The 71025-nt window shown below is 37.1% G+C and overlaps 9 protein-coding genes across 13 annotated transcripts in view; 5 read left to right on the top strand and 4 right to left on the bottom strand.

Annotated features, from left to right (window-relative positions):
• Window positions 1-9855, top strand: part of LOC129785943 (protein winged eye) — a 140002-nt gene extending 130147 nt beyond the window's left edge. For all 4 annotated transcript variants that reach the window (XM_055820617.1, XM_055820616.1, XM_055820615.1 and 1 more), the window contains 5 exons: window positions 1-852; window positions 940-1111; window positions 1779-2157; window positions 2232-2576; window positions 6743-9855. The exon at window positions 1-852 is cut by the window's left edge and continues 1723 nt beyond it. In XM_055820617.1, coding sequence (XP_055676592.1) covers window positions 1-852; window positions 940-1111; window positions 1779-2157; window positions 2232-2576; window positions 6743-6982 — 1988 coding nt within the window. In that variant the 3' untranslated portion in view covers window positions 6983-9855. The remainder of the gene's footprint in view (window positions 853-939; window positions 1112-1778; window positions 2158-2231; window positions 2577-6742) is intronic.
• A 2028-nt stretch (window positions 9856-11883) lies between these two features.
• Window positions 11884-12712, bottom strand: LOC129786151 (proteasome assembly chaperone 2). The gene has a single exon (XM_055820998.1). The coding sequence runs from the start codon at window positions 12710-12712 to the stop codon at window positions 11969-11971; it is 744 nt and encodes a 247-aa protein (XP_055676973.1). The 3' UTR covers window positions 11884-11968.
• A 326-nt stretch (window positions 12713-13038) lies between these two features.
• On the top strand, window positions 13039-13758 carry LOC129786157 (general odorant-binding protein 71). Its single transcript, XM_055821005.1, has one exon. It carries the CDS (start codon window positions 13039-13041, stop codon window positions 13756-13758), a length of 720 nt encoding a protein of 239 aa, XP_055676980.1.
• A 99-nt stretch (window positions 13759-13857) lies between these two features.
• Window positions 13858-15034, top strand: LOC129786139 (dnaJ homolog subfamily C member 17). Its single transcript, XM_055820981.1, has 2 exons — window positions 13858-14123; window positions 14183-15034. Exons 1-2 carry the CDS (start codon window positions 14046-14048, stop codon window positions 14993-14995), a joined length of 891 nt encoding a protein of 296 aa, XP_055676956.1. The 5' UTR covers window positions 13858-14045; the 3' UTR covers window positions 14996-15034.
• Window positions 15035-17155: 2121 nt separating this feature from the next.
• LOC129786028 (guanine nucleotide-binding protein-like 1) lies at window positions 17156-19278 on the top strand. Its single transcript, XM_055820794.1, has 3 exons — window positions 17156-17366; window positions 17437-17774; window positions 17854-19278. Exons 1-3 carry the CDS (start codon window positions 17285-17287, stop codon window positions 19159-19161), a joined length of 1728 nt encoding a protein of 575 aa, XP_055676769.1. The 5' UTR covers window positions 17156-17284; the 3' UTR covers window positions 19162-19278.
• A 16643-nt stretch (window positions 19279-35921) lies between these two features.
• Window positions 35922-41444, bottom strand: LOC129788558 (uncharacterized). The gene has a single exon (XM_055824778.1). It carries the CDS (start codon window positions 41442-41444, stop codon window positions 35922-35924), a length of 5523 nt encoding a protein of 1840 aa, XP_055680753.1.
• A 1635-nt stretch (window positions 41445-43079) lies between these two features.
• On the top strand, window positions 43080-47271 carry LOC129786064 (leucine-rich repeat-containing protein 15-like). Of its 2 annotated transcripts, none has more exons than XM_055820864.1 (3): window positions 43080-43650; window positions 44095-44122; window positions 44211-47271. In XM_055820864.1, the coding sequence occupies exons 2-3, from the start codon at window positions 44118-44120 to the stop codon at window positions 45724-45726; spliced, it is 1521 nt and encodes a 506-aa protein (XP_055676839.1). In that variant the 5' UTR covers window positions 43080-43650; window positions 44095-44117; the 3' UTR covers window positions 45727-47271. The 2 variants fall into 2 exon arrangements, with proteins under 2 accessions (XP_055676839.1, XP_055676840.1); XM_055820865.1 differs by having other exon boundaries at window positions 43472-43629.
• Window positions 45732-58011, bottom strand: LOC129786038 (arrestin homolog). Its single transcript, XM_055820828.1, has 7 exons — window positions 56987-58011; window positions 56191-56253; window positions 53929-54093; window positions 51772-51898; window positions 51221-51637; window positions 49511-49666; window positions 45732-47971 (listed from the first exon to the last, which is right to left on the bottom strand). The coding sequence occupies exons 1-7, from the start codon at window positions 57070-57072 to the stop codon at window positions 47318-47320; spliced, it is 1668 nt and encodes a 555-aa protein (XP_055676803.1). The 5' UTR covers window positions 57073-58011; the 3' UTR covers window positions 45732-47317.
• Window positions 58012-69102: 11091 nt separating this feature from the next.
• Window positions 69103-70020, bottom strand: LOC129788487 (uncharacterized). The gene has a single exon (XM_055824648.1). The coding sequence runs from the start codon at window positions 70018-70020 to the stop codon at window positions 69103-69105; it is 918 nt and encodes a 305-aa protein (XP_055680623.1).
• Window positions 70021-71025: the final 1005 nt, after the last annotated feature.

Below are 71025 nucleotides of genomic sequence, written 5' to 3'. Positions count from 1 at the left end.
CTGAGACGGAGACAATTGTTGCAAAGAAGCACAAGAGTCTCGTTGGTTACATCCTTGCCTCGAAGAATCGTGTCAGTGATACAAATGTCAAAGGACTTAGGTATAAAAGCAATGATTCCACAGATGCCAACAATCTCAAGAGCAATACAGACAGCAATGGCTTCTCCACGACCGATGAGGATAGTTTGGGGAAGATTCCGATGCGCCTAAAGAAGGAGACGGTATTCGTTAAGCAAGAGACTGACACGATGGAGGATGATAGTTCAAAGAGATCGGATTCCTCCAATCAGGGCAGTGAGAATGGCACCCTGTCGCCTGAGAGGAAGTCTCATCACAAGTCAAAGCATCATTCCAAGCACAAGAAGACATCGCGCACAAAGGAGCGCAAGCACAGAAGATCATCAGATGCTAAGGAGCGTAAGAAGAAGATTGATGCCAAGTGTTTGCTAACAGGTGAACACCTCGATAAGTCAAACACACGCGTCCTTACCGCTATGGGTGGACTTTTCTACGCTGGTTGCCTGAATCCGATTAAGCCACCGGATATTTATGCCGTCACCCTGGACGGTGAACGTGGCAATCGACCACACATCATGTCCCGCGAGGAGATCCTCAGGGATGCAATACTCGAAGTAGCTCCGGAAGCTACAAGTGATGTTCAATCAGGAACACGCCTGTGCGCCTACTGGAGTCAGCAGTATCGTTGCCTGTATCCAGGAACAGCTGCTGAACCCGGTTCACCGGATTCCATAATGGACAGGAAGTTTGTAAGCGTTGAGTTTGATGATGGAGACAGTGGCAGGATTGCTCTGGAAGATATTCGCTTCCTTCTCAGTGATTATCCGATTGTTGGTAAGTTTTTCCTCATAGGACTTCAACGGTTTTTAATTTAGGAACTTCATCTTAAACGAAACCGTTTTTTTTTTTTTTTTTTGATAGAATACGATCCAAATCCGTTGCTGTCTCTTGGGAAGAGGAAACGCGGATCAAGTCATGGAAATCAAGAACGGGATCCTTTGAATCAAGGACCGGGAAATTCCTCCATGAATGACACTTCTATATCACACCGAGACATGGCCAGTAGCAGTAAAACCAGCAAGGAAGCCCAAAGGTTCGAAGTTTAAGCTAATATTTGGGATAGTATTTTAACTGTACTGATCCTTACTATAAAGGCAGTTTCCGGTGAACTAAATTTAAAATTTTTGTAAGGGGCCAACATAACCTTTTTAACGATTGTTTTTATCTAAAAATCGGTCAAACTGTTTCGTCAATATGGCCGATAAACGCCTGAATTTTAAACCGAAAATCGGTTACATGGCTTTACATATCCGATTTTGATCAAATATAAGACTGAAATGAAAGTTTTTAATAAAATCTTCTACTGAAATGAAAGTTCTTATAAGCATTTGAAAAGCGGAAAATGGCAAGAGCCACTAAAAAAACAAACTTTTACTGCAAAGTAATAAAGAAAACTCATTTCAAATATTTTTTTAAATATTAATTTACTTTTTTTTTAATTTTGGCAGAAAATATCGCTCATTAAAATAAACAAAAATTACAATTTCCATGAATTTTTGTGCTTTTTGCGAAATACAATATCGGAGAATTAAATGACAGGAAATTATTTTCAGGCACAAATTGCATTATAGAATGTTGTTTGATTGTTAAAATGCAAATTCATGTGAATTTTAATCTACCCCCACAGATAAAATATTATTTATTGATTTTCATAATTAAATTGTAATTTAACTGCATGTTGGGTTTTCGTGATTTTCCAGAGAGCGGAGGCGCTTGAAAAAGCTCCGGAAGAGCAAGTTAAAGCGTCTGGCAATGGAGAAGAATCAAGAGCAAGAGCGTAAACATCGCCGGAAGTACAAATGCGGAGATGAATTTTGCAAGCATCGGAAGCACAAGAAGCGAAGGAAACATAAGAAGCACCATCATCGCGATACTGAACATTCATCACCAAATGAGGATGATATTTTGGCATCACGCGAAGAAAACAGCACATCGCCCACAACGTCGGAAGAGTTGATTCTGCCCAAGGACACCAATGGGAAATCCAAGGCAGAAAAATTCAATCCCACCATCAAAGAGGAAACCATGACGGAGGAGGAAGTAGCATCATCTATAACGGAGAGTTCTGGCTCCCTCTATGTGAGTATGCTGCTAAGGGAGGTGTCTTGTGAGGGGAATGAATTGCTAATTGCTATATATTTGTGCATTCACAGGAGCCGGGGAAGAAAAAGGAGCGGCAAGACTCGACGGAGCCGAATAAGAGCAAAATTGCTGCATTTCTGCCAGCACGACAACTGTGGACGTGGGTGGGAAAGGGTTACAGGCGAACATGTGCCAAGGGTCGTGTCAAGAAGCAATTCTTCAAGACAATCCAACGCGGAAAAGAATCCATCCATGTGGGCGATAGTGCAGTCTTCCTCTCCACAGGCCGTCCCGATCGCCCCTATATTGGGCGTATCGAATCAATGTGGGAGACCTCCGCCAGCAACATGGTTGTCCGTGTTAAATGGTTCTACCATCCCGAAGAGACCGAAGGGTGTCCTAATTTGAAGTATCCTGTAAGTACATAAATTAATCATTTTCTAAACGCGTTTATAGGACATCTTTTGGTAGTTTTTTTTGGGTTTGATTCTGTAAAAAAAATCTTTTCTATATATTTTATTAGATTTTTGATTTTTTTTAGTATCTTGTGAAAAATAATATAATCTTAGATTGATTTTCAATTCCTATGAAATTCATAAATATCGGATTTCACTTGTATAAGAAAGATTAGGCCGCAGCTTATTAATTTTCTAATAGTTGGGAACCGGCCTTAAATAGATATAAAATAGTATGTGTAACTGACCTTTGAATGCTAAAGGTAGAAAAATAATTAAAGTCAAAAATTCACTCTCATCTCGATGAAAAGCCCTCGAATGCGTACCTTTGAATTATACACGTAAAGGAAGGATTAAATAATTGCATAAGTTCTCTCCAGTCTCAATGAAAAGCCCCCAGAAATGCGTACCTTGAATTGATATAAGCACATTAATTAATTATCAATCTCTCCGGTGAGGGACGACCAGGCATTTTTTATAGACTCCACTCCACGTGGTTTAATGAAGGCCTTAATGTCTTAGCAAGAAGATATAGGGATGATCGTTCCCACTGACTCAGGTTTCCCTATTGAACCTAAATTTTTCACTGGACGAAAGTTCTCCGACACAATAGCACCTCCATCACATTGAGGGTTCGCGAAAATAACCTTACGTTACGATCCGCTGAGAAAAAGTTATCTTACCCAGTGGGGAAAGGCTCGGCATGTGAGGTATAATGCCGAGATTTTCGGCACAATTACGGCACTTTTTAGTTCAAAAAGCAGCCGCATAGTGGCGCTTAATGTTTGCCGAAAATTCTCGGTATGTTTTCGTTACGAGAATTCTCGGCATTTCAGTTCAGTGTTCTCGGCATTCTTGTGAGGTACGTGCGTCATCAGTGAGCGAATAGAAAGTGTGAAAAAAAGAAAAAAACAAGGTAAGTCAAGTTTAATTATGTAATTAAATTGTAGTGTGGAGCCCAAGGAACCAGGATCATAAGAAGGACCATGTCCTAAGAGCCTATATCTTGGGATTTTGGTTCTTCTTTTTTGGCTTGGTTCGCTTGGCCCCCAATGGATGGAAAAAATGGCGTCATTGTGATGCAATTTTTCCTTCTATTTTTCTGTATTTTGTTTTATTACGCCTCTTGGCAAATTGTGTGCACCTTATAAATTGACATGATGTCCTTTACACCCACAAGCGTAATGGACATCATGCCAATTTATAAGGTACATTTTGTATAAAAAGAAACACTACACACCATTGCACATTTTTGATATATTTACTATAAAAGCACACTGTACAATGTTATTCTTTTTTCCAGAACATGCGGAGATCACTCAACAGGAAGCTGCAAAGGCAGTTCGAGCTGAAAAAGATCGCATGTACCAGAAGAACCAGTATGCGAAGAAATTCGGGAAGAAAAGGAAGAGTGAAGAGCCGGAGGAGATCGTGGAGGCGAATGAGATGATGCAGCCAGAGGTGGAGGTGCCGGTGGAGGTGCCAGTGGAGCCGGAGGAGGAGGTGCCGGTGGAGCCGGAGATGGAGGTGCCGGTGGAGCCGGAGAAGCTGCACGAGGAGCAGAAAGAGCAGGAAGCGTGGGAAGAATATTTGGAGGATATTGTAGAATGGGTTGAGGAGGAATAAAAACATGTAAAAAGAAAAAAAACGTTACTAAACGGTCAAAGTATAAATTTAAATCGAGTCCCCCCACCCTAAATATGCCGAAAATGTGCCCAGATTATTATTTGTGCATTGCACGTGTACCGAGAAATGTACAGGACGTGTGCCGAGAATTCATATAAAATAAATTCCCACGCGTTTCAAAAGCCATACGATTCTCGGCATGTTTCCGGCAAATACTCGGCATTGGATTATCACGAGAAAACATGCCGATATGCCGAGATTCTAGTGACTAGAATATGCCGAAATTCCCCAATGGGTAGGTCTTAATGAGATTCATGTAACTGCAATTTCATTCTTTTGAAGGAAATCCACATGTGCGGGCGATGGGGGCAATCTCTTCTCACGTTTAAAAGGTTTAGCCTATAAAGTCGACCTATCTTATCCTGACAAGCCTATATACTAAAATTATCTTTAACGAATAAGGAAAGGACGCGAAGTCGAGGCTCAATTTGTTTTTCTGGATGTTAATTATGTCCTAATCCTGGAAATATTTGAATCTGAGGCTGAGGACATAAGTAGAACGCAAAAACCTCGTGTTCCAAATTTATTCTTTCCATCACGAAACCATTTTCGGGAAGATGATCGAATAATTCTCGAAAATAGTTTCACATTTGATAAGGTTATTAATGCTTAAAGAAAAATATATAAAATTTCATCAAGAGGACTATATCTCTTGTCTTATGAGATTTCCACCCCATTAATTTTTTTATAACAATATCAATTTTTTTACATTTATTATTTTAATATTTTTCTTTACGGTTTATGCATATTTTAATTCTATTTAAAATCAATCAATTTTTCATATTAACCGCTAAATTCAATAAATAGAGAAGAAAATAATGGAAATAAATATAAGATAATGCATTTTTCACATTAAAAAAATTGATTTAAGAAACTTGTATTTTTTTAAATATGGTTATTATCTCATGCTTAAATCTTTATCTTCATTTTCCTGCCGTGTGCCATTCTAATAAAAAGCATTCTCGAAGCTCGAAAAGGTTGCCACATCACAAGTGGGCAGAACCGATGGTTTTTTTGCAAGTTGTTCCACTGCATTTTTCCAACGGAGGTGGTTCCGAAATGTCTCTTCTACATTGCTTAACAAGCAAATAATAATGTTTTAAAGTTTAAGGATAAAATTTTAAAATATACCTATTGATCATATCTTACATTTTTCGTCCGGTTCTCGCATTCCGAGGAGCGTCATCGTTGGAGGGATCTTCGTCATTGTGATCATCTCCATCCTCTTCATTTTGAGAATCATCGTCTTCCGATCCGCTTTGCTCAACCTGTATTGCTGCCACAGTTTTTTCGCGAATTTCACCGCACTTTCACAATCTTCGTCTTTAATGGCTATCGGGAAGTCCTATTGTCCATCCCGGTTGAGCCCCCATATAGAGAGATAAAATAGACTTCTAAGGGTTTATTCTCAGAGTTACTTTATTCCCGTATATTTTTGATGCTTTAGGACAAATCCTTCCGAATTGCGTCAGCCAAGGGACGGTAGGTCAACCCAAACACATCCTTTCAATTTTAGGGGCCAGAGCTTTCGACGCTACTGTGCGTCTTCCTCAGTGGTCAATTGTGTCTTTGTTTGGGAATCGTCAGTTATGTCTCAGACAATTGCCAAGAAAAGTCAGTTACAGTACAGTGAAAGAAAATCAAAGAAAAAAGAGAATCCCCCTACATGAAAATCAGCAAGATCATTCAATTAAGACGTTTGACGATTCCCAAACAAAGACACAATTGACCACTGAGGAAGACGCACAGTAGCGTCGAAAGCTCTGGCCCCTAAAATTGAAAGTGTTTGGGTTGACCTACCGTCCCTTGGCTGACGCAATTCGGAAGGATTTGTCCTAAAGCATCAAAAACATTAAATTTCCGTCAGTATCAACCCGATTATTCCCGTATAGTTATAATGATTTTTTCAGTTGATCTTTTTTTTGTTCCACGACACACTGGGATCTGCATCCCACATTACCACGTCATATTTTCCAATAAAAAAATTACGAAATCTAATTATCTTAATTATTTTTAAAACTAAGAAAATTTCAAGATCCCAAAATAATCAATTCTGGATTGTCTCAATTTTTTTTCAAGTCAAGTTTTGCAGCTTTATTTGGTCAATGAATTTGGTCATTGAATGCCTTGGCATAAGATAGTCTTGGATGTTTTACTCTCGTGAAGAGTATATCCAAGACTTTCTTATGCCAAGACAGAAGTGCTTTTTATTATTATTTTCACCATGAACCAATATTCTGATTTTATGGTATGTGTCTAGACTAAATTAAAAATATTAATTCTATAATAAAATAAGATTTAAAAGAAATACTTTTGAAGACAAATAAAAAAAGAATTTTCTACAGAATCATATCCTTCATGGCGAAAAAAAATAAAGCAAAATGTCGCTAGAAAAGTTTAGAAGTTGCTCATAATAAAAATATATTATTTTATCTTTACAGGGAGCCCTTTTTGAGTCACCACATGAAGATGAGAATGACGTCCAGACAATTTCTCACAAATGCGAAGTTCTCTCCGTGACGGGATTCACGAAGAAATTCGGGAGTGATCCAAAGCACTATCAGTCAATTTATGACAACAATGACACCTACTATTTGGCTGGATATTACGATCCTACGGCGCTTACAATTAAAATGCAACCTGATATCCCTGTTGTCTCTTCCAGTGAGAAATGTATTTGAGCAGTTTATCCATTAAGAAAGGATAAATGAAAAGTAATTTTGAAGTCTTAAAATCTTGATAAAGAAATTAGACAAAAAAGATCAAGATTGACTTCAGAATCAGAACCATAAATAAGGATGTGATTCGAGATTGAAGACAGGGAGATTTATAATGAAAAAAAATCATTTTGGCAAAATTATATCTTTTTGAGCTGCGGCTTAGTTGGGGCACAATGCTACGTTTTGATTAATTTACATGAAAAAAAAATATACAAAAAAATACTGAAAAAGTAATAAAAGATGTGGTGGCAAAAATCAATAAATGTACTGGTAAGCTGACCAAGCTTACGGGAGCTGTGTTTCTTTCAGTGTACCAATTTTGTGAGAGCAAACTAGAACGCGAATTAATTTAAATACGCGCAAAGTCGGGAAAAGATGAAAAGTCATACCCTAAGAAATGTTTGGAAGGCCATATCTCGAGAACGGATCCATAGATTTTCATAAATTTTTTTTTGTTTGAAAGGTCTTGAAGTCAGCTATAACATATCGAAAAATGAAAAAAAATTATGTAGCCATTTTCGAAAAATTCGAGTTCGAAATTTTCGAAAACTTTGTTTTTGATTTTAGCGCCTCTTGCGGTCATTTCTCGAAGTTGCAATGTTCTAGACATTTGTAGGGTTTCTCGAAACCTTTCATTTGCGCTTGAGTTGATCAAGATCGGACTTGTAGAACCCGAGATATGACATGCCAACTTTGGAAGGCTATATCTCGAGAACGGATCCATAGATTTTCTTCATTTTTGGCATGAAGCTAGATAATATGGTCAGCTACAACATATAAAAAAATGAAAAAAATTTATGTCGTCGTTTTCGAGATATTCATCGAAAACTCATCGAAAATTTTGTTTTTGATTTTTGGCCCTCTAGCGGTCACTTTTGAAACTTCGGATGTTCTAGAGAGTTGTAGGGTTTGTTGAGATCTTTTATTTGACCCCGGGTTGATCAAAATCGGTCAAGCCGTTTTCGAGTTATGGTCGATTTTCGATAAAAAATTGTGGCGGCCATATTGACTAAACGGCTTGACCGATTTTCGAAAATGAGGTATCGTTGGAAAGGTATTAATGGCCCCTACAACATATCAAAATTTCAGATTTTTAGCTATTACAGGGGCTGAGATATAGCGAAAACAAAATTTTGAGGTTATTCAAAATGGCGGACGCGGGGGTGGGGGGGTGGATTTGACCTCATAATCGGACGTCTTCCAGTCGACTTTTAAACTTTGCCGTTTAGCGCAAGTCTCTATCTATTACCGTTCTCTTGCAATTTAGCTTTGTACTACGGACGGCCGGACGGACGGACGGCCGGCCGGAAAAAAAATTTTTTGGCGCATACGTTTTTTGGAATGTAGGGACCCTAATTCGTGCTCATCCCAAGTTTGAGCCCGATCTGACGACTTTCGATTTTGCTCGGTACACAAAAGCTGTGTCTGAAAGAAACACAGCTAAAATTGAGTGCAATTTTTATAATAATAAATTAATAATAAAAAATACAGCATAATAAATCATAGATATGTAGTGAATAGGGTGATATTGTGACGAAAGACGATGGAAATAACGAGAAGATTGATTTAGGTGACTACTTATGCAATAAAATAATTCGGATAATTTCCCGTCTTATTTTCAAACTTTAATTTTTCTTCTCTTCATTCAAATGACGATGCTACACACAAACTTAATGGTAGTCAATACCTTAATTATTTTTTAAGTGGTAGCATCACTCAAAATATAGAATTTATTTCTCTCGACTCACACACACACATGAAACAATGAATTTGAAGGTGATAATTTCTTGGTGCTATTGATTTCATGTTTTTTCGGATTTTTTTTAAACCTTATTTTTAACTTTCTACTTTTTCACAAAAAAAAAACAAACTGGTACTAAAAAATAGAAGAAAGTCAATAACATAATCAAAATAACTAACCTATACCTATACTTTTTAAGTGGCATTATCTCTGTGTTTTTATTTTTTAATGTAGAATTTGTTGTCGTTGTAAGTGAAATAAGTTTTGTCATTAAAGTCTTTTTTGTACTTTTTGCAGCAGAATATTACTCGATGCAATCGTTAGATGGTTGAAATAAATCAATCGCAAATTCTTATATAATGCCAATTGAATGCTTATTTATAGGAATTTATGCTATAATTATTAAAGTAAAAATATTTTTAAATATCTTAAACAGAATAATCATTCATATTAATTAACAAAATAGACTAATAGATGTCTCAACAAAAAAAACATTTAATTAAAAGATAAACAATACTCTTGTATATATAATCTGTGCTTTGTGAACACAATTAATTTCTCAATTTAAATTTCAAGCAGTCAAATTGAAGAAATAAAGAAGAAAATTTCTCTGGCATAATCTACTAAATAATTATTCTTACTATATAAAAAAATACTTACAAAATAATAATCATTTTGAAATTAAAACAGCAGCAGTATAAAATATTTTTAATAATTAACATGTAAAATTTATTAGAAGATAGATTTCTCTGCAAGTTTGATGTAATAGTTTGTAGTGCTTTCAAAACTCTTAATTATTATGCTGAGCAAAGGATGCACTTTCTATAATTGTGGCAGAAAGGATTTGTGTAACGTGAAGACATTACCAGTGACAGTAATTCTAAGGATGAGACAGGATTTTATGATTAATATTCAAGAAAATGAAAATTAAATGTTGAAACACTGTTAACATACCAAACCTACTGAATAAGAGAATCTTCTTGGAAATATCTTTATCATATAGGAATATCAATATATATATATTGAGAAATACTATAGTTTTTTAAAAATCTATTAGTATACAAAACATGTGAAATAAAAGGTGTACAACAAAGATTTTTGTCTGCATTTTTCTTGTTTTAGTTTGGCCTCATAAAGTGCAACATATCGTCGCTTGTATCACCACTTGTAGTAAAGACCATACATTTCAAGGAGGAAAATCCGTTTGTGGAACTTTGAGGTTTTTGTGCTGATGAAGCTCCATTTTCTAAGTTTTCTTGTTGTTTTCGACGTGTCGATCATCGATCAATATGTTATACTTCTGTATGTAATCTGGATAAATGTAATAACATATCGAGGGCTGCATTGTAAAACCGGCTAAGTCGGTTCAGAGCTCACACCGACTTAGCCGGTTTTACAATGCAGCCCTCGATATGTACATATGTCATTAAAAAATCCTTTGAATTTTTCAATAATGTAACCAACTGCTTCTAAGTAAATCCTTGATACTTTTAGCGCCAAAAAAGTATAATAATTTTCGTTACTTATGCAATTATTCGTTTTTTTTTTTCATTTTAACGTAATGTAATATAAATGCATTGATTAAAGTTAATATTGATATGTGGATTGCAGTTGGGTTATAGTTAGCTATAGGTCGTAAACCGTGCCCTTCCACACTACTTAATATTGATGGAATGTTTATCCATTTTTTTTTAGAACCATTAGAATATATTTCTCATGTTTCTGGTTTTATGGTTCGTTTAGATTATGCGGATTATATAGAGTGGCGCATAAGTTAATGCATGATTTAAGGCTGCTTTACATGCAAAATCATGCATTAACTTATGCGCCACCTAGTATAACCTAGTATATGGTGCTGTTGCATAGGAACTTGTCTGGTTTAACATTTTGAAGCCACATTTAGCTTTTTTGACTCGAGCTTGAAAATATTCCTATATTTAACACGTTTCAAAATTGATTTGTTTTGGACATGAATTTTCAATTTTAATTTTCATCTCTAGCGAATCGATGTCCATTGATTTTTTTTAGGCCAACACTTTTTTATACTCACCTGCCGATGTACTTTTTATTGAAGAATGCAAGATCTCTAAAAGAGTTTGCAGGAGAATGAATCGCAACAATTCTAGGATTTAATTAAATTAAGAAAATTTGTTAAGGTGGGCTATTGTGGACTCTTCTATGATTTGTGTGAATCCGATATTGCCAATGGTCTTGTCGTTGCTGGGACGATCCTGCTGTATCCTTTTGGCTCCTTGGCACTTATTTCTTTTTCCTGAAAAATAATCACAAAACACGCTCGAGCACTAAATATCACATACATATATGGGGAAACGTCGTTGAAGACATTATGATAAGTTTTAAATTTTCGCAACTGTAACAATTTACTTTAACTCAATCTATCCAAGGACATCATAGTAGTTACCAAGGACAAGGGCATCATTGCTTATCAAAATTTTAAAATTATTTTTTAGGCTTTTATATTACAAATTGTAAGAACACCTAAATCAATCATGTGGAAAGGATCTATGATTCTCAGTTCTATAGAAGGTATATTTCTTAAGGACATACATATCGTCACTTTTCGCTACTTTTGTCGTGTCTGTCTCAAAACTCCATATAAAATACGTTTTATACGACAAAAGTAGCGAAAACTGACGATATATATATGAACCCAGTCCCAGAACTAGGAAAGTATCTCTACTGTTGCTAATTAAAACCTGCTACTTGTGGACACTTGGAATACGAATTATTTCTAGTATGATAATCTTTTTTGGTAAAGAATGCTCTCGCTGGTGTATCACAGATAAAAATACTTGGTGTTGGCCACGAAGTGGAACACCAACTAATAAGTTGATTTTGAAAGTTTCCCTGAAATTCCTGAAATATTGAGATGGCTATCAAATCCAAGTTGACAAAATCCTTACAGTCCTTAAGGGATTGCTTAAAATCTCTTAAGGGCCGTAAGGATTCCAGCGGGTGAAATGACATGAAAATAATAATCAAAAATTTGAAATTTTCGACTTTTCGTCCTTCCTTTCGACCATCGGAAACAAATCAAATTATAAATAAAATAAAAATAAAATACACATTTCAATCCTGAAAATAAAGAAAACAACAAAAATATGTTTTCACATTAATTTTTATTTCAATCTCAAACATTGGATCCACATAAGTTTTGTACCTGAGAGAAGCCACATTGAGGGTATTTAATAAATACTCTGTGGCGCTGCATCCCCAAAGAGAAGCTTCCAGGACGGTGGGATTGTAAGGCGTGCTGATCCATCCTCCTTTGTGGGTAGAACATCGAGGAACTCGTTGAGTTTATTGGTCATTTGCTTGGCATCTGGGGAGTTGTCGCCCTCCGACACGTACTTGAAGAGCATCATTGTTGCAATCTTCTTATCCTGTAGTCCCCGAAATAGTTGAGAAGCAAATCCACCGCCGAGAATGTGTGGAAATCCTTGACCTGAATGCCTTCGCCAATTCAGGGAAGTCAATTTATTCTCATGACTGCCATAGAATGAATCTGAGGCGCTATATTCGAAAGGACTCTCCTCAATGAGGTGCTTCTCATGGGCATAGCTACTGCTGAGGATGATGACTTCCTTGAATTTTTGCTTCTCAATGAAATCCATGAGTTGATCAAAGAAGTCCTGCATCAGTGTGGCAACAAGGGGTGACCGAATCTGCAGAACGGAGATCTTCTGCTTCGCTTCTGGGTCCATTGTGAAGAGCTCACAGGCTGTTGTGGTGGTATCCTTGTTGTCTCGCCAATAGGCTGGTGGTCCGATGATGGGAATCACAGCCGGATGCCAGAGGATACCAACTTTCTGCATCTTCAGTGTCTCCACAATCAAATCCGCTGAGAGCTGTGCAACATTCCCAACACAAACACTGGGAATTATGAGGATGCCATCCGTGAAATCCACACTTGATGTTAACTTGATCATCTTGACTGTCTTTCGGTGCAGGAAGTTTGAGAAATTCTTTCGAGTAGTGCCGGAATGATAAACAAAAATTTACTGTCACAGCATACACTGGTAGAAATGGTACGACGTGGGAATCTTTCATTTTGCAACATCGGCTACACAGTTTGTAGCATTTTTAGCTTGATGGAGTTCTTATGTTTAATTATATTTTGATTGGAAAATGAAATTCAAAATGAGATCAAGGCAATGATCTAATTCTAAATTAAACAAAAGCGATGCATCATGTTCTGCCCACAAAATGCATCCGGAAGTGTCTGGACAGATGAGATGAGACAGGTGCAATTTAAATGTCCATCAAAGTAAAACAATCTCTGCTCCATATAAAAGGCCCAGTTGCAGAAGTTGGTGATTCAGTGAGAAAAATGAGATCAAATGTTCTTCTTTTGCTTGTTGGAGTGATCATTTGTGTGGGCTTTTGTGCCCTTGTTGAGGGGCTCAAATGCCAGACGGATGATGGCCCCTCGGAGGAGGATGTGAAGAGAGTTGTGCGTGTCTGCATGAGGAAGATTGGAGAAGAATTGGACGAGGAGAACAATGACTACGAAGACAATGATCAGGATACTGGACAAAACAACTACCGGGACAGGAATCGGGATCATCTACGTGGACGACAGGGAAGATACAAACGCAGTGGTTATCGCAATTCAGAGAGGAGTCGCAGCAGTGGCTATGGTGGTGGACACAGTAACAACAACAACCAGACCAACTATGAGAGACGCACGGAGTACGATAGATCCTGCCTGATTCACTGCTTCTTCCAGGAAATGAAAATGACCAACGAGGATGACTTTCCAGACAAACACAAAGTCCTATATGTCCTCACCAAAGAGCTAAGGGATCGCCAGCTTAAGGATTTCTTCACTGACTCCATCCAGGAGTGCTTCCACATCCTGGAGATGGATCAGCGACGTGATAAATGTGAATTCGCCCGGAATCTCATCTTCTGCCTCGGAGAACGCGCTAAAACAAATTGTGACGACTGGAATGACAACACGGTTATATTCTAACTTCAAAGTGGACTTCTGCTGCTTCAAATTCTTCTTAAACACCTTAATTTTCTTGCACAGAAAAGCAATGTCAAGTGAAAATGTTAATGAATAAATTCCAGCAAAGCAAAAACGTTTCCAAACTGTTTTCAAAAAAAGTCGTTGGGCTGTCTTTTTGAATATACGCGGGAACGAATCGTAACGAATTAATCCGAAAGTACCCGAGCACTTATTGTTTTGTTTATACCGCAATTTTCTCAAGGTTTCTGCAATTTCTCTCCAAAAAATTTAATAATTTTGAAGAATAAATGGTTGATATAAAGAAATTCACAGATGTTGATCTCTATGGATTGTTGGGTGTTGAAATCTCAGCATCAGCAACTGAGGTAAGTTCGTGGAATTCCTTAAAAATCGACGGAAATTCAATAAACGTTTTATCTTTCAGATCCGGAAAGCATACCGGAAGAAAGCCCTCGATTGCCATCCGGACAAGAATCCCGATAATCCCAAAGCAGCCGAGTTATTTCATGAGCTAGCCAAGGCTCTAGAAATCTTGTCAGATGACTCAGCTAGGGCGGCTTATGACAAAGTTTTGCATGCTCGGAAGGCAGCCGAGCTGAGGAATCGTCAATTGGACAGCAAGCGGAAGAAGCTCAAAGCAGATCTCGAGGAACGTGAGAGGGCAGCCTCTGCTGAGGCAAATAAGAAAAAATCCTACCACACAGAGGCAAAATCACCAGAAGAGGAGCTTCGGGAGGAAATTGAGAGGCTCCGGAAAGAGGGATCGCGTTTACTGGAGGAAGAGCAGGAACTTCTTCGACAGCAAATCCATGAAACTCTCCGTAGTACAACTGTGTGGGATTCATCGCAGCACAGGATAAAGATCAAGTGGAATGCCGCCAAGGGGGACACGACGAATGGAGGCTACTCTGAGGAAGTTCTCCGGAAGTACCTTCAGAAGTTCGGGGATATTGAGGCAATCTTGGTGTCAACGAAGAAAATGGGAAGTGCTATTGTGGAATTCAAGACACGAGAAGCATCAGAGATGGCCATTGCGTACGAGAAGGGAAATCCAGAGAATCCCATGCGCCTGGAATGGATTGGAGAGCCGCCCAAAGAGAAGAAATCAACCACACAGACCTCCAGTACGGTCAATGAGAGGGATTATGAGGATCTCGTACTGCGGCAGATGCGTCAGGCAGAAGAACGGAAGAGATTAATAGACCAGATGATGAAAGAGGAGGACCAGGAGAGCTGATTCGGCGGAAGTGTCTGAATAAATTAATTTAACAAGAAATTCGTTATTTTCAAACTATTCGTAGCGCCACCTGCTTCCTAATAGTGTTGTTATTACACTGATAAAAATTGTATTAATTTAGGCAATTTAGGGCATAATTCTCCGTTTTTTTGCGTTCTCAAGACAAAGGAGTTTATTCAGGCCAGTATGAAAGATGATCCTCTATCGCAGAACAATTTTAACCCATTCCATCTTGTAGAGTTGTAGAGGATCAAAAAACATTGAAGAATCGCGAGAGAAACTCCCCAAAATCCACTGGGATCACATCGAAAAGTGCAAATAAAAATTGCCAAAAAATTTTTTTTTTTTTTTTTTATCGTGTCGAGGCGCTTCTCCTCGTGGTGGAGAAATTGTCAACTCCCAAATCGGCAGTTGTGGGGAGCACCACCACACATATTGAGTATGTGTGGGAATGTTTCCTCCGTGCCCCCTTTGTTCTTTTGCAATTCGAGATGTAACATATACTATTGTATCTTTCATATGGTTTTGATCTCGAAATTACAAGTTTTTTGCAGCACGGTCAATATCAGCTGTTATCACTAATATTGTCCGTGGGTATGAGCGGGACAGCCATCCGACAATATGAAAAATTGCCGTGCAGTGTCGAGCTTTGAACCCACAACCTCGGCGGAGGTAGAGCAAATGCACCGAAAAATGCATCGACTCTACCACCATGCTACGGCCGAGGTCGCCAAAAAAAAAAAAAAAAAAAAAAAAAAAAAAAAAAAAAAAAAAATATTCAAATATTGCGACGCCATTTGACGTTTTTTTCCCTATAAAAAATGTTTCAAAACTTTTTTGTAGACTTGTCGCTCATTTTCCGTGGAGTTTTTTTCTAGTCATAATAAATGTTTATTATTTCGTTTCTGGAGTGATTTCTACATCTGAATCTGTGAAATCTTCTGCTCCTTGGAAGTCTGTGCATCAAATGATACTCTCAAAGCACTGAGAAAACAAACTCTTTGGGAGTTTATTGCTGTGAATAATTTCATGAGACTTCCGGATGTCTTTCTTGATAATCTTCACGGTGTGGAGGGATTCGGAGATTATGTCCAGGAATTAGAGACTTACTTGTGGTGTTTCAGCCTCCTCGAGAGCGGATGCAACAAGGAGGAGGGCATAGAATCTCTGTTCACTGCCCGTTGATTCAATTTCAATGTGCCGGAGCAAATCTTTCGCTTCCGGAAGTCCCAATATCTCCAGCAAAACCTCATGGACATTCTGCAGAAAAGAACTCTGAGAGGCAAAATGAAAGTTGAGAATCACTTTTGTCAGCTCCAGGGAGTCATTGCTCTTGGGAAAGATGAATGGGAAGACGGTGATGAAGATTTTGTGGACTTGCTCAGTGTTCCAATCTCAGAAGGAGACTTTCAGGAGGAATGTCAGAAATGTCTTCCGTGCTGGTCATGATTTGCTTGATGACTTCGTCGAATGTTTCCGGATACTGACTACTATATTGATTTCTACATCTGAATCAGGTATATTGCGCTGAATGGGATTCAACTCGGTAAGATTTGCTTAAATTCTCACTGCCAAAGAGGCCCAAGAAATGTAAAAAGATTTGTTTTGATTTGCAAAGGGCTGGTTCTATCAACCTCCCTCAGCTTCATTTCACAGTGGATCACCTGATTCAGATGTAGAAATCACTCCAGAAACGAAAAAATAAACACTTATTTTGACTAGAAAAAAACTCCACGGAAAATGAGCGACAAGTCTACAAAAATGTTTTGAAACATTTTTTATAGTGATAAAAACGTCAAATGGCGTCGCAATATTTGAATTTTTTTGCAATTTTTATTTGCACTTTTCGATGTGATCCCAGTGGATTTTGGGGAGTTTCTCTCGCGATTCTTCAATGTTTTTTGATCCTCTACAAGATGGAATGGGTTAAAATTGTTCTGCGACAGAGGATCATCTTTCATACTGGCCTGAATAAACTCCTTTCAACATTTTTTTATCTTTTTTATTCTTTCTTTATAAAATTACAAGAATAAGAAAATAAATATTTTCTTCATTTTCTTACAATTTAATATTTTTAGTTGGTATATTTTCTTTGGATTTTCCATTTTTTTGTATTTTACAGTGTAACAATTTTTTTTTCAGTAAAGTTTGCCAACGTGTAGCCAACTTCGCAATTTTCACACAACATAAACGAAATTTTGTGAAATTCCTTGTTGAGGTTAGAATTTTCTGGAAAATTTTTATTGTATTATTTTGACTGTTTTGTTGCTGTGAAAATTCACGAAGAAAATGCCTCAGAATCGTCGAAAAATTGCCTTTAGTGGGAAGAAGAAGAAAGCTCAACTTGCGGAACGGAAACAGAAGAAAATAGGTACGTAGTAGGGTAATGTTTGAAAGGACCTTGTCTAACATTGAGAATTTTCCGGGAATTTTCCTTACAGTTCATGCCAATCCATTCCTCCTGAATAAAACCTTAAAAGAGGAGGCATCTGATGATCAGTCTGACAAAAAGGGCGAGGGGTTGGAAGTACAGAGGATCAACTTCCAGCCTGGATCGGATGGACGTGCAAATAGGTATGCTTTTCACTTCTACCGGGAATCCGATAAGCAGCTGAAGGAGGCACGAGAGGAAGCGAGGAAACCCCTCAATCCCGTGCCGAGAGAAGCCCTCGAGACGGGAGATGATTTCTTCCTGGGATACGACTTCCCGCAGAGGCCACCGTGGAATTTTGAGATGTCCAAGCAGAAGCTCGAATGGAATGAAAATAAATACTTCAGGGTCAGTAGATTTTCCACATGAAACACCCCTCTAGCTCTAGAGATTATGCTCTAATCAAGAGATAATTTCCATACTGCAGGATTACATGCAAAATCTCGAGAAGATTCACTACGACGAGAAGAAGATTCTGAGCTATTGCGAATTGAATTTGGAGACTTGGCGTCAACTGTGGCGTGTCCTGGAGATTTCAGACATGTTCCTCCTCATTGCGGACATTCGCTTCCCAACGCTCATGTTTCCCCCGTCGCTGTATCACTACATCCGCGGGGAGCTGGGCAAGAGTATGATTCTTGTGCTGAATAAAATTGATCTCGTTGCTCCGGAAGTTGTTCTCGCGTGGAAGAAGTATTTCGAGGAGAAGTATCCAGCCCTGCACATCCTCACCTTCACGTCGTTCCCATCGTACAACCTGCGGGGGCCTCAGGGCTCCTCGACGGGGATTCTCATTCGACGACGGCGTGGGAAGATGCGAATGGCAGCTGAAGGGGCGCACGAGGTGTACAAGGCTGTCAGTGATATTATCGGCAATACCCTCGACATCTCCAGCTGGGAAAAGAAAATCCTCGAGGAGCTCAACATAAGCGACGGGGATGACGAAGATGAGGAAGTCCATACGCCAGATGTGCACGAGGAGGAGAAAGATCTGGATTTCCAGAAGTACGTCCCTCACAAGAATGGAATCCTCACAATTGGCTGCCTTGGATTCCCAAATGTGGGAAAATCATCTCTCATGAATGCCCTCATGGGAAGGAAGGTTGTCAGTGTAAGCCGAACACCGGGGCACACAAAACACTTCCAGACAATCTTTCTGACACAGAATGTCCGGCTCTGTGACTGTCCGGGTTTGGTGTTCCCCTCATCGGCTCCACGATGCCTCCAAGTGCTAATGGGAAGCTATCCCATTGCCCAGCTGAGGGAGCCTTATGCTTCCATCCGGTACCTCTGTGAACGTGTTGATCTCATAACTTTGCTCGGTCTCAAGCATGAGTACCACGACCCAGCAGATGGATGGTCACCAATCATTGTCTGCGATGAATGGGCCATAAAGAGGGGCTTCCTGACAGCCAGAGTGGCACGACCTGCAACGTACCGAAGTGCAAATCACATCCTCCGAATGGCTCTAGATGGGAAATTCAGCCTCCACCTCCTGCCGCCGGACTTTATCAAAAATGAGGCATACTGGTTGGATCATCCGGAACTCAAAGACATCATTGCCATCCAGAGCAAGGATCCAAAGCTCAGTGAGATCAGCTTTGTCAACTTCACAGATTCGGAGGATGAAAATGAGGACAGCACCGATGGCGAAGGGGATGAGCAGCAAGACGGAGAGACCATCCCAACGACGTCAAATGCATTCTCAGTATTGCTGAAAGCTGATGATGCTTAATTAATACCTACTACAGACCTTGCCGTTGCACGCTGAATATGAAGAAAATGCGTCGTTTTTTGTGATTTAATTGCAATTTCCGTGAAATTTTCTTTGAATAAAATGTTTCTTCACGAATTTTTTTCTTTTAATTTACACTACTCTCAAAAAGTTTCCGGACAAGCAAAAATGGGGTATTTTTGACAGCAAAATTCAAGTGGCTATATCTCTGGCTGTGGTCAACCGATTTTTAAAAATCTATTAGTTTTGGATAGGTACATTTCTCACCTTTCCAAAACAGGTAAATTTTTGAAAATCGGTCAACCCGTTAATTCTTGGCAGCCATTTTGGTTAATCTAGGTATATTAGAAACTGTTATTATTATTGTTATTAGAATTATTCCACAAGTAAACATAAACCAAAAAAGAAATGTGTTGCTGGCCAAAATTGTTCTATTTGAGCCATTTTTTTTTTAAATATTACGGCTGCGGACAAATTAAAAAAATTGCTCTTCACAATGTCGGCGAGAGACTTCTTACAAGTTCCAATGTTTTTGTCTTGTTTGTGTTGTAGTATTTTGTTGTCCAAATTTCTGTAAACAGTTCTGTGTGTGTTAGCAGGGATTCCCATTTCTTCTAGGCATAAAATAATTTACTTTGATATATTTTGGGAAAATTTGACAGAAAAGGTCTGAGTAATGGATTTTTATATCTCTTGAGGGATAAAATCCATAATTGGCAGTTATGTGTTTGACCCATTCGTTTACCACTTTTTTTTCTTTGTTATTAATTGGAAATTCAAATCGAATTGTATTCCTCCAAGGCTTCTTTGCAATTGTCTTCAAAATATGCTTTGAAATGCTAGAAAAAAAAATATAAGAAAATGTCATTACAATTCTTATGCGTTCACCATTATTGCGGGAGGATAAAGTAAAAGAAGAAAATTAACTTACTTCTTTCCAAACACAATTCAATCAAGAAAATAAACAAAATTGTATGATGAAGAAAAACACTATAAATTTTAATTTGAAAAGAAAAAACAATTAATTTAATTTAAAGAAAATTTTAGGCGGTATAAATTGGAGTTGCTGCTTCGGCGGTGTCCAGTAAGAGAGAGAATCGGTGAGCCTCGCACAATTCTTCTTTAGGTGTTCTACTCTACAAATTCTCTCTTACGAGAGAATTTGAGAATGCCCTCCTTGCCTTGTACATTGGGTCTCTGACACTTTTTGAAAATTAAACGGCCCGTGCAACACCGCATATAAAAGTCAAATACATTATGCTTAACTTCAAATAAGTTAAACAATACAGTTTTCTTAAAATTATAATAGGAAAAATTTTAGTAATGTGGGGAGATAAAATAGACTTCTAAGGGTTTTATTCTCAGAGCTACTTTATTCCCGTATAGTTATAATGATTTTTTCAGTTGATCTTTTATTTGTTCCACGACACACTGGGATCTGCATCCCACAGTAATAATATTACTTTGCATTTCGTTGTATGATTTATTTTTAATTTAATATATATATGTATTTAATTAGAAGACTTCCTTTTTTAAAGTACTCAGTGAATACAAAAACAAAAATAGTAATCTTTATTTAAAAAAAAAATATTTTTAATGGAATTTTAGTAACGTACACTCCCAAAAAATCCAGAAATTTCCAGTTAGGAAAAATAGTTTAAATATATAGGTAATCTTCTATTATTACCAAATGTTTTACATACTTCAAACACTTCATTTTAAACATTGTATTGCAACTGCTCTTCCTGCAAGTCTTCATTATGAAAAAAGTTATTCAAATGGTAATTAAATCCATTTATCGTTTGGTGGGGCGTTTTTTAAGATTCTCAAGTTATGGAATCTCTGTATGATTTCAATATTCAAACGGGAGGCAGATCCCCATAGCTGGATTCCATAGGTCCATATGGGTTTTATCATGGCTCAATAAGACTACTTTCCAGACATAGTTGGAAAATTTTCCCACCCTTCTTCCATTAGTCATGTTGCTGAGCTACATAGGATCCATTTCAAAAGCGGCTTTATTAACGTATTTTTTCGTACAGAAAAAAATCTTATATTGTAGAAAATGGAGAGAAGTGTGACGAAGATGAGATTCTGCTTTATTGTTGCAAATTCCGCGACATCGGCGTGATCTCCATCCTCGTCACACTTCTCTCCACATTCTTTATCTTCTGCTTCGTCTTTTCTTTAAAATCCATAGTGCTTCATTCATCCTCTTTGTTGGATCAAATTAAATTTTTCTAAACATATTCAAGAAAGTTGTTTATAAGTTTGAGGGACAATTCGCCGGTAGCGTTACAAGTAGGAAATAGTGTTTAGAAATTAAACATTAATTTCCCCAAGCTTTCGGCAGGATACAGCCTGTCATCCTCAGAGGTTTGGAGCTGGTTCTTCTTTCCAGAAAATTGGGGAGGGTATGGTCGGAATTAATTTTGGATCCAATGGATTCTAGAACTATTCTAGTGCTGATCTCGTTCCATAAAGTACTCATTTCCGGAGAAAACTTTCCTGAAAAAACTGAGATGTTAACATTAAGAGATAATCTGAGATTGAAGAGATGCTATGAGAGATTCTACATCGTTTCAGTAGCTAAATTTGCCCTTTATATATAAGTTCGGTTAAAATTTAAAATGTACTGGTAAGCTGACCAAGCTTACGGGAGCTGTGTTTCTTTCAGTGTACCAATTTTGTGAGAGCAAACTAGAACGCGAATTAATTTAAATACGCGCAAAGTCGGGAAAAGTAGAAAAGTCATACCCTAAGAAATCTTTAGAAGGCCATATCTCGAGAACGGATCCATAGATTTTCATAAATTTTTTTTTGTTTGAAAGGTCTTGAAGTCAGCTATAACATATCGAAAAATGAAAAAAATTTATGTCGCCATTTTCGAAAAATTCGAGTTCGAAATTTTCGAAAACTTTGTTTTCGATTTTAGCGCCTCTTGCGGTCATTTCTCGAAGTTGCAATGTTCTAGACATTTGTAGGGTTTCACGAAACCTTTCATTTGCGCTTGAGTTGATCAAGATCGGACTTGTAGAACCCGAGATATGACATGTCAACTTTGGAAGGCTATATCTCGAGAACGGATCCATAGATTTTCTTCATTTTTGGCATGAAGCTAGATAATATGGTCAGCTACAACATATCAAAAAATGAAAAAAAATTTATGTCGCCGTTTTCGAGATATTCATCGAAAACTAATCGAAAATTTTGTTTTTGATTTTTGGCCCCCTAGCGGTCACTTTTGAAACTTCGGATGTTCTAGAGAGTTGTAGGGTTTGTTGAGATCTTTCATTTGACCCCGGGTTGATCAAAATCGGTCAAGCCGTTTTCGAGTTATGGTCGATTTTCGATGAAAAATTGTGGCGGCCATATTGACTAAACGGCTTGACCGATTTTCAAAAATGAGGTATCGTTGGAAAGCTCTTGATGTCCCCTACAACATATCTAAATTTCAGACCTCTAGCTATAATAGCGGCTGAGATATAGTGAAAACAATATTTTGAGGTTATTCAAAATGGCGGACGGAGGGGTGGGGGGTAAAATTTGACATCATAATCGGATGTCTTCCTGTCGATATTTAAACTTTGCCGTTTACTGCAAGTCTCTATCTATTACCGTTCTCTCACAATTTAGCGTTATGTTCCGGACGGCCGGACGGACGGCCGGCCGGAAAAAATTTTTTTTGGCGCATACGTTTTTTGGAATGTGGGGACCCAAATTCGTGCTCATCCCAAGTTTGAGCCCGATCTGACGACTTTCGATTTTGCTCGGTACACAAAAGCTGTGTCTGAAAGAAACACAGCTAACTGTCATGGACATGTAGCTTAAGGCGCCACATCTTGGCATTACAATAAAGATAATTGAACTTATGTGTCTCCACAAAATTTTTTCTCTGAAATATTTTTAACGTTCAGTATTCTCTACCCTGTATAGTCTAAAAACATTCGTCACAATTCAGATTAATGCATAACATGAGCTAAACAAGAAAAGATCGTAAGTAATCCCAACTTATGATCTTTTCTTGTTTAGCCCACAAAGTAGAGAGTTTCATTATTAAAAATTTTAAGCGTCCATTCATACATAAATTATGTCGGTTCTTTGGGATTTTTATTTTTACATTTTTTACAGAATTTTATTCCACAGCCCCATTTTCATCATCATTTTGTTCTGGGGGATTGGGTGAGAAGAGCATTGGGAAACCACGAAATAGTTTAGGATAGAGAGAAATAAAAAGTAACGAGTACATGGTCCCAAGTGAACACAACAAATATTGCAGCACTAAGCTTTTAGAATGTTTTTTGTTGTGAGTTTTTTCCCATCAGAATTAACATTATAATCTATGGGGTAGATAGGGGAGATGTAGTGCAAAAGATGAGTCACTTTTGGGAGTTATAAATACTACACCTTTTTGCATGATAAAGACTGTAGAACTTCCTCCACGTGCTGCATAGTTTGTAAATGAAACACCCGCACACAATATAGCATAATTGCTGCCACATTGCAAAAGTTCTGCAATTTATGCTGCGAAATTAATCATCGTATACGGTGTTTTACGGTATTTTATTTAATTAAATAAGAAATTTGACTCTATTGCATCACGTTGTGAATCTGCATTTTACTTTGTATGGCGAAGAAGACTATTCTACGTGCTCAAGATGCGAAAATCATTTAATTTTTGAACCCAGACAATTCAACGGAGTGAAATAATGCAATATGCTCGGAATTATTTGAGGGTAAAACATTATTGTGTCTCTCTATTCCTTTTTATTCTTTCCATATTTTCATGCGAGCAAAGAATAAGAAATTTTCCAGTACTTTACTTCTGAAAGCGCATTTTCTTGAATTGATTGAGAATATTTCAAAGTTTTGTCTCTAAAAAAAAACTTCTTCGCAATGTACTTCAATGTGCAAACTTTGGGAAATTACATTGGAAAAGGGAAAATTTTCTCAACAATTTTTCATATAGATAAAGTACATGAATTTTCACACTCACGTATATAGTTTTTTTCTACTAATACTTTTCCACTTTTCCCGGAGAAAAAAAAAACGAGAAGAAAAAATCCCATTTCGCGAGAGAAGAGTGATCTCACCACGCATTGAGGAGTTTTATTTTAATTGAAATTTAATACTACCATCCCCATTTATGTTTGTTTTTGTCTGTAGCTGTGATTTTTTTCTACCCCTGTGTTGAATGAATGGCAAATAAAAATTGTTTCTACGGTGAATAAAACTCGTGGGAATGAAATCTTTCGGCAGGTTCCAAAGAAGGAAATCACATTCCTTTGCATAATTGATTCGAATTTAATTCCATATTGTAGGCGTAGGTAATTTTAATTTTGTCTCAAAGACAAATTGTGGCTTCAAATGCTAATGACAACCCTTTATTGCTACCTACCTCATTGAAATCACGAATTAAATAATTTTCTGAATTCTTTATAGGCGCCTAAAGATAGAACGTTAAATTAATTTGAAATCTTTGTTGAAATAATTTTGTAATAAAATATTAATGGAAATTCGAAGTAAATCGTCTTTGACAAGCATTTTAATAAATTGCATTAAAATTCTCTTGTCATTCCTTTTGACACCACTTAATTTTCTTTGATGAACAAACTTCTGATGCCCAAGAATATTCTACAAGATTTTCTAAAATTCCTCTATATATAGCCAATTTTGCTGAAGTTGGTTGCTTTGTGCTTTTCTACGTTAGATAGTACTGGGGACGATTTAATAATATGATAAGGAATTCAGTAGCTTTGGGAGGTCTCATGTCAAAGAAACACCCCCAAATGGGGATCCGGTGAAATTTGCCCTCCCCCACCCTTCGATTGAAAGATTTTTCTCAAACATGGGCTTTTGTGTTTTACAACGTACCACTTTGGCACACGCAGAAAATTGTCTCCCCCAAATCGCGGTATTTGTGCGGCTTTTTACCCCCAAAAAGCAATTCCTTCATACATAGTAGGTATATATGTATGTCTCCACGTCAAAAGCTCAGACGAAGAACACGAAGGCAATACGTCTTACACCCAAAGCTTACACCATTGTGGTTCCTGCTTGAAAATAACATTTGTGGCGGTTTTCAATTTCTTAACATCCCCCCAAGCAAGACGTATGGGTGAGTACATATATTAATTTTTTTCGTCTTCATCTGTAAGGATGCTTTTGGGGTGGTTTTCTGCGACAGGTGTACTATGCAAAGGAAGATGTAGAACTTTTAGGCAGCATAATCGTAGACATATCTATGTAAGCTTCCATAAAATATTGTATTTATATTATTATAGCAGCTATTTTTATTAACAAAAAAATCAACAGAAAAGCACTAATTTGCGAACTTTTAAATATTTTTGGCACTTAAAATAGTTAAAGATGGGTCAAGAAATTTTGAAAAGTCTTCAGGAACAAAATGGCCAAAATGTGAGAATTTCAAATAATTGTTTAGAGCACAAAAATTTTGACTTGAAAATTGAAAATATTAAATTCTTATCAGAATTCATTCATTTAACGAGAGTGAAAGCAAATTTCGAATTTTTTGTTTCAAAATTGGCCCGAAAATCGTCCTTGAAAGTCCTCAAGTTTCCAAATTTTTCTATCATTAATTTTAGAGTGATAAGAGTTTCAAAACTGGAAATCTCCTTTTATTATTTCGTATTCTAAAAGAAAAATCCTTTCCAAAAATCATTCAAAAATTTTCTTAGAGTTTTAGAAACATAAACTTTTGTTTTTTTTCCTTAAAAAACAGAATAATAGAACGACTCAATAATATAAATTGCTGAAATCTTGTAATAGCTTCTTAATTGTAAAAAGAAAAGAAAAGTTTTATGATAGAATTTATCCCTTTTTTTCTATTCTATTTCAATTCTATTTTATATGAGCGTAGCTAGAAATCAATGAGGTAGGTATTTGGTACAAAAATATTTTTATTTTTTTTTCAAAATTTTTATCATTATTTAATCTTCCTTTTAATGAATTTTAATGTTATTTCAGTCCGGAAATAAGTTTTAGCTGTGTTTCTTTCAGACACAGCTTTTGTGTACCGAGCAAAATCGAAAGTCGTCAGATCGGGCTCAAACTTGGGATGAGCACGAATTAGGGTCCCCACATTCCAAAAAACGTATGCGCCAAAAAATTTTTTTTCCGGCCGGCCGTCCGTCCGTCCGGCCGGCCGGATTATAAACTTAAATTGCAAGAGAACGGTGATAGATAGAGACTTGCGGTAAACGGCAAAGTTTAAATATCGACCTGAAGAAATCCGATTATGAGGTCAAATCCACCCCCCCACTCCCCCGTCCGCCATTTTGAATAACCTCAAAATTTTGTTTTCGCTATATCTCAGCCGCTATTATAGCAATAGGTCTGAAATTTTGATATGTTGTAGAGGCCATCAATACCTTTCCAACGATACCTCATTTTCGAAAATCGGTCAAGCCGTTTAGTCAATATGGCCGCCACAATTTTTTATCGAAAATCGATCATAACTCGAAAACGGATTGACCGATTTCGATCAACTCAGGCTCAAATGAAAGCTCTCAACAAGCGCTACAACTCTCTAGAACATCCAAAGTTTCAAAAGTGACCGCTAGAGGGCCAAAAATCAAAAACAAAATTTTCGATTACTTTTCGATGAATATCTCGAAAACGCCATTATCGATTTGCTTCGTTTTTTGATATGTTATAGCTGACCATATTATCTAGCTTCATGCCAAAAATGAAGAAAATCTATGTCTCCGTTCTCGAGATATAGCCTTCCAAAGTTGGCATGTCATATCTCGGGTTCTACAAGTCCGATTTTGATCAACTCAAGTGCAAATGAAAGGTTTCGTGAAGCCCTACAAATGTCTAGAACATTGCAAGTTCGAGAAATGACCGCGAGAGGCGCTAAAGTCAAAATCAAAATTTTCGAAAATTTCGAACTCGAATATTTCGAAAATGCCATTATCGATTTACTTCATATTTTAATATATTATAGTTGAGGTTAAGACCTTTCCAACGATAGCTCAAACTCGAAAATCTATGGAGCCGTTCCCGAGATATGGCGTTTTAAAGATTTCTTGGGGGATGACTTTTCAACTTTTCCCGACTTTGCGCGTATTTAAATTAATTCGCGTTCTAGTTTGCTCTCACAAAATTGGAACACTGAAAGAAACACAGCTCTCGTAAGCTTGGTCAGCTTACCCGTACATTTTTTTTTGACTTCTAAAAAACAGCCTGAACTTTTTGAACTTTTAGGGGTTTGTTTGGACACTCAAACACCCTCCCTGTCTGCTCCACTGCTATTTTTCTACACCCTAGCAAATATGAAGGGTCTGCTTCATTCCATGAATAAACTCAAACACTTTTTTTTAATAAACACTCTTCGCATAAATTGAAAATCAATGGACATTAATTAATAACTTATCAGTGATGTATGGTCATTATTTCCTCTAAATGAAATTTTTATATTAAACATCCTTCACAATAATTGAATTTGAAATTTTATTGACATCATTTCAGAATATTATATGGAATTTTATTGTAATTAAAAAGCCGATAAGTACTACATACTTGCACTACATTACATCGGAAACAAATTCATTTATAAACTCTGTAATGGAGTGTTGTATCCGTATAAATACATTTAATTGACCCTTGAGGGATAATTTATAGAGATAAGGATGTGTTGAATATTTGGTCGCGTGGAAAATGACTTTCTCTTGTATTTATTCAGTCTCCTCCCAATTTGTTTTCTTCCTTCGCATGAGGTGTAGGGACTTTGTGACTTCAAAACTATGTGGGGATATACAACAAGTTTTGTCAATCTCACAGTCCCATTTTGGTGTGGGGGTGGTTTGGGGCCTCAAGACTTTCCCTAGCATAGATAGTACTTTCGTGCCTCATTCAATTTCCTCTGTGTAAACACCCTCTCACCTGGAGAACACGAAATCTAACGCAATATGTCCAAAAGACACTTAACAACTCCTCCCTCGTCCTCTTTGAACCATCCATCACTGCTTTGTCTCCCATCGGCGGGACGTGACTCTCACAGGGAGTTGCACTCAGGAGCTGTTTACATACTCACGAGAATGCCACAGAAATTCGATCAAGACACACAAATAAGATGCCCCGTCTCGCGCGTCTGTGAGGCACTCTGACACGAGAAAATGGGAAAAATATGAATTTTCTTCACAACACCCTCGCATTCAAGTTGCTCAATGCATGCAAATCCTCCTTCACTGATGGGGGAGCTTTTTTTAAACTTGAATGAAAATTACTTCACAATAAAACTACCCCGACTAAGCTTATAGCATGATGTTTAAACGAATTTTGTTGACTTGATATTTTTAAATAAACATTTTCTTTACGTTTTTGTTCCTTTAATCCGAAACTCAAATAAAATTACATTCTTATTACTTTAACAATATTTGACGGTTTGGTCATGAAAAATGCAACAGAGGCAAAAAAAAAAAGCTGTGGGAGCCACGTAGGGATCAGCGGAAGGTTTCTAAAAAAAGGGACGGAGGGTTGAAATGAAAGCTCTGTCTTTTTTTTCGCTTGAGAAATTTACATTTTACTGAAAAGACTGAAATCATTGGAGAAAATTTAATTTTTCTGCCTTTTCATTTCAGAGAGATTTTCACTTATTGCAAAAGTCAGCTCTCAGGAGCATATATGGATAGAATGTAAATTAATGTGGAACGTTTTAATGGGTTAAATAAACCCACAATTTACAAAGTGCTGAGGTTTATGTAGGGAGAAGGATGTGCTTCTGCATATGATACATATTTCTATGCTTAAAGTAGTTTTATCTACAATTTAGTTATGCAACGTTTTATGCACATTTTTACCTCTATTTGCTATACATTTTTTTTTTGAAATATACAAAAATTAGCATCAGTGTGTAATGTGAGAATTTAATTAATTAATTTTTAAAAGTATCGTAGAGCTTGTAAATAATAATAAAACAAAGAGCTTTTACAACTTATCTTTTAGTAAACCACAAGACATGGATAGCACATTAGATTGTGAAAAAGCAAACTAACATAATTAATTAGTTTTCTCATAGTTTCCAGAATTTCAACCCGGAATTTCTCCGAAATTTTTACATTAATATTTTGTGCAAATTTTTAATTCAAATTTGTTGAAATTCGCAAGAAAAATTCTTGAAATTTCACAAAAGAACCTCTAGAAACTTTTCCTTTAGTTGCATCCACCTGATTTTTATGAAAACTAACACTTTTTATGCTTTTTTTTGTGAATGCAAAGTCAATAAAGAAAATATTTTGTGAAAAAATGTAATAGAATGAGCTAATTCTGGTTAAGAATCTTAAGAATTCACTTGTTGAGAAAAAAAATCATTAAAATTTCAATCCACGCAAAGCTTTTTTTCCCAGCCTTCCAGCAGATGAATGTATTGATTTTTTTGTAAAAAAAAACCTCCAAGAAATCTTAATTGTGATTTTTTAGGCCCATTCTTCTGTGGAAGAATTGTCTCTGCTATTCTTGTGAAAAGACGTAAAAAATTTAGCAAAATGAACGAATTTAGACACATTAAAAATTCAGCGTGAATCATGAAAAATTTGATGGCTTTCGCGGAATTCTTGACAATATGCCTCTAAAATCATCCAACAGTGAAAAAAGGCTCTTCTCTAAGGACTCAACTTTTGTCATTACCCACCATAACGAAGAAAAGAACAAAGAAATACCTTAGAGATAATTTGTGTCACCCAAGGAGAATGTAACCTACCAAAAATTCTTTACAACACTTCGAGTCGTTCTCTAAAAGAAATTAATGGCTGTCCGTGGGGCTGAATAGTACAGCAAAAGCTTTTGCTTCTGGGGAAATGGATGGGAAAAGCTGGAACATGAGAGTTCCAGCTTAATTAGCTAAAAAGACTCAACGAAATATTGGATTACCTTAATTGAAATTTAAAGATTCGTATTTCAATGTGACTACTTTCTACGATTTTGCATTTCTAAATGCTTTTCCCTGGCACCAAAATTGGCATAAAAAGAAACACCAAAAAGGACTACGAAGATATGGAGGAATTTACGGAATGAGTCCACCCCCGCTCTGAAGATAATATTTCTATGTACACATAAATAATGTAGAAAGATAATAAACAAAAAAGCTGAGCAAATGTTTTAAATTAATGCTAAAACGAGCGAGAACGAGACCCAACTGAGTTCTTATGGTGTAACGAATGGAATAAAAACATCACGGGGATTCAAGAAAAACTCATAATTGAATTATGTAAACGAAAGTAAAGTTTTGCAGTGGCTCCTCTTAAATACATCCATTATGTAGAGCATTGGGCTGTTTATTTTACGGCGCATTTTATTGTTCTAACCAAGTTTCTCTCTTGCCATTAGTTCTTACTGATATTCCTTTGTTAGAAATGTGAGAAAAATGTCATTTTTCTAAATAAATTTAATATTTAATTAATATTCCAGATGCTTGTAGTCTTTTTCCTCTTTTCTCATCGTTTATAAAATATTTAAAAAGCAATTTCCTGAAAGTTTTGTTATATATAAAAGTTTATCTTTCTCCGATGCATCCATCCTGCAGATCATGAAAAAATGAATTTCAAGCTTTAAAGTTTTTTTACCCGACTGCCAGGAAAGGTATCTAAATTGTTATTGGTAGAATGATATAATAAGTAAAAATATTGCGAAAGCTTTAATTTCAGTCTACATAAATTTATTCAAATCAGACAAGCGGTTTTTGAGTTATGTCAAAAATATATTTTAAAGCTTACGTAGATTTATCACTGAACTTGATTTAAACTTTGCCGGTGTGCTCAAATTTATTTTTTCATAATGCAAAATGTTTCTAACAGAGAAACTGCGTTGAGCTTTTAACCCAAGATGGCTGTCCTCTGCCATTTTGTAGTCCGAAAAGCATTTTTGGCAAACCTAAAGAATTAAAAAATGCATAATTGGTTCAAAAATCATTAAAAACCTTCAAAACAACGTAAATTACATACACAAACAATTCTGAGATGAAAGCTCTCATTAAGCTCACACTATTATAAGAAAGCAGGTTATTCAGTAATATACACTTGTGTACGCAAACGTATTATTTTACAAGATCTAAAAATATTCAAAGGACGTCAGCCTTTCTATTAGAATAGTAAATAATCACTTTTATGGTATTTGTGTCTTTAAATACATGAAACATTTGCGTTTATGTTTCATTGCTGATTTTTGACAAAGTTTTGTGAAAAAATTTCGCTATAATCGAAAAAGCTCCACGAAAGACTAAGCTTTACATAAACTTTAATTTGTAGATTGAAAATTTACCCACATTTTGTAAATGGTTTTAGTGGTTTTACGACACTGTGTGTCTCTCATATAAATTGATTTATCTGGTACATTTTATTGTTGAATGTAATCTTGGCAATAACAATGCTCTTTGACGGAATTCTTGTGCGGTGCCCCTGAAATTGCTGGGTGAAACGATGAACGTGTACAAGTACAAATGGTTATGGTAGTTCATGAAATGGCACTAGAATTGCACCCATTATTGCGATTCTTTGCCAACTTCTTTTACAAAAAAAAAACGTTTCACATTGTATTTTAGCAGAAAAGTGGTTCAATTCCCTTTAAGACGACATCTCATTGAGCGTAGTGAGACAAATTCAACTTTATGTTGGCGTTTTTATCAAAAAAGGAGCTTTATACTGTACACTGGGTGGCTGCGAGTGGAGCATAAATTCTTCTGTTAAACTACATTTATTTGTGATGGCATTAAAGTTGCCATATGGACTGGTTGGTATGAAAGAACTCTCTGTGTGCCATTTAAGCGAAATTCCAAGAATGTTAGTGTACTGCACGGAATGGGGAAAGGGCTATCGTACGGAGCCTTCAAAGGGATTTCTTCTATTCACTTCGTCTCCTGGTATACGTCTTGTAAAGCTCTGTATTCGGGAGATGCATGGATGCTAAGAGTACAATTGATGGCGCAATTGTCCTTCATGTCTCTTGATACTTTGTATGATAAAAGGACGCCGCACATGTTGGGAGTATTAAAGCATATATGTGGCTCATACATAGTACGACTTCTCGGCCGAACAACCGATTTTATCGCATGAGATAGCAGAAATGTCCTGATTTTTTTGCCCCCTCTCCCAAGCAGAGCTTCAATATTTATCAGCTTTGCCATATTTCAGGACTGTACCCGCGTACAAATCGAAATTCTCAGGATGGATGACTGAGCACTAAATTATGTATGGAGCGTATCAGTATCGTGTTGATGGTGAATCAGGTGCGATATTCGGGGTTTGTTGTGTGTTATTTTTTTCAATTTACTTTTCAACTGAAATGAAAAAAAAAAAACAAGAGTATTGAGGGTACATTGAAGTTCATCATAAAGTCTCTATTACATTCTCACGGTAAAGAAAAACTTTGTGAATAAAAAAATAAAAGGAGTTTGTTCATTTTGGGGTTTTCACCAAGCATGGAAAATATTTTTGAGTAACAATATAAAAAATTCAGAAATGACTAGTTTTCAGTTTTTCCTCACATTTTCTCAGATAAAAGAAAATTACTTCTTTTAATGTAAATTTATTCCACGAAAGCATCAAAATGAATAAAAACCTTCTTTTACTTTCATACATGCTCCATGGCTTCTCCTTGCAAAAAGCTCAATTTATTCATATTTTATAGAATTTACTTTTTATCATTTTCTCTCTCCGCAGATAGTAATGATTGATGGCAGACAAAACGCTTTTCAATTTTCCTCCTTTGTCATAAACAATCACAATGATATTATCTCTTCTCCTGCTTTACGTGATAATTACTCATAAATGTTAACTTCATTTAACTTAATTAAAGAGCTTTTCCATCTCTACATAATACCTCCCTTGTAAACTTAAACTTTCACTCTCTTGTCATTATGCGTTCGCATTAAACCTTTGATCTAGCAATGTGTTGAGTTTGAATGTTTCCCCGCAATCAAGATCCTTAAGCAAATAATTTTATTTATGTGGCTTTCGGGTTTTCACTCAAAATCGATAAATATATCGCTCTATATATGCATATACATTATAGAGTAAAGCAACAGATTAAATTTAATGTAGATATTTGTATATATGCTTTACATTTGTGACATAATGGAGTTAAGTACGATAAATTATTATTTGGTTTATCGGATGAAAGGACTTCATTTACTGATTTTCAATAGAAAGTGATTATAGGAGTAAGGAAATAGAGCAATTTTCCATTATATCCCGGCGCTTTGGGAAATTATTTTCTACTCAAATTATGAGTTTATTTGTAAATTTCTTTAATAAAGTTTTGCTTTAAAGCTTTCATTTGTAGGAAATTCAATAAATAGTTAGGTACCAGCATACATTAGACCAACACCTGCAAATAGGAACCCTTTTCGCATGTTGGGCGATAAGAACCCGTAAAAAGAACCAGAAGTACAGTGTGCCAGTGGAAAGGTAGAATGAATGAATATTCCGAGCAGCAATAGATGCTAATTGTGCTGAGAGACGATCAAGATAGTGCGAGACAAAGAGCATTGAGCTACAAATGGGGGTGGAAAAGCTCACAGAAGGGACCTAGAAATATGCAGTATAGGTAAAATTTATTGTCTAAAGAGCAAGCCAAGGTCATACTATTTGCAAAATACCACAATTTATCTCTCAAGAGTATTTACAAAATTTCGCAATTTATTCTCATGAAGCCAAAGTGCATACCACCAAAAGCCCCATCTAAATTTCCTCCTCAGTCCCCTTTAAACCCTTTTGGCTTCTCTTGTGAAAATATATACGTTCAATATAGACGCTATAAATTAGTTTCAAAGTTGGAAATTTCACTTCGTCCAATTCAAATCTCAAACGTTTGAGTTTGCATAAATCTTTTAAAAATTTATTAGTTGGTAAACTAAATGAGAAGTGATTTATATTTTATTCAATTTTACTAATAGTTTTCAAACCACTTTAATAGTTATTAAAGAGATTATTTTGTCTTTGTAAAATCGATTTCGTTTTGTCATTTTTCTCCATTTTTTCAAAGAAGGATTTATTAGCGTTTCTGAATAATCCTTCATAGGAGAAAGTTAGCAGACAAAAACAAAAAGGCAGCATTTTTCAGGAGCTATAAAAAGAAACAAGGACTGTATATAATTTTAAAAGTTTATCATCAACTTTTGCATATACCACGGCAGCCTCAAATGAGTATTAAACGTGCGGGTAAAGCCCTTTTTTAGTTGAAAGTATATGCGGTGAGTGTGGGTGGAAAAAGCAAAAATGTGTGTTTTTGCTGTGAGAGAAAATGTGGTAGTTGAAAGTTTGGGGGATTAAGATATGATTATTTAAATAAAATATGCCGAGTTCCTCGTCTCTTTCACGGAAATTTCTCCTGATGATGGGGGATGGTTGTTCAGAAGTTTTATTTATTTTCTTGCTCACGGCTTTTGTATTTTTTTGTAAAGAAAAAAAAATTGTTCACGGAAATAGAGAAGAGATGAAGGCTAATAAAGTCTGCAAGAGTTTAGGAAATGCTGAAAATATACATTTCACGTCGAAATATATCAAATTGCTTTTGAGTTTTTTTGAGCTTTTCTGAAACCCATTGCCTATTTTTTCAGCCCCGGTCTCCTCTAGTAGAAGTTCTTTCTGAATCCACGACCGTCAAATGCTACCTAGATTTTCTTCTCTGACTTCTTTCACGTATCTATATACTAAGTTTGTCCACCCTGGAGAAGCTGTGAATATAAATCGGAGAAAAGCTACCAAAAGCTTCAATAACAAAACAGCTTGTAAGCGCAAAACGTACCTGTAGATGACACAGGGCGTCAGGTAAGGTGGCAGAGGCACTCACGGCAGATGATGGGTACCTGTAGATGACACAGGGCGTCAGGTAAGGTGGCAGAGGCACTCACGGCAGATGATGGGTACCTGTAGATGACACAGGGCGTCAGGTAAGGTGGCAGAGGCACTCACGGCAGATGATGGGTACCTGTAGATGACACAGGGCGTCAGGTAAGGTGGCAGAGGCACTCACGGCAGATGATGGGTACCTGTAGATGACACAGGGCGTCAGGTAAGGTGGCAGAGGCACTCACGGCAGATGATGGGTACCTGTAGATGACACAGGGCGTCAGGTAAGGTGGCAGAGGCACTCACGGCAGATGATGGGTACCTGTAGATGACACAGGGCGTCAGGTAAGGTGGCAGAGGCACTCACGGCAGATGATGGGTACCTGTAGATGACACAGGGCGTCAGGTAAGGTGGCAGAGGCACTCACGGCAGATGATGGGTACCTGTAGATGACACAGGGCGTCAGGTAAGGTGGCAGAGGCACTCACGGCAGATGATGGGTACCTGTAGATGACACAGGGCGTCAGGTAAGGTGGCAGAGGCACTCACGGCAGATGATGGGTACCTGTAGATGACACAGGGCGTCAGGTAAGGTGGCAGAGGCACTCACGGCAGATGATGGGTACCTGTAGTTGCAGGTTCAATATAAAAGGAAAATTATAGCAATACTTCCCACCAGGATCCGGGTCGAATGGATCAAAAAAATTTTCGCCACGGAAAAAATGCACACACAACGCCAGAAAATGCAAGAATATTTCGCTGACGAAGGCACACGGTGCAAGGAAAAAGAAACACAATTATTCTTCCACAAATCACTTTAATTTTTAATAAAATCCTTCAATTTTTGCGCATGGAAAAAATATCGCGTGGCGTTTTTTGCTAATCATTAAGCGGAAGTCGTGCTGACGTTGAGAGACGTCAACAACCCAAAAAAAAACTTCTTTCACTTTTTGTCAGGGGGCGTTGCATCGTTGGTCGCGTTGACGCGCCAATGCGTCAACATGCTGCGGGGGGGGAGATCCTGAGGGTGGTAATCCCTCATCAATGGGCAACTTGGAGAGCTTTTGCACTGCCCTGGTGTAAACTCCCTTAGCAGTGCGCACTGTTGCAACGCGACACTTTCCGTCTCTTCCAGGGTGAACCTGATCCACAACAGCCAGTGGCCAGGCATAGGGCGGCATGTCGTCTTCCGAGATGAGCACAACATCCCCTGGCTTAATGTTCTCCTCTTCCTTTGTCCACTTGTTGCGCCTCTGAAGAGTTTGCAAATACTCCTTCTTCCATCTAATTGCGAATTGCTGCAGGAGCTTCTGGCACAACTGCCACCGGGTGAGTAGGCCTGGGTTGATGTTTGTGAAGTCTTGAGACGGCATCATCACCAGTGGCTTCAGTGTGGTGAAATGCCCTGGACAAAGAGCTGGTTGTTCGTCTGGGCCCGCTGGGAGGGGCGTCAGTGGCCGGCTGTTGAGGATAGCCTCGATCTGGGAGATGACGGTAGAGAGCTCCTCGAATGTCAGAATTGTTGTGCCAATCTCTCGACGAAGATGATGTTTGAGAGACTTGATTGCGGCCTCATGGAGGCCGCCATGATGGGGAGATCTAGGAGGGATAAATTGGAAAGTGATCCCTCTATTGGAGCATTCATTTTGCATCTGAGGTTGGGATTGGAGATCGTGGAATAGCTTCTTGAGTGCTGCATCGGCTCCAACTAGATTCTTTCCATTGTCGCAGAAAATCTTCCGCGGGGCTGAACGGCGGCTGCAGAAGCGGGTGAGAGCCGCAAGGAACGAGCTGGTGGTCATGTCTCCCAGAACCTCGAGGTGTACCGCCTTTGTGGCGCTACATACGAAGGCACAAATGTATGTCTTGTAGGATACTCCCCCTCTCTTGTAGGCTGGTCTGGTCAACACTGGCCCACAGAAATCTACATTGCATACCGCAAATGCAGATTCGTAGCTGATCCTTTCTGTAGGGAGATTGCCCATCCGCTGAGCAAGCATTGTGGGTCGCTGTCGCCAACACACCACGCAGTTTCTAGACACTGAGCGAGTGAGTCTCCTACCCCCGAGGAGCCAGAACCTGTGTGATACTAAGGCAAGTAGCAATTGGGGTCCTGGATGCATTTGGTCTTGGTGTACATGAAGAGCGATCAAATAGGCGAGACGTGATTTTGGCACAAGCACTGGGTGTTTGAAGTCATACGATTCCGCCCCTTCATCAAGGCGGCCACCAACCCGGATAATACCGAGGTGGTCCAGAAAGGGACTCAACCCTTGGAGCGGCTTGAGTTTCCCAGTTCGGTACAGGGAACCGTCTGCAAGTGCATTTCCCAACTCACTCAGATGCACATCCTGAGTGAACTTCACGAGTGTTTGTTCTGCATGGTCCAGTTCACTGGCTGTGATGGGTCCGTTCTCCCGTGGCTTGGATTGAATGGCAGAGAGAAATCGGAAGACATATGCAACAACTCGTAGGATACGACGGTAGTCATTCGAACTGGAGAGAATGGAATCCAAAGGGTGCTTCTCCTCTACTGCGGGTGCAGCGGGCAACGCAAGAACTTCAGCAGTTTCAGGTTCATTGCGGGATGGATCACGTGGCCATGCATCAACCTCCATTGTAAGAAATTCGGGGCCATGCCACCACAGATTGGATTCCTTTAATTCATGAGGGTACATCCCCCTGGAGATGATGTCAGCCGGGTTCACAGCAGTAGGAACGTAGTGCCATTTTCCCGCGTCCGTCAGTGCTAGAATCTGGGTGACACGGTTGAGGAAATATGGTTCAAGCTTCATTTTCTTGGAGCGTATTTGTCCTAACACACTTGTGGAGTCAGACCACATGTGGTAATCGGTGACTTCAATGGAACTTCGGATTTTACTGAGCAACTTGGCACCGAGCAATGCAGCGCATAGCTCCAATTTGGGAATTGTGGTTGGTTCAGCCGGCGCCACATGGGATTTGGCGACCATGAGATGAGAAATCCGCTGCGTCCGGGAGTCCCCAGTCACCAAGTAGGCGACAGCTCCGTACGCAACATTGCTGCTGTCAGCAAATATATGAACCTCCCGAATAGTGGACTGTATTGAAAACGACATCCAGCGGGGAATTGAGATGTCCTGAACGCTGGGGAGGGATGCTAGGAGATTCAGCCACTTGCCGAGTATGGGTTCTGGAACTTGCTCATCCCAGCCGATCTTCATTTGCCAGATTGCTTGCATAAGTAATTTTCCGAGGATTACAACTGGTCCTAATAGACCCAGCGGGTCGTAAAGAGAAGCCAGCACTGAGAGGACCACCCGTTTTGTGTGCACGGATGGAGATTCACGCTTCCACTTGAAAGATAGTCGGTCCTGAGTCTTTTGCCAGATCATGCCAAGAGTAGCGGACGCATCAGGTAAGACATCGAGGACCTCCTCAGCAGAGGACTGTGGCAGGATGGAGGAGTGGCTGGCATTCCACTTTGACAGGGACATTCCTGCCGTGGCTAACAATTCTGTGAGCTCCTGGACAGCTCGCTGAGCCTCCTCCAGTGTCCGGACAGATGCCAGGCAGTCATCCACGTAGAAGTGCTTCCGGAGAAGCTCACTGGCGAGTGGATGGGTTTTTGATGCTATCTCTGCCAGCTCCATCAACGTCCGGGTGGCAAGAAAGGGAGAAGAGCTTACGCCAAAACACACTCCTCTTGCACGGTAATGCTTGATTGGTTCATTGGTATCGAACCTCCAAAGAATTCGGAGATAATCTCGGTGGGGCGGATGTATCAGGATTTGAGGATACATCTTCTTAATGTCGCATGAAAAGGCAAATTGGTGTTCCCGGAATCTCAAAAGGTTGGTCACAATATCGGGCTGCACCGTGGGACCGATCATGGTGACATCATTGAAGCTCAGCCCGGTCAGAGATTTGGAACTGGCGTTCATCACGATCCTGATTTTGATCGATGATCCCGAAATCTTCACCACACAGTGATGCGGCATATAATAGGAAGGGCGGTGCATCTCGTCTGGCGGAACCTCTTCGAAGAATCCTAAATCCAGATTCTCCTGCATCGCTGCATGGTATTGGGCTTTGAGTTCTGAATTTTGCTCCAACCGTTTCTCAAGGCTAAGCAGTTGACGAGATGCATTGAACAGGTTGTTGTGTAGCCTGTCGACATTGGGTTTCAGAGGGAGGTGGACCACATACCTGCCAGTATCATCCCGGGTAGTGGTTTCCTTATAAATCTTTTCTGCTGCAATATGGTCTGGGCAGGTACTGCGTGGGGCCTCCACTTGCTCTGTGACCCAGAGCTTCCTAATTGAGGTATCTATGGATGACAGCGTGGTAGCTGCCACAACTTGAGGGGCAGCAGGTTCTGCCGGCGGGACTGTGCACGGTCCCGAGATGATCCACCCAAACACGGACTCTTTCAGCACAGGTAATTGAGCCCCGAGTCTGAGCACCTTCCCGGAAACCACATCATTGTAGAACTCGTTGCCAATGAGCAGATCAATTGGCTGAGAAACGTGCCAGGTTGGGTCAGCCAGTTCCATATAGCCTGGGATGGGAACTGATGCTGGACTGACACACCAATTTGGGATATCCTGCTGGAGGATGGAAGGAACGACCTGACAAGTCATGGAGAAGTACTTCGAGTTATGGAGTGATCGGACAGTACACTCGGTTTGGTATTTTGCCTTAGTCCCCCCATCTACAACCCCCCCAATGAATAAAGTGGAGATGCACTTTGGGAGCTTGAGTTTTTGGAATAGGGACTGCGACAGCAAATTGGCTTGAGCTCCGGAATCCAACAAGGCGCGACATTGGGAAGGAACGCCATGTCTATCCAGAATGTGCACCACCGCTGTCTCTAAGAAAATCTTCCTTGGTGCTGATGGTTCAGTCAGCGATGAGCACACAGCTGCTTCTTCTTTTTTGTCGTTGGTCTGAGGCGGAGTGGAGACACTCGGCGGGATCGCAGGCTGCGTCTTCTCTTGTGCCTTCGCACCTGTGGCCGGCTGTGGGGCATTTGGTCTGAAGGCCTCATGCAACAGCTTGTTGTGGTGTCCAGCACAGGTCGTACACGTCCCAAATGAGCAGTCTTTCGTCATATGGGTGCTGACCAGGCATTTACGACACAACCCCTTTTCACGGATGAGAGCCAGACGGTCCGCTGGTGACATCCGTAAGAACTTCGGGCACTTGAATACCCGGTGATCAGTGGCTTTGCATGCGGGGCACGCGGATTCGGCCGTGGTGGCCAGTACATTGGACTTCCCTGACTTCTGGGGAGGCTTCCCTGTGTTTCCCTTGCTTCCATGATCGGCGGGCTTCGGTCCAGGGGTCGCTTGGCATACTTCAAGGGAACGGAGTCTATCCTTCATGAACAACATGAATCGGGAGAGGGTAGGCTGGCGGCTGCCTACCTCTCGAGACCACAACACTTTGCTCTCATGGTCTAGCTTGGACAGCAGCAAGTAAATTATCCACGGATCCCGGTTGGTTTGGTCAAGTGCATCCAACGAATTCAATACTGAACTAGTAGTGGTGTACAAGTCAGTAAAATTTGATACCGTGGGGGTAGACACAGCTGTCATTTTGTTCAACTTCTCGACATGATGATGTACGATGGCATGCTGATCATCATAGTGAGCACAGAGCGCATCCCATGCAATGATGTAGTTGCGGTCGGTGAGGGAAATGTTTGCCACAAGTCTCTTGGCAGTTCCGGTGACTGCAGTCATGAGGTACTGCAAGCGTTGGATGTTGGAAAGCCGAGGATTCTGGTGGACGATGCTGACAAACATGTCCTTAAAATTGTACCATGCTGTATGGTCTCCATTGAATTCAGGGATCGTCAGCGTTGGCAACTTGCAGTGGAAGGACTCACCAGCCGCATGGGGGCTGAAGCTTCCACTGCGCGGACTTCCCAAAGACTCCCGGAAATGCTCGAACATTCTTTGGGTACGCTCTTCCGCCTTCGCCTGGTGCTCCATGAGATAAGCTAGGGCGGATTCAAGCGTGGTTTTTCCTGGCGTAGGGGGTAATCCTACATCAATGCCTGGATGGAGATTGGGGGGCTCACTATCCAGATGATCCAGCAGAGATGGCTGGAGGATTTTGGGAATGGCTCCGGTGTGGAGCGGACGTCCTTCTGTAGGAGCATCGGATATAATCGGCAATGGAGACGGCTCTCGCCCTGAAGCGGCTTGGGGAACCTCCTTTTGATACTCTCGCAAGACAACTCTAAGGTCCCTCTCAAGTCGGTGTATGCGAGCCATCAAATCCTCATGTTCCTTCGTTTCAGCCTCTGAATCCCCATTCTCCTTGAGGATAGTATGGTGGATCTCAATCAGCTGTGGTTCGTAAGTCTGAAGCTGGGTGATCATCGTGCTGACCTCCGAAGCATTCCCACATTCCAAGTCCTTGACAATTTCCGCCGTACGTGCCTCCTTGCGAGACACATGGCCTTTCAGGGTGACTCTGCGTTCCATGGCTGGCATAGGTTATCGCTGGCAAAGGACAATCCTGTTGTCCAAGGATCGGAGGGCCAAAAAAGATGTAAGCGCAAAACGTACCTGTAGATGACACAGGGCGTCAGGTAAGGTGGCAGAGGCACTCACGGCAGATGATGGGTACCTGTAGATGACACAGGGCGTCAGGTAAGGTGGCAGAGGCACTCACGGCAGATGATGGGTACCTGTAGATGACACAGGGCGTCAGGTAAGGTGGCAGAGGCACTCACGGCAGATGATGGGTACCTGTAGATGACACAGGGCGTCAGGTAAGGTGGCAGAGGCACTCACGGCAGATGATGGGTACCTGTAGATGACACAGGGCGTCAGGTAAGGTGGCAGAGGCACTCACGGCAGATGATGGGTACCTGTAGATGACACAGGGCGTCAGGTAAGGTGGCAGAGGCACTCACGGCAGATGATGGGTACCTGTAGATGACACAGGGCGTCAGGTAAGGTGGCAGAGGCACTCACGGCAGATGATGGGTACCTGTAGATGACACAGGGCGTCAGGTAAGGTGGCAGAGGCACTCACGGCAGATGATGGGTACCTGTAGTTGCAGGTTCAATATAAAAGGAAAATTATAGCAATACTTCCCACCAGGATCCGGGTCGAATGGATCAAAAAAATTTTCGCCACGGAAAAAATGCACACACAACGCCAGAAAATGCAAGAATATTTCGCTGACGAAGGCACACGGTGCAAGGAAAAAGAAACACAATTATTCTTCCACAAATCACTTTAATTTTTAATAAAATCCTTCAATTTTTGCGCATGGAAAAAATATCGCGTGGCGTTTTTTGCTAATCATTAAGCGGAAGTCGTGCTGACGTTGAGAGACGTCAACAACCCAAAAAAAAACTTCTTTCACTTTTTGTCAGGGGGCGTTGCATCGTTGGTCGCGTTGACGCGCCAATGCGTCAACACAGCTGGAAAGTGGAGAAGACAAAAATGGGTCATATTTATACACCCTTATCACGGAATCATTTAAATTTTGTATATTTGCGCTCTTCGTTACACACGGCTGACAATTATTTATTTCTTTTATACATCCCTCCTGTCCAAAAAGGCAAAATCTCCTCTGAATAAAACCTTCCATTGCCTTCATTGCGCAATGGTGTGAGATATCGTGTAAAGAAAAATTGAGAAAAATTCAAATATTCCCAGTTACAATTTTGTGGGAAATTTTTGATAAAATTTGCGTCGTAGTGAAAATGTGGATTCTTTTTGTGAAAATGTGGATTTTTGTGTGGAAATCTCCTCGTTTATCGAGAACATAAGAGGTAAAAAGAAGAACGGAAAGTTGAAGAGATATGCTTGACAATAAATATTTTGTGTTAGTCAACGATTTGTTATATCTTTTGCGGTATGTTGTACATAAGATTTCCTTAACCTTTGAGAAGCTTTTGTGGTGCTTCAGCATCCTAGCAAAGCTCAAGCTCTACCCCCAAAGCTTTGATACAGAGACTCACACACATTCAGTTTGGGAGGAAATTCCATGACATGTGTTGTATTGTGTAGCAGAATGAAACAATCATTTTACGCTTGTTGCCCATTCTAGACCAATTAGTTATTGTTTAATGACAACGATCCCATTACAGCGCTAAGAATTCAGTGTAAATATTGTTAGATAGAATTGTGGACGTTCACATCAGAATTACATTGAAAAGTTCATTAAGATTTCTCTAATCAATAAATAGTCTTTATGTGTTTTATACCTACTCACATATTATATGTATGTATACATATAGTTACTACGGTTGTTACATGTGGAAATCAAGAAGAAATAGTCTTTAATTTAGCAAATAAACTCAACATGCTCAACATAAAAGGATATTAAATTACCAAAGAAAACCTAAAGCTATTTCCCACACAATTCTAAAATAGAAGATTTAATTCGAATAAGCAGATTGTGTGAATATTTGTGCCTTTATCTCATTTCACAATATATGTACATATGTGGCTGCGTTGTCTTCTAATCAGAAATCACTTGCTTGAGTACTTCTTCAATGATTCTCCTCTCTGTGAGGTCAAAGTGCTATCATGCGATTGACACAACTTCACAAAATGTTATTTTTCCTATTCTTCCCATTTGAGTTAATTCATCGATTTTTTTGGCTTCCACGTGGAATTGACTTTTCTCGGCTTTTCTTTCACCAAAAAGTACGTGCTAGTGATTATATTGTGAGTATATGAAGGTAGAGAAACCCTCGGTGGTGGTGATTCCCAAAAGTTTTTCCTGCTTTTGTCAATTCTTTATCAAATGTGTGTTGGGAAAAGTACTTCAAAAGTCGCATTTAATTTCTTTTTATGTGAATTTTCTTTCACGTGTGAGAATTTGTTCCGGAACTTTTTCCATAAGTAGGGGAAGATGGTATAAATCAGGCCTTGGGCATTGATTTTATATTATTCTTATGAAGAATATAGAATAAAAGAATTTACTTAATAGAATGAAATATTGATTTAATTGATAAATTGAAAGAAGACAAAGAATTAATCTCATCATTCGTATCAAATCATTTTATTAATGTTTTGTATTTCTGCGAATACATAAAAACTTCCTGGAAAATTGGGAATCCACCTGCGAGGACATTAGGCAAAGTATTAATTTTCCATTATGACTTTCAGGACGAGTTTCAATTGGATTTTCAATGTTGTAAGTTCTCCGAAAACCCCTAAAGCTATTTTGAGTTTTTTTTTTTATATTTAGTGTTCTGAGCTTTATGCAAAATATCATATTTCAGGCATGAAATCATACTCTTTGCTGCAGTATTCTGCCCCCTCACAGTGTATACCATCAGTCCAATAAGACCAGATGTGAGGGAGGAGCTGGAGAAGATTCAAAAGGAACATTTTGTGCATGAAAATGACTTCAGTGGGACATACATGGACTTTGTACCGAAAGCTCTACGATGGGAATTGGCTTTTATCCTGTCATTTGAACTTCGTGTGAATGCCTTGGATGCTAATGGATTGAAGATAATTCAACAGGCCTTTGGTTTGGATGATGGAAGCACCGTGATAATGAAAAGAAATCTCACTAATTTAGAGGGAAAATCTCTACCCCTAAATGGAAGGGAAATAAATGTGACAACGTTGGATTTATCGGAAAATCAAATTGATGAAATTGACAAGGATGCTTTTGGAGGATTTATAAATCTGCATCGTCTCTATTTGGATCATAATAGATTATCTCATATGGCTGTGGGAGTCTTCAACCCCTTGATGAAATTGAAATACCTCAGCTTGCATTCAAATAATCTCCAATCCATTGACACTATGAGATTCCCTGAGAACTCCAGCCTTGAAGAGTTATTCCTGATCAATAATCACATCACAAATTTACCTGAAGGATCTTTTGAAAATTTACGAAAGCTAAATAATTTGCACTTATCACGGAATCACCTTCAAATCCTCCATGAGGATGCATTCAGGGGTTTGTCATCGCTCAAGCATTTGATGTTGAGAGAGAATTGCATCAAACATCTTCCACGTGGTATTTTCCGGGAACTTGGAGAACTTTCCCACTTGGATCTCGAGCACAATCTCATGGAGTTTATTGATTCGGAGATTTTTGTGGGAAATGAGAAGCTCTTCAGTGTATTATTGAGTGAAAATAGACTCACTACCTTGCACCCAGATACTTTGGTGCATCTTAAGAAACTTGAAACGGTTATGCTGGATAGCAATCAACTTGTTGAATACAACTTCAGTGATCTACACACAAGAACGATACGACTCACAGATAATCACCTGACTGAGCTGCAATTCAACCCCAATGCTACCCATATAAAGGCACAAGGAAATAAAATTGAGAGAATTCTTGTGCCAAGCACGGTGAATCTCATTGATTTGCAGGTCGATAGCAATAAAATTGAGGATTTGGGAAATATCACTACCATTTCCACCCTTACAGCTCTCTATATTGCCAACAATAGTATTTCGGATCTCCCAGAAGATTTTCACAAGCTAACGCGACTCTCAGCCCTGGATTTGTCACACAATCACCTGACACATTTATCCTTTAGCTCGTGGACGACGAATTTCTCCTTGACATCCCTCTATGATTTGCGTATAAATGGCAACAATTTTTCACATCTTCCAACCAATTTTCTGGATTTCTTCCCAAACCTTCAGTACCTGTATATATGCAAAAATCCCTGGAACGCCACCTTCCTCCACAGCTTCAGTGAACAGTGCATTGGCAGAAATATTACCCTGAATAATCCCAATGATCCAACAAATGATTGTTCTAATTGAAAGAATTTTTCTTCCTTCTTTTCTTAGTGATTTATTTACAAAATTAATTATTAAATTCAGCATTACACATTTTTTTTTCTTTCAAAAGTCAACCTACCATGTAAATTTTTTTTATTTAAATCGGACACTTCTACATCACTGTTTTAATTTTTATCTACGAAACATTTAATCTAAACGTTAAGCTTACACCTAAATGAGCTTTTCGTTAGGGGCAAAATGGGGTGAAATGGGTCAGAATCAAAATTTGTTGGGAAATTTTATCTAGCTTAAAACTTCCTCATTTTGCGTGACCCATTTCTGCCCCAGTGTCCCCTAAAGTAATTCTAATATATTTTTAATGAATATAATGCACAATGCTAGTAATAAAATTGAAAAATTAACCGAAGAACTTCTGTTAAAATATACTTTTTTTTTAAGACGAAAATTGATTTTTCCTAAAAGGATTTAATGTTTTTTACTGAAACACAAACAATATCCATCCATCCGAATTAAGTTTCAAAAATTATTTTTTGTAACTTTGAACATAAATAACATGAAATGTAGTCGCAATTTGAAAGCTTTTTTTCTTGGAAAATAGAAAATTCTATACCCTAATAGGGAAGTACGTATCGAAATTTTTGACACCGCTTTCCTCTTTCCCTTTGCAAAGTGGAAAAGAATGTTGACCTATTTATTTTTCAATTTCTGTAATGAATTTTCCTAGAATTTTTCACTTCAACATCAGTTTGAAAATATTTTCTTTAATTTTTTTTCTTTAAAATAATAGTTAAGCAATAAATATTGTTAAACATACTAATAGATATTTTAATTTTAATGAAAAAAAAGTTTTCTTGATAAGTATTGTTGCAATTTATGAAAATGAAAGAATTAATGAAGTTAAGAAAAGACCGGATTGGAGAAAATAGAGAAAACTATTAAGATGCGAAGATATTAGAATTTTTTGTCTATTTCGTTTAATATCAAATTCATCTTTAATCCTTTAAAATGTGAGTGGCTGATCCTAAATTTAAACAATCTATAATATTTTCAATATTTTGTAATGAAGCATAATTTTTATGAGCTCATTATGCAAAAAATATCACAGAAATGTTTTCACTAAAAAAAAGTTTTAAATGTTTTTCAATGTTAAATAGAGCATTAAAACCGCAGAAAATTTTAATTCACGTGAATTTCAGTTCGCATTTAATAATTCATTAATCAATCTTTCAGTATATTTTAGCTATTGACCTGTTGGTATTACTTTAACACTGATATTGATTTTTCAAAAATTTAATCACTGGACAACAATTTTCAATTCCTCAATCAAATTGTGGAAAATAATGATTGACAGCATTGTGAGGAATTTTCTAAAAAGATTTTCTACGCCGAGAAAATACCAAGAAAAACCAGAAAATGAGAGATAAAAGGATCAAATTGCGACTGAATGATGATTTGGCATCACATTGTGCTTCGAATAGCTTTACCCTTGTATCATATTGGGGGAAAAGTTGTAACGAAAGGAGAAAAAAGAAAATTTCAATTAAAGTCCATTTAATCAGAGCTACATCCCCGACATTCATTCCATTGTTGGATGAGTACTAAACGATTCAGGCTAAATATCAGCTTGCATGAGCGTATTTGGCGTGTGAATTTGTACAGTGACGGTATTTTTGACTTTCGTCCCACCTATTTCATCATCATCCTCCGTCGTTTGAGTGTCATTTGAGTCCTTTTGTGCGGACTCAACTACCACATCGTGAGCTTTCTCGTCAATCTTGCATAGAGCATCCACCTCACAGATTGCGTCTGCAGCATCGGTGAGTCGGTCGATGGAGTCCACCCCTTTGGGGTTAGCACGTGGGGTGGTTTGGGCCTCATTATTGCTCTCCGTGTCAACGTAGCCCAGCACAAAGGGCAACTTGAGACACACCTCACCACCCATTCCGCTGAGTGTTAGCTTCACTTTCACATAGTACGACACGTAGATGGCGAAGACATTGCGATCTTCGTGCGGAAGAAGCTCCATAGGGGAACTAGGGGCTATCTTAGCATTTTCAGCCCACAAATTCGTATCTGTCGATGTGTTGAAGAGAGCACCCTCGACAGCAATCCAATTCTTCGTGGGGGCACGCGTTGGCAACAGGAAGTAGGTGTTGTGCAGAAATTCCCCAGGGCCAAGCTGGTTGTTCAGACTAACATCAGCCACGACATTCTTGAACTTACCATTGCTAAACATACAAACATCCACGTGCTGAACTGCAAATATCTGAAAAGTAAAGAGCAAAATGATGGGAAACTTCCATTGAGAAACCCACACATTCCATGCCCACAAATCAATCAATCGACGAGAAAAGTTTCTTTGCAACTTAGCATGGTGCTTTTCCCACAAAATCACCCAATGTAGCATGGCCCTTTATAGAATAATTGTAGATATGACAGGAAAGTTTTGACATCAACATGGGTCGTCTAGAGAGTCTATTTTTACTACTAAAAAACATTCTTATGATTTCAGCGCTTATATTAAGCTTTCCCGTACAACTTTTCAGGAAGCTTCATACTTCGGAGAAAACTTTTGAGTTGGAATTGATTTTGAATTGTGCTTTTGCGTGAAAATTTCATGTGAAAAATACAACAAAGTTGTGGAAAATGGTGTGATAAGTGGAAAAAAAATAATAGAACAAAATTTTTGGAAATAAAAAAAATTGTTTTCCCATATAGAGCTTTTGCTATATATAAAAAAGCTGGAAATTATTATTCATCAATTTTTGAATTTACCAGGCAGAAAAACAAATTAATTAGCAAAATAAAGTGAATAAATTTTAAAATTATGAATTTACTAAAAAAAAATTGATAGGGCTCCAGAATGTTAAATTAAATTAACCCGGATATGGAATGATTTTATTCCTGAAATTTCAGGCAAAATGCTGAATCAATTCGACTTTTGTAATTAAAAACAATTTTATCAAGATCTAAAAGAAATGTTCAATTAAGAAAAGTATATTAATACAAAATAAATATAATTGACTATAATTAATCTTTCCGATCTGTAAATGGGGTGCAAATATTTTATTACAGATTCTTTTAAGAATTAATTACATCCTTTTATCATCTTGAACTAACAATATGTAAGTGAAAGAATGAAAAAGATGAAATTTTGAGTAAAAAAAATCAATTCTGGAATCCTCTATTTCAAAGGATTGTATTTTCAAGAGGCAACGTATGTTTGCTGAGTTAACAATATCGAGAAACCCTCGGGATTCAATCGCCTTTTTTGAGCTTCAGTAAACCAATCAAATCATTTCTATATATAGTAGAAGAAAATTTTCTTCATCCCTATTCAGATTGATTTATTCTGTGACCTACAAAAAGTTTCTTCAGAAGAAAGTCCGCAGGTCATATATACTACAAACTAAGCTAATTGATATCTTTTGTGTGTAAAATGTTTACGCTACAAATATCCTTTTGCATGAATGGAAAACAACACAATTGTTGAGTTTTTCCAACGCCCTGTTGTGTTTACGGGTGAACACAGAGAGTCATCAGATTATTTTTCATCAAGTTGTATCGGATTTATGTACAACAGCACATAACTCAGTGTGATGGTGAACAAACTTTGCATTTATTTTTTGAATTTTGGGAATGAGTTTCGTCTTTCTTGTACCCCTCGTCCCTTTCATCCCTGGGGGAGGTACAATGTAATACAGCGGCGAGGGTAATTGATTGGATTCATGTAGCAAAGGTCCGTATACATCACCATTATTTACAGGGTAATGTTTATCTGACCCAATGGTTTTTAAGAACTCACCCGAATTTTCCTCACAATTTTTCGGCTGTCGTTACGCACATCGATGGTCACGGCTATGTCTTCGTCATGGCCATAGGCTGATTTATTGAGTGCCGCTTTTAGACTTACACGACCCTCCGCCCACAGGAATGGCTTATCGACAGATCCCTGAGGGGCCTGGAAAATCGTGGTCAGAAAATGGATAAATCACCCCCACGCGATGAGGTAAACACACAGACAAAGCGAAGAGGTGTCATAGGGCAAAAGGTGAAAAATTGTAACGGATCATGAGTCAGCTCTTACACAGCACATACAGCAAAAAGCAGCTCATATCCATGGAATTAGAAGCACTCATACAAAGATAATCTTTAATTTTTTGAGCTTTAGGGAAGCTTTAAGGGGGGTCTCTTGGGCAAACTGTTAGAATTGACATACTTTTAATGTTTTCATTTTTCTTGGGGTTTTCTTAAACTTACTTTTCTAATGTTGGTTACATTTGTAGCCTAATTATTGAAGAGTAATAAAATCAGTTTTCGCCATTTTAGGTGCGACGCCATCTTGTGATTTTCCGACTTTTCCACAGAACTGTCCTAAAACACAAAGGTAGGTTTTTCTCAGGATCTACTGAATGGATTTTGATGGGGTAAAAAGCAAATGAAAGAGGAAATACCAATGCAGATTTTGATGTAGCGGAATTTTGAATTTCCTTTCAGGGGCTAAGAAAAGTGGAAAAATGTGACTTTTTTCAGATATTTTTGACGTTTTTTCACTTTTCTCAGCCCAAGAACGGAAATTCAAAATTCCGCTACATCAAAATCTGCATTGGTATTTCTTCTTTCATTTGCTTTTTACCCCATCAAATTCCATCCAGTAGATCCTGAGAAAAACCTACTTTTGTGTTTTAGGACAGTTCTGTGAAAAAGTCGTAAAATCACAAGATGGCGTCGCACCTAAGATGGCGGAAAGTGATTATCTTACTCTTCAATAATAAGTCTTTAAATGTAACCAACATTGGAAAACCGAGTTTAAAAAAAACCCCAAGAAAAATGAAAACATTAAAAATGTGTAAATTCTGACAGCTTTCCCAAGAGACCCCCCTTAAATTAATATTGATTCTTTAGTGGAAAAGGGAATTAAAAAGCTTTAAAAAAATTAAGAATTGAAAAACGAAACTTAAAGTAGAATAAAATTTGTCTTATTAGTACACAAAATGTCTAATTTGAACTCAAAAAAATGTCTTAAAGGAATCCAAAAAATATTTGTTAGTTAGGTAATTTTATTTTCTTTAAATTAAAATCATTTTCTAAATTTTCAAAAAATTCTTAAAGTCACATATACCAAAGCAACAACATTGTATGATTTTTCTAAAGCCAAAAAAATGATTTAAAAAAAAATACTATTGAGGTAATTAAAAATTAACATATTTATACAATTTTAATGCGAATAGACATTAATGAATTGCATAAATATTCATTTAATCTGCTTTCGGCAGCTTATTTTACCATAATTGCCATATTAGCATCATCAAATTATGTGTACTGTTTGCTGTTAATCGAAAAGCATGAATGAATCAAAGCCATATTAAAATCAATTAATTATATGTGTTCTCTCTGAACACGCCTTTTGTTTTATCTTTACCATGCCTGGGTGCTTCCAATTCATTAAGCTTTTATCCCCATAAGTGGGAGACCCTTAATAAAATAGAATAACCTTTGAGGAAAGATATTATACCTCAAATACTTCTGCGTCGGAGCTTGTATGCGGTGGGCCTTTCTCTTTGGCTGTGTCGATGCGAGCTTTGGTGCTGCCACTGCCGCAGAGTTTATTGGAGAACTTGAGAGCTTTCGGTGATAGGCGCAACCGAAGGCATTTTGGGATTGAGGGTGCTTGAGATTGGGGCGCCTGGGGGCAACACCTAATCTCTGCAGGAATTTTATGTATAAGTCGTATTCCCAATTTAACTGTTGAGCGTTTTTGCATCTTCTCATCGGACTGATTCGCAATGTAGGCCCTGATGTCGTAGCTCGTACCAATCGGTGCACCATTGTAGTGCTTGGCAGGGATTAATTGGACACTGGGCGGTGCTACGGTACCAATTTGAATACTGAAAGCATGAGCACCCACACCCAATCTCTCCAGGAGTGCAGTCTTTTGTGGCCACAAAACATTGTGAAAACCATTTACATGGGACACAGCAGATATTGTAAATGTAAACCATAGAGGAAGGATTGGCAGTTAATTAACATCTTTGTGGGTGAAGTGTGGTAATTGGAGTAACCTACCTGAAGTGGGGTCAATTCCTCCTTCTTCGCCGAAGTACCCTCTGGCTGTGGCCAGACCTGCTTAAGTGCTATTACGGCCTCATTGCAGAATTTCAGTCCCATCACCTCTTCATCTTCTCTTCCATACCTACACACGAGTGCAAATGATAGAGAATATATTGAGTGATATTTTTTGTGTCGCTTTGGAATCATTTTACGCTTCAAAAAATTTCACAAAGAAAATCAACAAAAGGGAGGAATATTATTCTTCACACGAAGGACGCAATGAACATACCAAGAACATACAATAAACATACAATTTGGGATCATTAATCTAAATTAAGTGCTATGTAATGTCACTCGTTCTCCACCCATTCGTGCATTAATAAACTAAATTATCCATCTTAAATTCACACGTAAGACTGCAACAAATGCCCAAAAGACACCCACCTTATTCAGCATGCAATGTAAATTTTCTGAATATTTGTCACCCCTAAGGTTAACATAAATGTACATACATAGCATGAAATTCCATATCTTTCCAAAAGTCTGTCACTCATGAAGAAAAGCATGCGAAATATATGGGTGGGTGTACTTTATTCTGAAGAAGTATGATACCCTCATCATATTTGAATAAAATATAAATAATACACACACCACGAGACACCCTTCAGTGTGTATTTTCTTATTAAGTTAGGGTTGAATTAAGTCATCGTTTCCACACTTTCAACTCTTATGAGTTCATAAGTTCATCTCATCCTGCTCTATTCAGTGGCGTAGCCAAAGACAGTGTTTACGTGTTTAAACACCCCAAAAGTTCAGATAGTTCACGAGTTTTCTTTAAACAGTTGCGACTTCGTATAAGATAATCCTGGATGTACTATTCTCACTCATTACAAATAATGAGTGTGAAGAGTACATCCAAGAGTTTCTTAAGTGGTTAGATTTAAATGAAAAAATATTAATATTGAGATTTTAAAATGATAAAATTAACATTAAACATTAAAAATTGTAAGTTTAGTGTTAGTGAAGAAATGTCAAAATTAGATAATAAAATTGTAAAAAATTTGAAATGAAACATCAATCGTTAAAAAAGAAAAGCCAAAAATTTTAATTGCGTAAAGAAATGTCAAAAGCAGTAAATTTAAATCAACGGTCATTAATACGGTTTATTAATTCGATTAATACTAAACTTAGAAATATTGATAGCTTTATTCATTCTTTTTTAAAATAATTTTTAGCAGCTTGTAGATTATAAAAAAAACATCTTTTTTTTTTATATATTTCTGACTACGCCTCTGAATCTATGTGCACACGATGGCTATATTGGTGAACTTAAACACAACTAACAGGTGTTTATTAAGGACATATTTTCTCTTTTTTCATACTGATTTTACTGATTTATTTGCAAATAAATTTTTGCTGATTTTATTGGAAAATTATTACAATTACATAAAGCTATAATGATATCAAATTTGAAGGTTGGAGGTTTGTTTAATAAATTTTAAAGCGTTGGTGTTGAAACCACTGCTGGGGGTGTTCTGTTTTGATTAAATTTGCATAACTACTAACCTCGTGGTTATGGTGGTTACTCTGTAATTATTACATATTTTAACAAATCCTTTTATTAAATTAAAAGAGAGATGTTATCATCAAAAGTTATGAATTTTACGAACTAATCGTCTAAAATAAGCTTTAATAAAATTAGATTTAATTAATTTTCCTAAAGCTTCAATAATTTTCCTCTTAAGATCTATAAAAAGAAAATCAAACATTGTATTTTTATTTTTGGCTCAATTTTTGGAAGATTTTCTATTATTAAAGTTTAATTTTGTTTCGTTCAAAAATGTACAAAAATAAATGAAAAAAGAAGGATCTTATGTCTAGAGCTGGAGGATGTTGCCATAATGCCAAAGGGACTAATCTAAAATAGTCTCTTCTTGTAACAAAGACATCCTCCAGGTTATATTCTCAAGTGTTTCCTTTCGAAATTCTACCGCTCACTCCGTATATGTATACCTGAAATAATGCTCATTTCTGTATAGAAGAGCGAGAAATCACTTTACACGTGAGCAATTTTCACAAATCACACCCTCATCCACCCTTATGTTAGACACACAACACCGTAATGCGAGAGTCATGCGAGAAATAGTATATTCTTTTCGTATTTTGAAGTACCTGAATGTCAAAGTTAATTGGCTGAACAGTCTATGTCCTACAATGTACTTGGGATCGACAAAGAGAACTCCTCGTAGAGCCTCCACGACACCACGTCTCGAGATTATCTCTCTTGTTCCCAAGTAGAGTGTCAGAACGGCATTTGGTGATGTTTTCTTGAAGATTCTGAAATTGAAAAGAAAAGAAAAAAGGCATCAATGAGTGAATATTGAAATTTAAATAGCATTTAATTCCACGCCAAGATGTTGGCATTACGCGGAAAAGCAATGTTTGGATTTTCCTCTCCTACTTAAGAACACCCCACACCTCCTTCCGCAGAATAGGAAAGACCACGAAATTTCAAATCCCAAAATCACCCAAAATATCAATAACAGGAACTCACACTGAATTAATTTCCTCAATGTTATCGTAAGAATTTATGTGCAGCATTTACATATAGAAGCTTTAAGCTCATACATATGTATACATATAGTATAACAATGTTGAGCATTCTGAGGAATTTCTAGAGAATTTCGAACTTTATTCAGATCTGTCGAATTGAAATAGATTTTGATAAGCTTTGCAATGTGAATGTGGATTAATTGGATAAATGCTTGAAACCTCCGGCATGCAAACTTTGGCACTTTGAGGAAACTTTTGAACGAATTTGGCAAGTTCCACAAATTACTCGAAAAAAATATCATGAATTATCGTAGCATTTACCATATATTGCAGACATTTCAAAGTCAGAATTTCCCTTATCGACTTCAATTTTACAATTCACACAAAGAAGTCAATGAAGATTGCTAAATCATTGGATTATATTAAAAATCATAAAAGTTTGCATAATTTAAAAGTTTCATGCTATATGCTTAGGATACTAATACAAAATGTACATAACTTTGTTTAAAGTTAGTGATGATGGAGAAATACAATATATCTTAGTGAGAAAAGTTATGTGTTGCTGTTGATATACTATCGATTTTCTAGATAGAAACCTTAATAATAATTTATTAACCAGACTATTCCATTACCATGTAAGTGCTTTAGTGAGTATATGTGAAAATTTTGCTTTACTTATCCTTAACGAATTTTAGATAGATATGCACGTATAAACTTTATACAAGTTCACTAGGAATTATTTGTAGTATAGAACTATAAAATTCAATAAAAATCACGTGTTACTAGAATTTCAAAATTTTTGCAAATATTTGTTTTTTTTTAAATTATAAAACACTTAATTATTTTAATGGATTTTTTTCCTTGAGTGTTGTTGTAAAATAAAATAAATATTTTCTGGTAAAAAAACTAATTAATTTCAATCTGGATTTGCCCATTCTTTGCTTTACTTCATGACCTTTGTAAGCATAAAAGTAGGAAAGAAAAAAATTAAAAATCAAATGATTTCGTTTGAAGAAAAAGTGTCAGAACTTGTGCGAAATTTCAAGAAAAATTGATTGAAAATAGACTTTTCTTGAAAATTTGGAATTAGAAAAATTCCTGCATTTTTTTAGTGTTAGGCTAAAATTAGTGTTAGGCTAAAATACATTTAGAATCATTAGAAAAATAATTTCAAATGTTTCAAAAAAAAAAAAGTTAAATCTTGGAAAAGACCTTTAAAAACCTTTAAATTTAATTTAAAAAAATAACTAAAATACCTAGGATATTGTAAGGATCTGGTTACTCCACGAAAGTAAAACTTACATTGTGAACCCTATTATGTATTTATTACGCCATAAAACTACAAAGAATTCTAACTAGTCGTAAAATATTACATAAAATTGTCATCTTTATTCAGAAAATGTATTACTTAGTGGCTGATAATGAATTCTTACATGAACACTTTAAGTCGTTTGAAACAGAATAAGCGACGATATTCAATAATAAATATTTGCTATAAATCTACAAAAAATATAAAGCTTTTCGTAAAGGTATTTTTTGTTGCTCAAAGCCTTTCTCTAATTGAATTTATTTTCCACGAATTAAGTACTAAAAAAACACAACATGTTTTAATTAAATTATTGCTGATGTAGCGTCAAAGCAAGTCCTTGGATGATGCTTCCAATTTAAAATTTATCAAATAATTTAAAAGCTTCACGTAAAATCAATGTTGCGTAAACTATTACCCTTCATTATTACAACTATGTACACAGGAAAGAATTCAGGACATCCTGCAAACTAGTCATTGGAGATTATAAAATTTGCTAAATATGGCATAATGATGTTTGTTAAGTAACTGTAGCATGATGCAAAAATACGGTTAAGTGATTAATTATTATATACCTTCGGGCACCGAGAGATTCAGCTTCAATTTCTGGTGCTCTTCTTACTCCACTACCGCTGGCACTGAATTGATGAATGTTGTTTTTAGGTAGATATGTTTCCCATAATGGAAGAGAGATAAGCGAAGAGCATAAAAAAATTGCAGAAGATGATACTATGTCGGGGGCAGTTAGATGTGATTTGAATGGGAATAAATGAGTTTGTATTTTAATCTTTGAACATTAATCAATGGAAAAACTCAATTCATTCCATAGAAATTTCATTGTTGGAAAATATATAAAATTGCATTATGCGTTGCTCGATTTATTTTACTACCTACATATAATTTTATTAGCTGCATACTGCAGTGTTCAATCGATAAAATTAGCTATAATTTTTTTTGTGGAAAAAATGTGCTTTAAAATTCGCTATTTATTTCGAAGCTTCTTCTTTAAGATTCATAGTAAAGGAAGAAAAAAATATTTTAATTAGCTTGACTCTTGGGACTTTGTATGAATTTGACTCATTAAATATTTAATGTAGATAAACAAGGACCTCGTAGCACACATGATAAGCTTTCAAATTAACTGAAACATCCCCCCAAACGTTTCTTGAGAATATTCTTTTGAATCAACAATATTTGTTTTACACAGAATAATTAAAGAAAAACTCCTCGATTTGCAAACAATTTAAGGTAGAAAAATTTACTTTAACAAGGAATGGAATAAAGCGAAAGCTTCTCCATTGATTCACTTTAATAAGCTTTTGTTCTCTGTAGTATATCGGTTGAAAGGCATCTAAAATAAATTCTCTTCACCTGTCTTCTTGAGGTGCGTCTGAAATTTTGTGCTGCTCATCGACTTCCTTTGTCATCATAGTGAGATGAAAAGGTTTTGTCCTCATGCAAGCAATAAATGCATTTTTCGCTTACATTGACTCAGGGAATCCCAACTTGCTCCAACCACCCTGTATGATTGCATTTGCCCCGCAGGCAGGATCACCTTACTTCTTTTGGTTTTCCTTCCACCCACTTACATCACATGCACGACACTTCCTCCCACATTCACCTGCCACCACCGAGACGTGGATGGGAGAGTGGGGAAATGTGAGTAATTTAGTAAATGCTATATGGATGAGTTTGAGGATACTGCTTGGATATGCATACAGTACCACCCATATATTTCTCTTTTCACACGTACGCGTTTAGAGTGAGAAATGGCTCATATTTCCCTTCCACTTTCAATTTACTTTCAATCAATCTAATATTCCTCCTGCCTTTTAGTCATGCCTCCCTCGCTTTTGCCACCAGGCCTCCTCTACTGGAAGACATGCTTTATAATTTTCTCAACACAGCACACAATCAATGTAAATGATGGGTTTTTTGTTGCCTTGAAATTTTATTTGTTTTTTTTTCCTCTTTACACCTTCTACCCCACACAATTAACTTCGATTTTCAGCACTTTCTTCTTACACGACGACACTACAAATGGTTCACTCAACTTATCCCAGCACGGAGTGTGCCACCCATCAAATTACATATTTATCCCTAATCACTTGGCCACGTAACTCCAATCCACACTAAACAACAAAATACAAAATTAACTCAGAAATTAATTACTTTAACTTCGTGGGGTCTTTGGGACGGTTCTGTTAAGGGAAGTAAGTCCATACCGAAGGTATATCCACGTTAATACGTATAGTGCCTTTACCAGAAATTACCCTCAATTGGCACGCAATACAACGTTTAACTTTCACCGACTGTTGATCCTGCGAGGAAGGAAAAAAAAGGACCAATTTACTTTTCACGTGAAGCTAGTCCATGTGCGAGGTGTTCGCAGTGAAATGCGCACGTCTTACTCGTACTGCGTGGTGAAAGCAACTGTTGAGACTTTCACTGTGATGTGAACTTCGGAAAAAGCACCCCTCGCCTGGAAAGTTCATTTTCCAGCCGTACACTTTCCACCGCGACGCAAACCGATTGCTCACCGAAAGGAAATTTTACTTTCCTTGCCAGACACACTCGTCGAGCATCATTCTCACGACATAACACTAAATACGCGATATTCATTATTTTTCCCATAAGGTTTACGCATGAAGAGCATCATTAGATATTTTTCACACAAACTTGAGCAAAAATGTAAATTGTGGTTATTTCTGCTGACGACGATGTTCGTGGGGGTGGATTTATATTTAACACCCTGCACACGCATTGTGTGACTTTTGATCATTATGGCAACCGTGCGACAATTATGTGAAACACAAAGAATATTCTGGCAATAAATGTGATTTTTTCGGCAATAAAGAACACGGGAAATATACCTGTTAATATGAGAAATGTCTTTCATTTTTATTACATTGTTTATTAAAAAAAATATCCAAAAGTAAAAAATTAAATGAATAGCCCTTTTTCTGAAATAAGTAATTTATTATCTTAAAGGCGGAAAACACTCATGATTAACTCGGAAAAAAGAGGTGTATTGAGAAAGTACTCCTAGAAAACTTTTCTTACTCGAATAATCTAAAATTGGGATGAAAAGTGGAGAAAGAAGTTTAAAAATTTGAGGCTCTGTTCATTTTGATGTGATTGAATCAATCAATTTATCAATTATTGGACAAAAATTGATCAATCTCAATCTAAATTAGTTGGTGATTTACTTCGTGGTGAACACCAAGTATTTGATTGATACTATCAATAAATTTTAATTCAATTAATTGTTAATCATGAATTAACCAAATATTGACCAAACCTTGTTCTTCAAATTTGTTATCAATCACTTGGTCAACTTTTGATCAATTATTAATCAATTTTTGCTCAATTATTGATCAATCAGTTTTCGTTTAATACATATCAAATTTTCACCAAAAATCAGAATAATTTAATCTTCTCAAAATATACAATTAATTTCATACTCTTTTTTTTTAGTAATTTTCACATGATGATCAAATTACATTATTAGCTCTTTTGTATAATAGGCTTGTCGTTGGTAATTAAAATTTAGAAAAAGGGGGGAAACGGAGAGTCATATTCATGTAGAAAAGTTTAGAAATTGTGAAAAGTTTAAATGACTGTTGACAAAGAGCTGTGGAATGGGGCAATTTTCCATCCTGTACATACAGTGGAAATATTGTTTCTCCTAACTCTAACTTCCGGTTACAGACGCCACCCGCCTGACAGACAACAATCCACTGTGCTATGTGTAAGCAAATAGCATATACATATAGAAAGGATTTCCACACATCACTAAGGGACATGTTATAATTTCATTCTCAAATCTCACAACGCACATGCCCTTCCTGCCAACCATTCCCCAAGGCTAATACAGAATGGGTATCATTGTATGGGTTCCATGGGCTGGTCCCACCGGGAGGATTGTATGTATATATGGGGAAAATGGACAGAGAAACAGGTCGCCCAAGGATATGTGAATCTTATGCTCCATGTCTCTCATTCGCATCCCCCACGTGTGCTGCTGAAATAATCCTCCAACCCTTCCGCAAGTCACGGATGTACGAGCTCCGATGCTTTTGTTGCGAATCCATGGGGATGATTCATTTGGGAAATTTGGATTTTAAATTAAATCCTCTAAATCTCCAACATATCCGCAATATGTGTTTGATGTCATTCCAATGGATACCGCACGGATACCACAATCATCAGCTGAGTACATACATAGTAAGCTGAATATGTAATGAATTTATGATTTTTGCTTCACTATTTTTGAATATTAATTTTAAGCTTCTGAAATTTAAATTTTAATTTCTACAATCTGCCAAAATTCTCCTTTGATATAATCTGTAAAAAAAATCATAGCAAAAAGCAACAGAAATCTGAATAAACTGCGCAATCGATTGAATATAAAATGTGGATACACCTAAAGCGAAAAAGTAATTCATCCGACAGCGGAAACCTTCATCTGTTATTTAAAGCTTTCTCTATTGATTTTTCAATTTTCATAAAATACTTCCTTGAGAATGCTGTATCTGATATTTCTGCACATCTTCGTAGTTACCTTTCAGATAAATTGAAATGCAACAAACTTATTTTATATTACTTCATAAACAGGTAGATTCCTTAAATGGAAATTACTCCAGGAAAAGCATGAAAAAGACATACAAGTAATGAGACTGTCACCGAAAATAAATCCACTATTTTCACACTCAAAACCTCGTTCAAAACATTCGTTTATTTTTCAGCAGGTACGGTGTGAAAATCATGTAAAACGACATGGAGGTTTGAGAAATAAAAGAGAAATAATGTCGCGAAATGTTTTCACAAATGCCTGGTACACTCATGAATAAGAAATTCTCTTGGCAAAAATCGTTTCCATATCTTTGAACGGAAAATAGGCAAAATTTCATGTACGAGAAAATCGCGGCATGAATGAAAATTTCACATAGCGCGTGGGTGGAATTATGCATGTAAATCGTGAAAAGGATAAAACATTAGTTGGGGGAATATGTGAACAACATATTTTTCTTTTTTTTTTCTTCTAAAAATGGCAAAAGCTCTCTGTGAAGAGATGAAATGATTCTATGAAGAGCATAAATGGAAACAGTTGAGATGGAAAATCATAATCTACAAATCTGTTGGGCTTTTCAATTAAATACCTACATAGTACCCAAAATTCTCTTAATTTAATATAAATCCTCGTAAATGTGAATGGAAGTTTTATTCGACTTTAAATACTCCGTAGCTGCAATTTACTAGAATTAGGGAATAAACGACTCTCATTTAGTTGAGGAGAGCCCTTATCCAATGTTTACCCAGCACGAGCTTAAAGAGTTAGCACCCCCCAAGTGTGATTGTGATTTTCGTATATATACAACATGGGTGGATTGAGTGAGTTTCCCACGAATTGAAAACCTAAATAAACCACCAGTCGTACCGCATTAAATTGAAATGCCATGGAGGCAGAAGCAGCGCACAGAATGGGGTTGAATGCGGGAAAATTCATAAATTAACTTGTACGAAAGTTGATTAAGAAAATTCGTTGTAGCACAATCCCATGAATTTATTATATATCGCAATATAATATTAAAAGTTTTCCGTTACAAAGAGGGATATCGTATTTAAATCGTATTCCTATGCCCAGAGGAGATTTCTCCATGACGCAGCCTGAAAGATTTTTAATTAACTTTTTGCATTTTTGCTATAAACCCCTCTATTGAGCCCGTACAGAACTGACATTTAATTAAGATGATAAATTGTGCGTGATTCAGGGGTGGGCAGTGGTCTAAAAAAAACCCACAGAAAGTAGCTAAAATTAGGTAAAAAGAATGAAAAGAAATATTTCTAAAAGAGACCAAAATAAAAAGAAATCTCTTTGTAGGTATTATATAAATTGTTCAATTCGAAGGTATTTATGTTCATTTTATGCTACCTATTTTCAAAAATATGCTCTTTGAATTCACACATGTAAAAACTTCCACGCTGCTAATATTTAGGTCAATCATAGCGCATCCAGTTATAAGAGCTGGTGTTCCACAACGTGCAGGGGGTAACTTAGTCATGATTTGACTGCACCGCGAGTGGCAAGAGTGGCAAATTACACTAGAGAAATTGCAAAAGAGTGGCAGAGTGGCAAAAAAAGTGGCAAAGTGGCAAAAGTGGCACATTGAGTGGCAGAGTGGCAAAAAAAAGTGACAAAGTGGCATTATTATACAATACAAACTACATATTTATTGAATATGATTAAATGGATAAAAGAAGTCGTGGAGTAGCAATTGCAATCAAAAGATCATTAAAATTTTAATATTTACCAACAAATCATAATAAACAGAAATTATTAAATTACTTTTTATTGAAGACACATACATATGAGTACCAATAATAGAATTTAATTATTGCTGCTAATTTTGCTGGTTTTAATTTAATACTAGATGTGAGCATCATTTTCTGTCTAACATTAAAAAGTGACAAATTATGGGAGGATTCATTTTCTTTCTATGTTGCAATCTAAATAGTTGGCATCGTTTTTGGAGATGACTACAAGCTAAAAGAGCGGGGGCTTTGTTGTTTGATTAGATATCTCATAGATATTTCACTGTAAACTTTCTAAATTCACTTGCATGTTTTTCTTTCTTCAAAAGTTAATTTATCTACTATTAATATAGTTTTGACTCAGATTTTGACAAAAAGTCTGAATTATATGACAATGACATTAGGTACAATTTTGCTTGTCTTCGACAATATACTTACCTGTACCTTTTTCTTTTAACTTTTCTTGAAAATATAAATTTCAATGAATTTTCAATTGCAAAGTTAAACATAACGCGTCCAGTTACTAGAGTTGATATACCACAACGTGGAGGAGTCAGTCTATGTGTTGTAATTGTTTTGCAAGAACAAAATTTTAGCTAGCAAACTTCGCGGGGATTTGTTGCGCTTCGCGCAAATTTTAACGATAAGAAATTATGATAGTTTAGAAATAGATTAGGACCGTTACTTTATCAATCCAGAAAAAAAATTGCAAAGAGAAGAAATCATTTTCATACAACATTTCGGGCGCCAAATTCAAAAATTCGCAAAAGAAGCATGCATTTTAAATGGTGGCTACTTGAGGGGGGCTTTGGGGGGAAAGTGAATACGGCCATCTTAAACCGCCTGATATAAGATGCTTTTGTACCAAATTTCATCGCGTTCGGTCAAACGGTGTAGATTTGTATAGCCGAACACGAATGAATATTACCAACAAACAGACCTTTCTTTAATATATAGACGATCGGACTAACGGTGTAGAAATGCATAGCTGAACAGACACGAAATCCTTTCTTTATTATATAGAAGACTAGTCAACCCGAGCCCCCAATCACGTGTGAGCAAACTCCATTTTAAGCTATAAAAGGGGGGCGTATATTAGTAGGAGGGATGAATAATACGGTACCCCGAAAAATTCTAAAAATAAAAAAATCCCGTTATCTGACCCTTCAGCAGGTAGAAAGTGGGAAAAATTAGTTTTTCTGTGGGGGCGCTACAAAGGGGGGTTGGGGCGGAATCCCATATAGCGCTTGCAACTCGTATTGACCCCCTCTACCCCCATACCAAATTTCATCAAGATCGGCCCAGCCGTTTCGGAGGAGTTCATGTGCCACAGACAGACAGACAAACAAACTTTTCAGCTTTATATATTAAGATGAAAGACATGAGTAAAAAAAAAGTAGTTGGAGGAATTGATAATTTTTTTTCAACCAAGGTGCTTATCCGCATGGATGCAGCATATACAGCCTCCACACCTTCAAATTTTATGTAAATACTCAATTTTGTAAATAAATTAATAAAATCATTTAATTAATTAATATAGGAATTATTTAGTCGCTTGTATCAGCACATGTAGTAAAGACCATACAACTCAATGGTCTTTACTACAAGTGCTGATACAAGCGACGATTTGTTGAATTAAAAATACGATTACGTGGAAGTAAGACAGAAGAATATCGAAAAGAAAAGAAAAAACCATTATTTAATTCAATACTAATTTAATTTAAGTCCACAAGGAATGGTTTAAGAGATTTCTGAAGTTCTAGAATGGTATAGAGAATTGCAAAACGTTTAATTTGATACCAATACGAACAAAATCGGTCAAGCAGTTCTGGAGATATAGCTCTTAGAACTTTTCAAATTTAAGAATTTTTCAAATGGCGATATCTTCTAAACGGCGACATAGAATTTCTTCATTTCTTGCATGGTAAAAGATTATGAACTGATACAACATATCAAAATTAAAAAAAAAATTGCCTAATGAGGACTCGGAGATATTGCCCCTTAAAGTTAGACAATTTTTGTTTTTGAGTTTAGCGCTTCTTGCTGTCGTTTTTGGAACTTGGAATGTTCTAGATAGTTGTAGGGCTTCTTAAAACCTTTAATTTGATACCAAGATGGTTTAAATCGGTCAAGCCGTTCTCGAGTTGTATAAAAAAAACACTTTTCGCTTTAGGCCGCCATATTTGCTAAACGGCTTGACCGATTTTCAAGTAGTGGTTGATGGTAGTTCAAAATGGCGAACAGCGGCCATCTTGGATTTTAAAAATAAAAAAAATTAAATTTTTCACTCATTCTATAAAAAAACTTTAAACCGTTAGTCTCTACCGTTCTCGAACTATAAGGCAAAGTTTGGCCGACCGGCAGGACGGCCGGCCGGCCGAATCAAAAAATTTCAACAACTTTTTTTTTTTTCATAATGTGGAATGTCCAAAACGTGCTTATACCAAGTTTGAGGCCAATCTGAGATAATCAGTTTTTCCGATGATTACAATACATACTTGATATGCTACGATTGTGGTAATAACATCTAATATTTTTTAATTGTTTAACTTTGATGTGTAATTTACTGTTAATTTTTAACAAAAAAAATGAAGAATTCTTAAGTTATTCATTGTAAAATAATTTTTTGTTACTTTTTTTCTATTTAATTCAACCAATTTAGCGAAATAAAATAAACTATTATCGTTTATTAAGTCAGCAAAATAAAATATATTAACAAAACTTTATGAATCTTTTTTTAAGTAGATAAATTGAATGAATGAATGAATGAATGAATGATAAATTCTTTTTGTCTTTTTCAATTTTCGAAAATTTTCAAAAATATAAGAAAAATAAAATTTTAGTGGTCAACAAAGGAATCACAGAAGATATTGCAGGCTTATCCTTATTGTTTTTTTTTGCTGACATTTGCAAGGTCATGGTTGCGTTTTTTTTCTTGAGCAATTAAACCGGATTTTTTCTTTAGAGGCACTGAATTCTTAGTATCAAAACATTCCTATGAATCTAAAACATATGTAAAGGACATAAACTGCGAATTTTTCAGTTAATATTATTGAAAAAATAATGTTTTGAAATTTGCAGCGGGAGGAGCGGGAATCAAATTACTGTAATATGACTGTAATATGACCGTTGGCTTATTACTCTCTCGCAGTAAAAATCCAGTAATTTTTCGCAGTCCCTATTAACGTTAAAATTACCGAGTCAAATTACCGTCAGATGACTCTTGCAAAAATCTATAGTTATTTTACAGTAATATGACAGTAATATTCTTCAGTCCTGGCGACATTACATATGACCGTCATATGACCGTCATATTACCGTATTATTACCAATTTAGTCATATTTTGCGAATTGTGTGTTCAAATACTCGAATGAATAAAAAAAGTGGCAGAGTGGCAAAAAAGAGTGGCAGAGTGGCAAAAGTGGCAAAAAAGTGGCAAAAATGACTTAAAAAGTGGCAGAGTGGCAAACAAGTGCACCGCGAGTGGCAGAGTCGGATACCCCCTGACAACGTGTGAAGTTTGTTAATGAGTTGTAATTTAATTTGTTAGAACTTTTCAAATATAAAAATTGAAAAATTCTTCTATTTTAAAGTTCTAAGTTTATCTGGTTTATCTGTAAATTGATAAGATGTTAGCTGTAAACACACTTTTAAACACATTTCCTCACAAAATTTTTCCAAATTAAAATATTTAAAAAATTTCTCCTTTGAATTCCCCGCAATTCAGTTTAATTAATATTAAAAGTACATACCTCAATAAGTGAACATAATACTGTGCGTAGGTTGAAAATATTAACATTAAAAGCCGCATTATTCAGTGATGAATTATTGTGATTTGTAATTTAGGATTAGTATTGAAAACGATAATTAATTACCAAATATTTGAAACCGCTGCAAAATACAAAAAGGCACAATAGTTCGATTTTCACATGATGAATTAGTATCAATATCAAACCATTTTCATAGTCCTATTAGGTAAATGCACATAGGTAGGTAACCAATAGGTTTATGAAATTATGAAATGAAATATTTTCCGTTCAAAAAAGCTCTCTTAAAACTAAAATTTCAAAAGCAATGAAAACCAAAAATTAAAGTATTAAATTCTTATATATTTTTAGCACCTAGAGAAAACCATTTATGTGGCAATTTGCGAAATCGGGTCAGATACAATATTAAGCAGCGTGAAATCCATTACTATGTTTTCTATCCTCACAGACCAAAAGTACATTAAATAAGTTGCATAGAAAAGGCAAGCTCATGAGTGGGTAGGGATAATGTGTTGGACCACACACTGTCTTCTCACTGCAGTCCCCATTGACCACACATAAAAATCAATTTATCCAAAATCTCACTTTTCTCGCATGTAAATGCTCCCCGTTGACAAATCCATTCAGAGAGGGATTTTATCTTGTGGATTTTATATTATGTAAATTTTCTCTGCTTTTTTTGTGTCATTTGTAAAGCACATCCTTTTACCTCTCGTCTTTTTTCACTTTTATATTTTCCACATAAAACTTGAGTGCCCTTAAAGGATACCTCTCCTTTACCTTTTATATTGAAAAGGAAAATGTTTTTTATAGTTTCTCAATTTACTTCTGGTTCTTTGATGGCTTCTTAAGGATATTTCGGTGGGTTTATCTCATTAGGAAACTTTCTCTAGATTGATTTAACCCTTTTATGACCATTTTATGGATTATGCTTCATTCGATCATGAATCTGAATTTTTTCTGACCACAAGAAATCACCAAGAAAGTCTTCTTTAAATCTACAAAAATTTAATTTCTGTAAAAACTTTTTTTTTTATCAAAGGGTTAATTCGTACAGAGAGAAGGTTTTGAAGGTATAAACCAACGGTTTTCCATTTATGTACCGCAACAACGTAATTGGAGTTTTTTTAGTCTATGTAACAGACTCATCTTTCAAAGGTTTTTAATTTATTTACATAGGACGAGTGTAAATGATCTTTTACAAGAAGAAAATTCCATTCTCTTTGAAATTCCAATGCAAAATTCAAAAGCACAAACAATTCAGCTTCAACACACCAAAGCCAGCTATGTATATAGGTAATTCTAATTAATCGTGTATAATTTTATACAAAATAAAAGCCTGAAGCTATTTTCTTACTCTCGCTGCTCTTTTTTATAATAAACTTCAGAGATTCTTTTTTCCCGATAAATATAATTTGTACTTTTTGGCAACAAAAAAAAAAGGAGCAAATCCCGTGGGAAATGGTCAAAAGTTTATTTTTGTAGCATGATAGCCTCATGGCAGAGCGGTGGAGCTTATAATGCTCAATGTGGTAAAAATTACAAATTAAATAAAATGGAGGATGGGAGAGAGACCTTTGTCAGCTAAAGGCAAAAATCTCTTGAATGCTTGAAATTTCTCCTTTTTTCACGACACCTTTTCTTTTGCCCTCGCTCCGTAAAACATATTTCGTGGTAATTAAGATTACACCACCACCCGGCGCCTCCATCATCATTCGTGTGCAAATCTCAATTAATTTGGGGTACAACTTTTCCCACAAGAAGGGCTGCTTTTTACGACACAGAAGGAATTTTTGTGTATAAATTTTCTCCTTTAAAACTGATACACTTCCATTAAAATTGACGGTCTTTATGAGATACTCTGTGGAGAAAGGACTCACAGCTTTAATGCTCAATGTTTTCTTTTACAACAAAAATGATGGGGAAAATTGAGAAAACACTGATTTGCACTTTACGTTTGTTATCCATATTGTATACGCTACATTGTGTGTACTTTGAAGGCTATTGTGTGACGCGCACGGGCTGCCAGGTACGGGGTAAGAGTGCATTGTGAGGGGTGGAAGGTATTAATGAGTTGAGTACCTATACGCACAAATGCCAACAGCAGACATTAACAACACTTTTGCTCAATTTTATGGATATTTTGCAACAAGTTAGTTGTATTTCACAGCATTTGCACACAAAATGTAGGTAACAGCATAACTATGTAGGTACATAACTATATATATTATCAAGTAAATATAGGGTTAAATTTAATTGATTTCCCTTCAATTGCTTTCAGGACTCCAAAAAAAAATTAACAGCTTTTGGTATCATTGTCGGTGCATTAGTAATAATGGCAAAAGTGCTTCCTTTACGATCACCAACATTGTTGATATTGCAGCACCCTTATTTTGGTGTATTTGACACCATAAAACTGCGCAAATGCTACCCCCAAAGAAAACCATCCGAAGTTCCCATATGCAATCACGCGGTTTTATATGCTTCTGCATATTAAATGTTTATGTGAAACAAATTTTATCTCAACTTTATGACTCTGGACAGGGGCAGTGCCGCAGTAAGAAGGTCACAGTCGCTATAACACCTCCAATGTAATGACACAATAAAGTCATTCTTGGAAAATGTCACAGCTTACATTACCCTCTCGCAAATCGCACGTAAACGATATGAGAATCGGTGTTGAGGTAAAAGCTTGCGGGGAAAATCTGTTTGCTGAAAGTCAATGTAAAACATTTTATCATTCTATAATCTCGATATATTCCCATCTTGAGGTTAGAAGAAGGAGAGAATAAAGTACGAAGAACATTCAACTTAAATTGTATTCAATTAGTTTGTGAAACTTTGTACAAGAATATTATAATACTTTAGTCATGTCTCCCAGGAATTATATAGTCTAAAGGGGATGAGAGTACGACCCAATCGCGACGTGAAATTTCTACACTAATAGACAAATTTCTAAAGAACTTTGTTGCAGATTTTATTTTAGGTTGGAAAGTTCTAATGCGTTTCGAGCAAAGACATTATTTCAAAGCAAATTCAATATAAGTGCACATTATGACTTGATGACTTAATTGAATAAGCACATGATAGTTCGCACGTAAAGCTTTCAACGTATAGAAGTTATTAAGTATGTATACATATATGTAGAATAGTTTATTTAATTGGTAAAGAGGTTGATGGTACATGAGGTGATTTTTCTTTCGTCACAAATTTTCACGGCTTATCTTTGCACTTGTCGTCTACTCTCTCTCTCATGTTCTCACACACTCTACTCTGATTTTACATCCAAATTCTAATATTCCCACATTCGGCCATCCTACACCAATCATCCGTCCTCGGATGATCCCTTCACAATCCAGCTCCGTCGCCAAGTCGTCATCTTTGTAGCTCAATCCGTCTTCACATCATTTCGTCTTGATTTTGCTGTTGACCTCCCGATAGTCGAAATACAACACTCTCGGTCCACTGCTATTCTCTGGCATCTCCTTCAAGATATCTTCCAAGACTTCCAGCTCAACAGTCTCAATTCTTCTCCTGCTCGTCTCAACAACAAATTCCAATTTTTCATGATCCTTCACAGTTTCCCTGGCGTCCGTCTTCTCATTGATCTTCTCATCGAGTTGATCCTCGTTCATCTTTTCATCCAGTTGATCCTCCTTGATCACATCCTCCTCTGAACTCATCACAAGGCTTGCAATCTCTTGGATTTCCTCTTCAAACTTCTCATCAATTTCCTCAAATGCTTCCACAAGAGATTCATCTCCAACTTCCACAAGTTGCTCATCATTTTCTTCACAATTGGAATTTTCATCAACTTCTTCTGGGGCTTCATCATCAACAGATTCTCTATCTCCACAATTCTTTTGAATCTCCACAACGATCTCATCTATTACTTCACATACCTCATCGTCTGATTCTTCTTCAACGTCATCGTCTTCATCCACAGAACCTTCGTCTTCATCCTCAGAATCATCTTCATCTTCATCGTCGGATTCATCTTCCTCGGATTCATCATCTTCTTCGTCAGAATCATCATACTCTTCTTCTTCATCGTCACTAGGCACTGCACAACTTTCCTCGCGTTTAAACTCCTCCACAAGTCCTTTCCTCAATGCTCTCCAGTTGGTCAGGCCTCTCGTGCAACTCAAAAACATCCTCGCCGTACTCTTCATTAACTTCCGGCAATACACAAATCTTTGGATCTCGTCCCATCGCTGCTTCTTTGCCAAATTCTCAAACTTCTGCAGCCACTCACCAAAATTCTCATGGCGTTCACCCGTGAAGGTTCCCAATTTCTTCTCAATGTCACAAAATTCTCGCATCTCTCGTCTCAGCGTCTCAAAGGTCCTGAGCTAGTGAAATTCTTCCTTCAGCGTCTCGGCGTCTATCGTCTCAGCGTCTAATTCCTCCAGAAGAATCTCCGTCGTGTGCTCATTCACTCGTCACACATCACAACACCTCAATCTACCATTCAGAGCCTCTATCCCGGTTGAGCCCCCAAAATTGTAGAATAGTTTATTTAATTGGTAAAGAGGTTGATGGTACATGAGGTGATTTTTCTTTCGTCACAAATTTTCACGGCTTATCTTTGCACTTGTCGTCTACTCTCTCTCTCTCATGTTCTCATACACTCTACTCTGATTTTACATCCAAATTCTAATATTCCCACATATATACATTAAATATATATAATGTACAACATATATAATACACATAGTACGTGAAATCTATAATGCATAATGGGGTTGAAGTTAATTCTCTAAAGTTATTTGCTCACCTCACTCGCACTTTCCTTTGCATTCCTGAAGCGTAACGATACCTTATTTGCGCAAGGGTGGGAAAATACACGGAAAGTAAATTATGTTTGTTACCACACAATCAACTAATATCAACTCCCTCTCACGATGAAGTTCTTCCTCAATTATATATCCTTCTTTCGATTGAATTTCTTTCCAAAGAACATAAGGTGCCATTAAAGCAATATATATTTACATGTATAGGTACATAATGATTGAAAGAACATTAATTTCTTCCATGTAAAGTGATTAAGTGTCGATGTTAAATAATTAAGGTTTTTTTTTGTACTCTATTGGAGTTCCATACACCCCAAAATTATCCCCTAATGAATGTCATTCTGTGAGTATTCCGATTCATTGTTAGACAATTTGGAGCGTAGTATGTATTAGAAAGAGGAAGAAAGAAAAGTTTATACGTGAAAGTTCAACAAATGTCTAGAACCCAACTTTTTATCTGTGTAATAACATTTAATGACTTCATCTTTTGCATAATCGTAAAAAGGTTGATTAGGGGAAAATTGTCTGACGTTT

The sequence above is a fragment of the Lutzomyia longipalpis genome, chromosome 1, assembly GCF_024334085.1.
Source record: "Lutzomyia longipalpis isolate SR_M1_2022 chromosome 1, ASM2433408v1".
Lineage (NCBI taxonomy): Eukaryota > Metazoa > Arthropoda > Insecta > Diptera > Psychodidae > Lutzomyia > Lutzomyia longipalpis.
The sequence above is the reverse complement of the archived record's forward strand: the minus strand, read 5'-3'. Positions and strand labels throughout refer to the sequence as shown.

What these genes read in the sequence shown, in the direction of transcription:
- LOC129786151 (XM_055820998.1), bottom strand. Translation starts at nt 12,712, where the DNA reads ATGATCAAGTTAACATCAAGTGTGGATTTCACGGATGGCATCCTCATA.
- LOC129786157 (XM_055821005.1), top strand. Translation starts at nt 13,039, where the DNA reads ATGTCCATCAAAGTAAAACAATCTCTGCTCCATATAAAAGGCCCAGTT.
- LOC129786139 (XM_055820981.1), top strand. Translation starts at nt 14,046, where the DNA reads ATGGTTGATATAAAGAAATTCACAGATGTTGATCTCTATGGATTGTTG. An exon ending in TCTCAGCATCAGCAACTGAG is followed by an intron (nt 14,124 to 14,182) that starts GTAAGTTCGTGG and finishes TTTATCTTTCAG; the next exon opens with ATCCGGAAAGCATACCGGAA.
- LOC129786028 (XM_055820794.1), top strand. Translation starts at nt 17,285, where the DNA reads ATGCCTCAGAATCGTCGAAAAATTGCCTTTAGTGGGAAGAAGAAGAAA. An exon ending in ACGGAAACAGAAGAAAATAG is followed by an intron (nt 17,367 to 17,436) that starts GTACGTAGTAGG and finishes TTTTCCTTACAG; the next exon opens with TTCATGCCAATCCATTCCTC. An exon ending in ATGAAAATAAATACTTCAGG is followed by an intron (nt 17,775 to 17,853) that starts GTCAGTAGATTT and finishes TCCATACTGCAG; the next exon opens with GATTACATGCAAAATCTCGA.
- LOC129788558 (XM_055824778.1), bottom strand. Translation starts at nt 41,444, where the DNA reads ATGGAACGCAGAGTCACCCTGAAAGGCCATGTGTCTCGCAAGGAGGCA.
- LOC129786038 (XM_055820828.1), bottom strand. Translation starts at nt 57,072, where the DNA reads ATGAGGACAAAACCTTTTCATCTCACTATGATGACAAAGGAAGTCGAT. An exon ending in GACGCACCTCAAGAAGACAG is followed by an intron (nt 56,254 to 56,986) that starts GTGAAGAGAATT and finishes TCATCAATTCAG; the next exon opens with TGCCAGCGGTAGTGGAGTAA. An exon ending in CAATTAACTTTGACATTCAG is followed by an intron (nt 51,899 to 53,928) that starts GTACTTCAAAAT and finishes ACTCGTGTGTAG; the next exon opens with GTATGGAAGAGAAGATGAAG.
- LOC129788487 (XM_055824648.1), bottom strand. Translation starts at nt 70,020, where the DNA reads ATGCGAGAATTTTGTGACATTGAGAAGAAATTGGGAACCTTCACGGGT.